This window comes from Lithobates pipiens, unplaced genomic scaffold (assembly GCF_037356315.1).
Source record: "Lithobates pipiens isolate NorthernLeopardFrog02 unplaced genomic scaffold, aLitPip1_a1.2 Scaffold_13, whole genome shotgun sequence".
NCBI classification, from domain to species: domain Eukaryota; kingdom Metazoa; phylum Chordata; class Amphibia; order Anura; family Ranidae; genus Lithobates; species Lithobates pipiens.
Window position 1 is genome coordinate 445,687,565 of NW_027507718.1, and position 72,089 is coordinate 445,759,653.

Here is a 72,089-nt window from a genome sequence, read left to right on the forward strand (position 1 = left end):
AATGCCTGGGAAGAGCTGGCTGCATAGCTAATATCACAAAAGGGCTTAATTAATATGAACCTTGACCACCTCTACAGAGTCAAAGTCATCATACATTGCAAATCAATTCACTGACTTCATACTCACTACAAAAGCTCTTTATCTCTAATATCTGTTATAGACAGACTTAGCAAGTGGCTAACAATGTTACACTTGTTTTAGGATAACTGGTATAAATGTGGGCACTGGCATTTTTACACAGAAATTTACGCGTGATGGCCAAAGGTATAAAGTGCGGTAATGATTCACAAAGTGCAGTGATCTACAACAAGCTTTTTGATTTTTCAGACATTGCTGATTTTTGCTGCTGGGCCAGGCAATCCTCAGGCAACTTGAATAAAATATTAGGGTAACACAACTGCATGGTTTTGTCATTACCTGATGACTAACGTCTTACAAGGGGTTATTAGCAGCTCAATGCTGAGACCTGTCACTATAGTGAGTAAAGCAGGGTCACCTTCCCATGGGTATTCAGTGGAGAGTAGAGCTGGTCACTAGGGGAGTAATGTTATTATACATGGGGTAACTTTTCTAGCAATCACAACAGCTTTCAACTGCTTCATAGTTTTGACCTGCTGAAAGTGATTGTAAATTCTTGTTTAAAAAAAATGTAAATAACAAACATATTATACTTACCTGGTTTTACACACAGCTGCCCTGATCCTTCTCTTCTCAGGTCCCTCTTCTGTGCTACCGACCCCTCCTTCCTGTTGAGTTCACCCACAGCAAACAGCTTGCTATGGGGGCTCCCAAACCGAGTTACAGCTCCCTGTGTCCATTCAGACATGGAGCTGTGACCTGACCCCATCCCCTCTCTCTCCTGATTGGCCTACTGATTTTAAATTGACAGCAGAGGGAGGTAATAGCACCACACTGCTGTCTCAGCCAATGAGGAGGGGAGTCAGGGGCAGCTTAGACATAGGCATCACTGGATAAAGACAGGCTCAGGTAAGTATTAGGGGTATCAGGTAAGAAGTGGACTGCTGCACACAGCTTTTTTAATCCTAATGCATAAAATGCATTAAGATAAAAAAAAAAAAAACTTCTGCCTTTACAATCCCTTTAAGTGTCCTGATTGAAAGCTACTGGCTGACTGCAACCCTCCCTATTCAACTTCACCAGTGACTTATATTGCTAGGCAGCAGTGTTACCACTATGGTCCAATGTTACAAAGTTAGACCACTTGATCCCCTCCCTCTACACAACCCAAATAAAAAACCAACCCATGCAGGTGTGCTGTGGCAGCTGCAAAATGAGGCTAAGCTGGCTGGCTGTGTTGACCAGCCATCATTGTTAGGAACTGGGTCTTCTGCTGGTGGCACTGTGGTTCCTGGACCTGAAGGGTGTAGTTCAAGAGTCCACTAGGGAGTGTCTCCCAGCAGCCAGTAGATCCCAGTAATTAGTCCCCACCAGATCCTGGCTGTTGGGAGGCTATTTATCTACACCTTTAGGTTTCGTTAGTATTTTGTCCAGTGTGCCTAAACCTCTCAGACCTTCTGCCTTTAAACCAGTGATTCTGCACGTGTGCTTTCTATCTTTTATTTTGATCCTTCTGACTTGTACCTGTCGCCCTTAACCAGCTGATTTGAACCTATCATCTTTTTTCTATTGCTTACAGCTGTTCTCCTGAACCTGCTGCCAGCATTCCCAAAAAGTTCATACATATGGGTATTTAAATTATTAGTATGTTATATGTTACCAAAAGGTAATGGTCACATGTCTTTTTAGAGAAGGTCATTCATAAATGGGAAAAGTGAAGAGGCATAGCCAAAAACAATATGTAAAACTGATTCTCAAAAAATATTACAGACCACCAAAAAAGGAGTGACTGAAGCATGATCAGCTCATTATCAGCAAAAATGACGCCTCCTACAACCTTCTAATATTTCTAATTCTGAATGTGAAATTTATCTGTCAGGGGCCATCTGAATGAGCAGGCAGGCTTAGAAGAAACTATAGATTATGAAGCAGGGAGACATGAGAGTGTGACCGATAATGCCCTAGTAATTTACTGTCACAAATGTCACGTTTACCTAAATGCAGGTGGTCAGACATTATAACTGGCTACTGTGTGCTCCACTTAGAGCAGTCCCCTTTCCCTTAAGGCAAGCAGGCCTACCGGTACTTGGTTTCCCCCAGGACTTATACACCATACTATAGTGCCTGACCACCACACCTGGGCAGGCGTGAACAGGGAAAACAACAGACTACTTGCAGTTTAGCAGACAGATAGCATGGTTCTAAGACAGTCCAGCTAAGGGAAGGCTGAGTTCAGGGAATAGTCCAATATACGATCCAATCACAGTCTAAGTAAAAGGCAGGCTGAGTTCAGGGAATAGTCCAATATCTGATCCAGGTCATATACAGGGAGATCCAACAGCAAAGCAAGGCAGACAAAGGGGAGGCTTGATCAGGAACAATGCAGATAACTTTATCTCTATCACAAACAAGGGATAGTATCACATACCTGATTGTAGAGCCAGGAAAGGCCTCTCTTACACCTCTGACTCGAGAACCCCTGATAGAGCAGACAGGGAGCTCGGGAGTGCAGAGTAGCACAAGTGCATGGCAAGATCGCTGATGTTGGTGCTGGTCGGAACTTCTGATGATCCTGTGGAGAGACTCTCAGCAAGGAAGATGGCTGGAACAGCAGGCAGGCTGGAAACAGGATCAGACTGGAAGCAGGACTCAGCAGCGAGCGAGGAGGTGTTCTGTAGATCAGAACACCGACAGGTACAGGCAAGCCCGGTCATACACTAGTGGACAGATCAGAAACAAGTGTGGTAGCTGTAGCAGAGTCAAGGTACAGACCAGGTCGGTAACAGGCGGGCAGAAAGGTAACCAAGGGAGAGACAGGAACAAAGTCAGGACAAGCCGGGATCAGATGAAGGCAGAAGGCAGGAGTAGTCAGGAACAAGCCAAAAGTCTACTGGAACAGATTTTCAGCATCAACGGGTAGCAGGGGTCACAGGGAATGCTGTAGACCAGATAGCAATGAACCCCAGGCATCAGTCTCCTTTAAATGCATTAAGCGCATCTGGCGCCAAGAACTATCACAACGTGCTCGTGTGCATCCCTGTGTGCGCACATGCACTGTCATTTATGCATCTGCACATGCTCCGTGCGGCTCTACTTACTGGGAATGTTATTCTGCTGCTGACATATTAGTTACTGCCTTGCCCTTCCTGACATTCCTCCCTCCCAATGGGCAGACTCCAGATGCCCAACTGAGCAACTCTTCCTGGATGGGACCACTTAAAGGACTGCATCAGTCTCTTGGCATGGACATTGCACTCTGGCTCCCATGAGTTTTCCTCTGGCCCATACCTTTTCCATTTTACCAAGTACTGAACCTGATTACGCCTTTTTCTGCAGTCCAGGATTGATTATACTTCAAACTCTTCTTCACTGTTGACAAGTATTGGTTCCAGGGGACCATTGTTTTAGCCAGTAAAGGGATCAGGAATTGCAGGTTTAAATAGAGCTACATGGATGACAAGATGTATCCAAAATGACTAGTTATTCTAGGTAATTCTAGTTCAAAGGGCCCCACAAATTTAGAACCCAATTTCTTTGAAGGGCATGCAAGATTCAAATTTAAGGTGGATAACCAAACCTGATCTCCAAGTTGCAGCCTAAGCTCCCCTCTTCTCTTCTTATCAAACACCTCTTTGTTGTATTCTTGAGTCTTTGTCATTGTTTTGTGTAGCAGCTTGTTATTTGCATCAAAGAAGTTCACTGTTTCTTGGACAGCTCGTACTGCTCATTCTGGAAGGGTGTTGGCCAAGAATGATGGGTGGAGGCCGTAATTGGCGAAGAATGGAGACTGCTTCATGGCAGAGTGAACAGAATTATTGCAGGTGAATTTGGCTACAGGTAGTAGTGACACCCAATCATCCTGGGAAAATGAAGAGAAACAGCGTAAGTATTGCTCAAGTGTTTGGTTAGTTCTCACTGTCTGGCTATTTGTCTGTGGGTGATAGGCAGAAGAGAAGAATAGATCAATCTTTACGGATTCACATAGTGCTCTCCACAATTTGGAAGTAATCCGTACCCCCCTATCTGATACAATATTTGCAGGAATACCATGAAGCCTTACAATTTCCTTGACAAAGATCTTTGCAGTTTCAGGGGCAGAGAGGTTGTACCCTTCCTTGGTAGTAAGTGCACCATTTTTGATAGTTTACTACCACAGTCTTCTACTAATCTACTACCTAAAAAATTATAGTAGTGTAGCATTCTGATGGGGGAAGCCATGGAGATCATCTTCCAGGATCTCTCTGGGACAGATAGTGGTTTCAACAGACCCCATGGCTTGGATTTGCTACCCTGATTTTGGATACATGTGGTGCATGACTCCACATATTTCTTGCAATCCTTCTGTAACTGCAGCCACCAGAATGTGCGTTGTAACAGTTCAAAAGTCTTGTATACACCGAAATGGCTGGCCAACCTATGGTAATGGCAGGACCCCAGGATAACAACTCATAGATCTTCTGGTACAAAAATATTATCCTTGTACCAGAATAAACCATCTCTTGCCTACAGAGTTGTGTCTGAAGTAGAAGGAGTCCCCATGGAAGCCTACTTAATTTATGACAGCAAATCACTATGAAGCACAAAAAGTTTCCTGAAGACAAGATGATATCCGGAGGTGTGGGAACTTCTGTTTAATTGAACATGTGAGAAAGTGCATCGGGTTTCGTGTTCTTCAACCCTGGTCTGTAAGTAATATGAAAAGAAAATCTGTTATAGAAAAGCGTCCACCTGGCCTGACGTGGTTTCAACCTCTTGGTAGCTTTCAGGTATTCCAGATTTTTATGATCAGTATAGATCAGGATTGGATGTGCTGCTCCTTCCAAGAGGTACCACCACTCTTCAAGTGCTGCTTTTATTGCCAACAGTTCTCAATCTCCAACGTCCTAATTTCTTTCAGCTTCTGATAACTTATGGGAAGAAAATGCAACCGGGTGCAATAGAGCTTTGGACCTTTAAGTTTCCCAACTCAAGTTCTGTTAGGGGTAAGATTCTTCCAAAAGGGACTTCGGCTCTGGGGAGAAGCTCAAGTGGCAGTCATAAGACCTGTGTGAATACATCCAGAAAGCTATGATATACCACTGGAACAGATTGGTGGGTTTCTGCATCAGAGTCCAGACATAGCAAGGATGGGGGAGCACAAGTAACCTCATGTAAACAATGTTGACGGTAGTAAGGGGAATGGAAGCTGATCTCAGCTGTGATCCAATTCATGTGTGGATTATGGGCCTGTAACCAGGGGATGCCAAGAATAATGGGAAACAAGGGGGATGTGATGACATCCAAACACAACAGTTCCGGATGGTTACTGGCAATGGTGGTAGACAATGGTACAGTTTCTTGCGTGACTAGTCCTGATTTAATAGCAGCAGACCCATCAGCTAAATGCAGAGAAAGTCCCTTCACCCTGGGTCACAGCAGGATTTGGTGCCTAGTGGCAAAGGATAAGTCCATAAAGCAGCTGCAAGCTCCAGAGTCAATTATAGAAGTGACCTTGGTATTGCCTCCTGGAATCTGTAAAAGAATTGGGATAGCCAGGTGAGAAGAATTGTTTGGTAAAGAAGGTGCATGATCAGAAGAGATGGATAAACACTTATGAAGCTTTGCTGGGTATGACCTCACGTAATGTCCAGGTTCACCAAAAAAGAGGCAAAGGTTGTTGATACCCCAGCATTGACGCTCTGCAATGGTGAGTGAGGGGTGGAGCAAGCCCAACTGCATTGGTTCAGAGGTATCAGTGGTGGAAGTCACAGGAGCTGTGGGAGCAGGATTAGGGAAGCTGGATATTTGTGGTAACATCCACACAGGACGGGATGGTCCTGATGTTCATTCAGACGTTTGTTCCCTTGGAAGCCTATTGATTTGGATAGACAGGTTTATGAGGGCTAAATAAGTGAACAGGGTGGGCTGCGCTAAAAACAAAAAATCTATGTCTAAAGTCTAATCAAAAAAAATGTTTTCAATAATCATAAAAAGCAATTTTTAGTGAAAATTTTTTTTTTACAAATGATAAAATTATATAAGTGAATAATGCCTTATCATCATACCAATAAAGATTATTATAAGTGAAAAATTGAATTATAAAACAAAACCAATAATGAAATTAGCAGAAATGATATACCCCTAATGTGCAAATCGTATACAATAAAAGGAAAAATGAACCCACACACCAATCTGATAATTCAAGTGAGTAAACTGAAAAAAACAAAAAATGTTTTCAAAAACAACAAAAAATTGTATATATTGAGACAAAAAATTGTCCAAAAATTAATATAGTGTTGCTTCCTCCAACGAACACGTCCGTTCGTGACGAAACGCGCGTAGGGAGGTAGGCGTTCTGACGTCTCCGCGTTCTACGCCCAACTAGAAAGTGCGGGCGGCATACGAGTCCGGCCGGCTCGTTTTTTTACATACGATCGTTTTTTCTATGTACATGTGAGTGTAATATTTTATACTTTACTTTATTAAAATTAAGTGGTTTTACGCTATGCGTGTGCCTTTTTGAATTTTTCCATATGATCCACGATACCCTCGTTTCCTGACTGGAGGCTTCGTATTGGATACAAGAGCAGTGTGGTGCCTGCGACGGTTCATCCAGAACTTCTGTGCTGTGGCTCTGTTGATCTCACTAACACTGGGATCTAAAACTCTGGTAAGCGGCCCCCCCTATTCACTGGTGGAGGATTGTTTGGAATGCTTTTACACACAGGACTTTGTGGGTTTCCTACACCTTAATATCACCTTGGAGGAAGCAACACTATATTAATTTTTGGACAATTTTTTGTCTCAATATATACAATTTTTTGTTGTTTTTGAAAACATTTTTTGTTTTTTTCAGTTTACTCACTTGAATTATCAGATTGGTGTGTGGGTTCATTTTTCCTTTTATTGTATACGATTTACACATTAGGGGTATATCATTTCTGCTAATTTCATTATTGGTGTTGTTTTATAATTCAATTTTTCACTTATAATAATCTTTATTGGTATGATGATAAGGCATTATTCACTTATATAATTTTATCATTTGTAAAAAAAAAATTTTCACTAAAAATTGCTTTTTATGATTATTGAAAAAAAATTTTTTGATTAGACTTTAGACATAGATTTTTTGTTTTTAGCGCAGCCCACCCTGTTCACTTATTTAGTTTGCTATCGGAGTATTACGATTAGGGTTGCCGCTTATAGGGTAGTTATTATCTAATTTTTTGTTTGAATAGCGCGGTTTACTCTTTATACCAGGTTTATGAGGGCATCTAACGTGTGAGGAATGCCAGTTCATCTTTCAAGATTTCAGAAAGGCCCATACGAAGCTGGTATCGCAGGTAAGCATCGTTCCAGTTTGAATTGGAAGTCCAGTGCCTGAATTCAGATACATAATCTTCAGCCACTCTGCAGCCTTGCTGGAGAGAATGCAGGTCTGCTTCTGTGGTGGCAGTTTGTGAGGGTCTTCGTAGAGCTGGGACATAGCATGGAGAAAGGTATTCAAGTTGTTGAGAGATGCGTCTTTTTGCTCCAACAGACGGTGAGCCCAGGAATGGGGTCACCTTTTAACAGGGAAATAACGAAGCCCACCTTGGTAGTCTTCAAAGAAAAAGTCCATGGTTGCAGGGCAAAAAAAGAGTTTGCAAGCATTAACACTCTGAATTTACTGCCTTCCCCAGAGAATCTCTCGGGTGTAGGATCCTTGGGCTCTGGAGGCAACATTATCACTGTAGGTGTAGTAGAATTCCCAGTTGCGGCGGAGGCTGGATGAGCAGCAGGAGAGGATAGGGCCTGGACATGTCCTTCCATTTGAGTATAAACTTCTTGCAATCTCTTAACGGCCTGTGTCAGTCCAGCAAGATGCCGACAAAGTTCATCCATTGGAGAGGTTCCCTGCTCAGACTCAGACATGGCTGTCTGGTACTGTCACGTACCTGATTGTAGAGCCCGGTATGCAGGGAAAGGCCTCTCTTACACGTCTGAGTCAAGAAATCCTCATAGAGCAGACAGGGAGCTCTGGAGTGCAGAGTGGCAAAAGTGCCTGGCAGGATCGCTGAGGGAAACAGACACAGTGTGGCCTATAGAAACAGACCCCACCACACTAGACTCTTGGAGTTTCTCGGCTTATTAGGACAGCTAGCAACAAAGTGGCCATGGTTGTCACAGTATAAACATGACGTGACGTGTCCCAGAAGATTGCAGGGAGGGAGGGAGGGGGGAGAGGTGATCTTCCTTCCAGCCCCACAGCACCTGGGGAGGAAATGGGAGCTGGATGCCTCTAAAAACAGGGTACCCGCCCCCCCCCCCCCCCCCAAACAAAGGACATGTCAAATGTGGCATGTCAGAGGGTCACCAACACTTAAAGCAGAAGTTAAATTTTTGGGTGGAACTCCACTTTAAACTTAAAATATAGCATACAACTAAAATATAGCATACACCAGAAAAACGATCAGGCGGGTTAACTTTGGGCTCTGGCTCCTGCATTACTGCTGGAGGTGTGTTTACATGCAAAAACAATTCCTGAACTTGGTGTGTCAGTTTTCATATTTCCTCAGCAAATATATGGGCCTGTGCAGAGTCCATCTTGACAGAAAATTTTGTTAAAGGCTTGTGATAATGTCATAAATGTCACGTTTACCTAAATTCAGGTTGTCAGACACTAAAGCTGGCTACTGTGTGCTTCACCTATAGCAGCCCCCTTTCCCTTAAGGCAAGCAGGCCTACTGGTACTTGGTTGCCCCCAGGACTTATACACAATGCTATAGTGCCTGGCCACCACACCTGGGCAGACAGGACCAGAGAAAACAACAGACTACTTGCAGTTTAGCAGACAGATAGTGTGGTTCTAAGACAGTCCAGGTAAAGGAAGGCTGAGTTCAGGAAATAGTCCAATATCCGATCCGGGCCACACACATGGAGATCCAACAAAGCAAGGCAGACAAACAGGAGGCTTGATCAGGAACAATGCAGGTAACTGTGTCTCTATCACAAGCAAGGGATAGAGTGTTCGGTTAGCTTATATCAGGTGACTGACCAGATCAGAATGCAACAGCCAACCCCCCGGATGCTGGAATGGGGAGCAGAAGCACTTAAGTGATCCTGACATTAACCTAGTACTTCATGTTCAGATATGCCTCCAACAACTGAATAAACTGGCATCATATGTGAAGACATGCCTTCTTCAAGCACTGCTTCTGTGAGATCTGTAGTGTGCTTGTCTGTTATGCCTTTTGCACCTGCGGAGTCTGTAATTTCATACCATGATGTGTTTTTTCTACATATGCAGAATCTGTAATTTCATAGTCAGATGAAATGATGAACTTTGTCTTCTGTAAGTTCTGGGTCTGTTGATGCAGCTTCGGATAAGCTTTCTACATCTGCTGAATCATTTTCAACATGTCCTGAATTGCCTTCTACATCTACTGTTAAATTGGCCAAACACGGAGCAAATGTATTCTAGTTCCTGTTGAACCATCTAAAATTCAAGCTGTGGGTGGCCCTTTTGGCACCCATCCTTCGATCAGAAAAAAAATAAGGATCCAGTTGCAATCAGATGCAGCCACTGTTCAGCTATTCTAAAGGCTGAGGATGATGGCTGTCAGACTTCAAAAGCCTGCAGGGGAGATTCCTCCATCCACACTGTTTAGCCTGCATGACAGAATCGATAGATGTCTCTCATTTAGCCCACAGTAAGAAAATTTGTGATACTAAATGGCAGAGTAAGTCAAGAGCATTGTATACCATATTTTGTTGGTCCTGCTTGGAATACATTGCTGAATCCCTAGATTTGACAATAATGCCGAGTACACACGATCGGAATTTCGACCCACAAAAGACCGATGTGAGTTTTTCGTCTGAAAATGCGACCATGTGTATGCTCCATCGGTCTTTTGCTGGCCGAATTCCAGCCAGCAAAAGATTGAGAGCATGCACTCAATTTTTCAGTCGGGAAAAGTTCCTATCCGAAAATGCGATTGTCTGTGGCAATTCCGACATGCAAAATTCCTACGCATGCTTGGAAACAATTCAACACATGCTCAGAAGCAATGAACTTAATTTTCTCGGCTTGTTGTAATGTTGTACGTCACAGCATTCTTGACGGTCGTAATTTCAGCGAACTTTTGCGTGACTGTGTGTATGTAAGGCAAACTTTAGCGGAATCCTGTCAGAAAAGCCGTCATATCTTTTTTCCGACGAGAAATCCAATCGTGTATACGCGGCATTAAGGTATAAGTGAGGCCAAAAATCTGTTTTATGCTTGGACACAATATGAAACTTTCCTTATCTTATTCCTGTTTATGCAAATAATTGATATTGATTGTCCAATTTTAGAGCATCTGCAAACACATGGATTCAATATTTTGCAGACATTGCCAATGGTGGAAATGCTCGAAGACCAAATTATGATGTACAAGGATTCATTTTCAAACCAAATTGCACTAGTGGAACCATTTGTCAGAAAGATGAGCAGAGACCTTTTAAAGCATTCAGTTAATGCTGCAATTGAAAACAAATTTCTTCAGAAAAGGCTCTCAAGGAAAACAAGGAGTGCTTGTAGAAATTTCACAGGATGAACTCCCCCCTCCCCCACTCCTTTGAATATTTTAACTTTTCAGGTTTTCCAAGTAGTCATTGATCAAGCAAAAACCAGTATGAAAGAAAAAGTCAAGAGTGAGCATTTTTGCTGTGATAGTCCTTATTTAGATCCAAAATGATTTAGTCAGGACAAAGCAATATGCTAAAAGAAGCTTTGCAAACTGTTGTCCAGTTATTTGAAGTTGATATTTTAAAATATGGTTGAACGACTTTGTCTCTAAGAAAACCATCTAGTTCCAAAGAAACCATGTCCTCCTCCAAATCATATTGATTGTTTTATTGAGAATCAAAACTTCATTAATGTAAAACATACAGGATAACAGAACTCTTTCAGAACTAGCAGTCTGCTCTATACAAAGTTTGCAGTGATAAAACACTTCTTAGCCCACGTACACACGGTCAGAGATTTTGCCAACCAAATCTGTCGGATTTTCCCCGTCGGATTTAGTCCGATGGATTGTGTCCGAAACTGTTGCATACACACGGGCAGCCCAAGTTGGCGAAAAATCCGATCTTTCAGAACGTGATGACGTAATTTCGTTACGATGGGACTACATTCAGGCTAGTAGCCAATAGCTTTGATGTAGGAATTTGAACTGAGCATGCGTGGCACTTGGTCCGATGAAAATGCTCTACACATGATCGGATTAGATCCGTCCGGCCCAGTTGGTCGGGAAATATTTCCAACATGTTGGAAAATTGGGTCGGACGGAGATTCGGACGGAATTAGTCAGATGCATACCACACACAGTCGGATTATCTGACGACACGGTCCGATAAGACTCATTCCGACAGATTCTCCGACCGTGTGTACAAGGGCTTACTCTTGCATAAAGTTAAGTGTCTTGTGAAAGAGTTTTTTTCAAAGTTAAAAATGTAAATACAGATTAAAGTCTGCAGTAAGACATGATTCCTGTGATTTTACTGAACGCAAATAAGGAGATCAGCAGAATTTTTGTTTACGATCACATTTTTGATAAACTGGCTAGTTCTTCTTATCTACGAAAAAAATCTTCTTTAAAGTTGAATACAAAAACTACAGTCCCACAATCGTGTAACTATACAATATTTTTGTCCAGCATAGATTGGTGACTGATTATACAAGCTGCAAAGTAGAGGCAAGGCAATTTTTATTTTTGATGAATTTTATAATTTCAAATTAAACTTTAAAAAAATACATAACCATTCTAGTCCTATCACTTGCTCCCCTTAAAGAGGAAGTAAACCCTCTGGAAAAATAAAAATAAACACCCTGCAAGACAAAGGCATAATGAGCTAGTATGCACAGCATACTAGCTCATTATAAATTACTTACCTGAGATCGAAGCCCCCAAAGCGGTCCTCGTTCCCCTCCTCCGTTGCTACCATATCTACCAGAGTGACTTCCATGTATCGTGACTCCAGCGCTGTGACAGGCTGGAGCCGCGATGACGTCACACCCACGCATGCGCACGGGAGCCGCCACTAATGGCATGATCCCCGCTAGAAGCAGCACGATCAGTGCGCCTGCGCGACGTTGTCTACGGCGCATGCACCATAGACATTGGTGCCTGTCTTTTGCAAATATCTCCTAAACCGTGTAGGTTTCAAGGAGGTGTCTGGGCTTCCGTCTATCATTCATTACTTGGATTATTTTTGTGTATCGGGCTGGCCGCTTCTAATCAGTATAGTATTTTGTTGGCTACTGTTCAGCACTGTGGCCATGGCATGCCACCTCCCGGAAGACAAGTTGATGGAATTGCGGACGGCGGTAGTTTTAGCGCGGGGGGGCTGAGTAATTGACTCTGAATCGACTTCAGTCGCTTCTAGGGAAACACAACTTTGCTTGTCAGATAATGCAGATGGTAGGGTTTTTAACCACTGGTTTATGGTGGCTACAGTGGGGGTTCAGGCTCTGGGGCATCACATTCGCCTGACCTGCGAATGTGGCAATCCTTTTTGGATTCTTATAATGGCAGGTCGGTGTGGGTATCTGAAGTTATGTCCAGTTTTGATTTGGTCGTATTTACTGACACTGCGGGATCAGCGGGTTATGGCACATATTTTGGGGGGCAGTGGAGTGTGGGCCCGTGGCCGTTGGAATGGCGAAAAGCTGAGTTTACCAGGAATTTGGCACTTTTGGAACTGTTTCCGATTGTGCTTGCAGTGGAGCTTTGGGGTCCTCAGTTCTGCAACAAGAAGATTCATTTTAATTGCGATAATATGGCTGTTCTGCAGGCTATTAATAGCGTGTCAGCATCATCGCCACAGGTTGTGCGTTTGTTGAGGCATTTGTTGTTGGCTTGTTTGCGTTGCAATGCTTTTGTATATGTTGTTAATGTCCCGGGGTGCACTAATTCCTTGGCCGATGCTCTTTCTCCGTTTCAGTGGGACAAGTTTCACTTGTTGGTTCAGGAAGCGGTGCAATTGGAAGTTCCTTGTCCAGCAAAGCTGTGACAGATTGCCTCAGAGTGAGGTGTATTCGAAAACCTGGGAGGAGTGGTTCGGTCTGGCATCTCCACGTTCGGGAAGTAGTTTTCCATCTAGCTGGCTGAGGGAGTTAGCGCATGTGCGCTCCCATACATAGGTGAGCACACCATGCGCTCGCATCGTGGCAGCCGTACATATGGTGTTAGGGGCAGAGCCCATCGCACCCGCCTGGAGATTTAGGCTGGACGGTGGACTTGGCGTTCTTTTCCTTTTCATTGTCTCCTCACCTTGCATTTGTGAGGTCATACCACTTCGGTAAGCATCACTTCATTCATTACATTGGTCACTGATGGTAATATCCTTACACTTTCCACTGACGTACACATGTTTTTGTGGGTCTAGACACTTATTTTCACCACATTACTTAGCCATATAATGTTCTCTCCATGATGACCTTTATAATAATTTACATATTTTATTATTTTTCCCCCTTTCTTTGTCTTATACCACTCCCTTTCCTACCTTTCTTTCCCCTGCACATCCCTGCCGATACTGTGGCTGACCCAATACACAATATGGATATTCTTATATAATTTGACTCCTAGTTAACCTCTCAGTAGCACCCAGTATACTCATATATAATTTTGTTACAGTTGTCATGCTGCATATGGCTGATGGGGGACCTCCAGGGACACTCTCCTGCCATTCACTTTCTCACCATGTTCACAGTCTGCCTGGTCTCTGTCTGGTTGTGCTGGGTCACGCTCCTTCAGCTCCTGGTTGGAGTTCCTTTCCGCTGCTGCCATGTGGTGATTAGCCCTCAGATTCAATCTCCTGATGTAAGTATGGAATGCCACCATAGGGCCACTTTCTTTTGTCTGACCATAATTACTATTTACCTCCTAGACATTGTGCACAAGTAGACATCAACTCCTGAAGAAGTGAGCTAAGCTCGCAAAATGCGTTGAGTATACAGATGTATATGCATTTTTTTGTATTACTACCATTTCATATTACCATGTGTGTATGGCTGTTTACAATTTGCATTATGCTGTTCCAATGAACCATTCTTCATGTCTATGTTTTAGTCTTTACGCAAATAAATTCATTTACTTTCATTGCTGGTTTCGACCATTATGATCACCACATTCAAAGTCCCAAAATTTTTGTTTTATTGCATGTTAAATAGGGATGGAGGTGTGTCATAACAAAGGAACAGTTTTCAGACTAATTTTTCTCCGGTGTTCATTTGAATGAATAGTTTGGAGGAGGGTATCCAGAGGGCCCTGAGGGTGTGGAGATCTGCTCAAACCTAAGGTGTCAGGTTTGAGTGGTGGTGGCGGGGTGCAAGGTCCTTTTGGGTCACATGGGCACATCAAAAAGGTATGGTGTAGGGACCCTTCCGAGGGAGGGATCCCAGTTGGTATATGGGTACCTGCTAGTTGTCTCAGAGTCGGTGGTTTCGCAACTGGAGGCCGAAGAAGTGACTAGCGGGTACGGTTCTGTTTTTTATGCCTATTGGCACCTTGTGCTCCATTTTAGTGAATAAACTGGATGTTATGTTGGAAACGTTTAATTATTATGGTAATTTATTTGAGATTTATATTGGTTAATAAAAGGCTGCTATGGACAATTTACTCCATTTCAGTTTTGTGTGGTTATTAGAGGGAAGGGTGGGGTTATTGGTATAGTAGGTAACAAGCCATAGTTAATACCATAGTCAAGAGAGGCCCAGAGTATTACCAGAGGCAATCAATGGAGGGCTGGCATGACAGGGTTAATGGGGGCTTGGTTACAGGGAGTGAAGTAAAGGGGGAGGGTCTATGAAGTATGGTTGTGCAGTGTTTTATGGGGGATGGGGTGGAACTGGGGGGAGGAATGAGCTGGTGAGGAAGGGGAGGGACAGTCATCATGAGGGAGAGAGAGGGTGAGCAGCTTCCCACCCACCTGCCCTACAATTTTGGTGGGCATTGTGATCTAGTATTGTGAGGGTCTTGAATGACTAAGGGGGTTGGTTGTGGCATTTGTCTGGGTGCAAGGTCCTTATAGGTCATATGGGCACATCAAAAAGGTATGGTGTAGGGACCCGTTTGAGGTACGGCTCCCAGTTGATATATGGGTACCTGTTAATTGTGTCCGAGTCAGTGGTTTCACGACTGGAGCCTGAGAAGTGACTAATGGGTACAGTTCTGGTTTTATGCCTATTGGGACCTTGTGCTCCAATTTAGTGAATAAACTGGATGTTATGTTTGAAAAGGTTATTATGTTAATTATTATGGTCATTTATTTGAGATTTATATTGGTTAATAAAACGGCTGCTATGGACAAATTACTCCATTTCAGTGTTGTGTGGTTATTAGAGGGAAGGGTGGGGTTATTGGTATAGCAGGTAGCAATCCATAGTTATTACCATAGTCAAGACATAACACAAAATTATTTGGCAAATAATGGCCGCGGCACTTTATTGGTTTGCAATTAACATTCAAAAACCATAAATATTAGACATGTGCACACTGAAATATTTTGTTTCAGAATTTCGTTTTCGTCCGAAAAATACATTTATTTAGTTACTCCCGAAATTCGTTTTTATTTATTTTGTTTTGTTAAAAAATGCATTTGTCCAAAAATCTGAAATAATTAAGGTCGAATCTGTCATTAAAGGCTTATGGTGTCTGTCGAATGTTCTAAAAAGATTCAACGGAGCAGCTAAACTGTATGATGCCACAATTGTACATTCCATTCGAATGTTCTGCCTACAAGCTATAGTAGAATTCTAATGTTGTATGACACTAGTAATAATTATATTTATTAATTATTATTACTAGTCAACCAACATTAGAATTCTTCTATAGCCTAGGGGTGGAGCATTTGACCATAAATGTCCGCTCGCGGTGGCTGCTTCGTTGAATCTTCATGTTGAATCTTTTCTCTCTGTGTCGAATAATCTTGGACTAATAGATTTAGATTAGGCACATTCAACCTTTTTTGCTATTGTCTCTATAATGTTGAATCTTTTCTCTCTATGTCAAATCTTTTCTCTCTATGTGGAATAATCTTGGACTAATAGAGCTAAGGTTATGCACATTTGACCACAGGTTTGAGGGACACAGATTGCTATTGTCAGCGTCATGTCGAATCTCCTATCTTTATCGAACTGTTGTTGCAACGAAAATGAAAATAAAGCATTTGTTTATGTCGGATCTTTCGGTTTTCAGATTTTGCACGTTCGTTATTGTTCGTTAAAACGGTAACGAAAATACCTGAAATTCGGACGAAATTGCATTTGGACGAAAACGAATGCACATGTCTAATAAATATTTAGTATGTATTATTCAACCATGTATAAAGTAAATATTTAATATCTATATAAGCTCAGTTATTAGAACTCGAGCCATATTGAACTAAAAGAACAATTAATAAATACCAATAAATAACCCCTAGTAATCCAGGGTGACCAACTACATAAAGCAGCAGCAACAAGGTTGGGAGAGAGGGTAGCTCTTTTGCCAGCATTGACCAACTATGAAATGACTGTGAGCTCTTTATAGGGCTCCCAGGAATTCTAAAAAAATCCATTAATCCTGATTGGATAATTAATTTTCCTCGGGGATTTAAAGAGACAGTATCCTCTTTTAATAATCTATGAATAAATTCATATTACACGAGCGGAGAGGGGAGGGGCTGCCGCAAACCCACACCTGTACCCTTCCTTTACAATATATCATCCCTACAGCTGATCTGTATGAAATGCAACGTGGTTGTGGAGTGGTGGTGAGTAGGTCACATATCGTCTCCCTGCCACATATCGCCTTCCTGCCACGTATCGTCTACCTACCACGTCTCGAATGCCCTCTGAAAATGGATTGACCACAGATTGCTTTTCAAAGGCCAAGACAAGCGCAAACTAGCCTTTATAGATTTTTAATGAACATTATCAAATCCTTAATCAAACACACCAATTGTTTTCTGCAGTGTTTTTATCTACATTCTGCCTACTTGTACATGGACAGTGTATATCAGCTCCCAAGTAATCTTTTAAAGCAGTATTAAAACCAAAAGTAAAACTTCCGGTTCCGGCGCCACATGAGGAGGAGGTGATCACCCTCAGCTCCCGTGTCCCTCCTCGCAAATACTGCCCTATATACCGCAACGGACCTCGGGGAGAACCTACACCTTACCGGCAGCAGGGTGACCCCTCATGGATCGTTTTGTGGAGCGATCCTACGCAAAAGCAGCCTCGGCGGGGCTTCCTCCTGCGGGAGAGGCACACCCGGCCAACATGGCGGCCGCGCCGCACCATCCTGAACAGGCCTCGCCGCCTTCTGACTCGCCGAACCCAGCGGTGCCGCCACAGACAGACCCAGCGTCGCCGGAGGGCATAGCGCATGCGGTTGTCCTCCTACTGGGTCCCACGCTCGCAGCCACCGTGGACGCAGCAGTCAATAGGGGACTGGAGCAGCTTCACCTGGAAGTACGGGCCCAGGCCCAGAGACTCCAACAAGCAGAGGATCGTATCTCGGCCCTGGAAGACGAATCGGCAGGTGCCTCTGCTGCGCTAAACAGGATCCTTCACACCCATAAAGAGATCTGGGAGAAACTGGACGATTTGGAGAACAGATCCAGGAGGAACAATCTCCGCATTATAGGTCTCCCGGAATCGGTCTCCTCGGCCCAACTTTCAACTTTATGCGCCATCATGATTCCCGAACAACTGGGCCTCCGCACGCCGTGCACGATCGAACGAGCGCATCGTATCGGTCAGCCGTCCGAAACACGCTCCAAGCCCCGGCATGTCATCGTTAAGTATCTAAACTACGCTGATAAGATGGCTATTATGCAAAAGTTTCGTACCTCACGTTCGTTAGTGATCGACGGGGTCAAACTGCTCCTTTTTGCTGACTACTCCGCAGACGTTATGCACAGACGCAAAGCATTCTCACCGGTGTGCACTGCTCTTTACAACCTTCGTGTCAAGTTCTCTTTGTCGTATCCAGCCACGCTACGCCTCCAAACTAACGAAGGGGAACAGCTCACCTTCACCACGCCGGGAGAAGCCGAACCGTACATTGAATCTCTGAGCTCTGCTATGGACCATTCGAACGTGCCTGACGCATCTTCTCCATACTCCGGGAACAGATCGGCTGCGCCTCCCAAGTCTCACCGCAGTCCCACTAACCCTCCGCACAAGCGCATCAGGGTCACACCCAAGGACGATCGTTCAGGCCACCGTTGACAAGTTCTTCATTCCACTGACTCTGAGATGGCCTTGTTGTGGTGAGGTTTTACGTTCACTTGAGATCTCCCCCTATTTCTATTCGATCCTTCTGGATGTTCTCGACCTAGACTATAGTCCCGAAGTGATGCTGTCAGGATGCCCGGTGCCCCAAAGGCAGCATTATGACACCAGCCCTCCTTTGCTTTTTTTGACTTTTGCTTTTTCTTTTGCTTCTAATTTTACTTTTGATCCTGCTTTGCCTATGCGAGTAGAGGCTATGTCCACTCCAGGTTGCCTTGTTGTTTGCCACTTTTTACTGACACTACTGTTTGCTGAAAAGTTTTACGTATTGTGTAAGTGGGGATCGCAGCTTTCACCTCGGCTCCCTCACCCTCTACCTATACCCCGCGATCTTGGAGCTTAGCTACTAGTGTATTTGACCTCCCTGGAGTTGGGGTCTCATGCCTCTCCCCCCATTTAACCCGGCCATGTACCCCTGTAGGGGTACTAGGATCTCCCGCTGCACAGTATATTTTCTGTTTTAGCTTCTTATCACCCTTGTTCCCATTCATTTTCTCCGAGTTCCGGTGTCTCCCTTTATGGCCCCTTTACTGCCACCAGGGGAGGGACGGGACGGGGCTGGTAGCCGAGTCTGAAAGTTGTGACTCATGTGGAAAAAAGGAAAGTTCATATATGTTGGGATGTTTTCACACACATTGTGTTCCTTATCTATGCATAGTTATTTAGTTTCTACTGTTGTACACCAGATACTGACACCTAATGTAGTTACAACATCCTTGGGGATTAAGGATTGTGTATTGAGACATACTAATGCGGAGACTCTTGAGCACAGCAAGACTGTCCCTGCACCAACCACTAGCATTTATACCCAGCTAACTTTATTGTCACATCAATCGCTGGTGGATGTGACGTGAAAGTTATCTCGTGGAATGTCAAGGGGCTTAGATCTCCGTGTAAACGCATGGCTGTACTGAGGCACCTGAAACGCCTCCGAGCGGACATAGCTTTACTGCAGGAGACTCACCTCACGACGGAGGACTTGCAACGGCTACGTAAATTATGGGTGGGTGAGGTCTATGGCTCACCAGCTGCTGGACGCAAGGCTGGTGTTGCCATTTTAATACATAAACACCTTTCGCATGAAATAGTATCTGTTAAAGCTGACACTGAGGGTCGTAAGGTGACAGTGCAGTTGCTACTTGACTCAACCCCCATGGCCATCACTAATGTCTACGCCCCTAACTCACCGAGCTCGCCCTTCTACCAGGAAGTAATTCAATGGATCTTAGCCGTCCCTGACTCACAGCATCTGGTAGGAGGAGACTTCAACTCAGTGATGTCCCCCATAATTGACCGTTCAAAGACTAGTACCAGTAGGGGGGCTCCGCTGACTTCTAATGCACCCAAACCTACTCCATTAGCCCAAGCTCTGACATCCATACGCTTCACTGATGTATGGCGACTACAACACCCGACTAGCCAAGAATATACCTTTTTCTCTCCACCGCACCAATCCTTCTCGTGCATTGATTATTTCTTTGCTTCACCCGCCTTGACGCCATCCATAAGGGATTCAGACATTTTAGATGCCAGGATATCGGACCATAGTCCGGTGGTAGTGCAGTTATCGCTCACAGGAACCCTTCGAGGGCCGAAGATGTGGAGGTTCCCCTCCTATCTGGCCGACAGCCCGGACTTCCAAGACATGCTTCGGACTGCGTGGACTGATTACTCGACCACAAATAGCGCACATGTCTCGGATCCTAATCTATTTTGGGAAACGGGTAAAGCTTTCATGAGAGGCAGGATAATATCATACACCACGCAACTGAAAAAACACAATAGAAGTCAGTATGAAGCCTCTAGTAGAGTGCTTAAAGCAGCTCATGAGCGCCTGCTCACACACCGCACACCGGAGCATATTCAGGACTGGACCCAAGCCAAAAGGGCGTTTGACCTTTGGGCTGAGCAACAGGAGTTGTCTCAACTGGCATATTCCAAACTGTACTTTCACAGGTTCGGGAACAAATCAGGCAAACTCCTTGCGAAATTATGCGCGGGACCCAGGAAACCCACTTGCATTCATTCTATGCGAGATGTAGACGGCTCAGTGACCTTAGACACAGATAGGATTAATGTCATTATCACCAACTATTACTCTAATTTATACAAAGCTGACTCAACTAACGTAGACATGGCGGACGCCTTTTTGTCCACCGTTAATTTACCGACTTTGCAAGACGAACACCTTACTGTACTTAATGCCCCCATTACCCTCGAAGAGATCAAACATACTATACCGACCATGTCCACGGCCAAGGCGCCTGGTCCGGATGGATACTCGGCGGAATTCTACAAATCCACAGTGGAATACCTACCGGATACCCTCCAGCATGTTTATGCGAGCATGTGGCAGGGGGGACCTTATTTGCCCACGGGTTCACATGCTTACATAAAACTCATTTCAAAAAAAGGCAAAGATCCCACTATGCCTGGCTCGTATCGACCGATTTCACTCATTAATGTAGACGCAAAAATTTTATCCAAAATAATTGCCGCTAGACTAGCCAAATTTCTCCCCTCACTGCTCCACCCGGCCCAATCAGGTTTTGTGTCTGGACGTTCTGCTACCCTTAATATTCGTAAAGTTCTACTGGCCCTTCATTATGCCAAAAATCACCCCTCACAAGACGTAGCAATAATTTCTCTAGACGCAGAAAAAGCTTTCGATAACGTTAGTCTACCTTGGTTATTCAGGGTGCTGGAGAAATTTGTCTTTCAGGGACAGTTTATGCAATTTATACAACGGATGTATTCGTCTCCCACAGCTAGGCTGGTCACTCCCGATTTCATGTCAGACTCCATACCTCTATCCAAGGGAACCAGACGGGTGCCCACTGTCGCCACTATTTTTTAACCTAGCGATTGAACCTCTATCTAGATGGCTCAATTCGGAGGCTGGGATCAGTGGTCTACAGATAGGTCAACACACACTGCGATCTGCTCTTTTTGCGGATGATATCCTGTTGTTCACCGCTGATCCCACTTCCGATTTTGCCAAGTTACAAGACACCCTTTCCACTTTTCGAGATTGCTCGGGGTTCCGAGTTAATTTTGACAAGAGTGAAATATTGCCCCTGAACCCCAGAATGTCCCATAAATGGACACATTACTCCCCGTTCACTATAGCCAAACATCATATCACGTACCTAGGTATACACATTGGACGGGAACCGACCTCATTGTACGGGTTGAATTACCCCCCACTTATCTCGAAAATTGTACAGGAATTGGATTTATGGACAGCCCTGCCTATATCGCTCTTCGGGAGATGCCATTTGTTTAAAATGATATAATTTGCTAGACTGCTATACCCCATGCAAACTATACCCCTTCTGCTAAAACACGCAGATGTCCAGAAAATATACAAGGCACTATCGGCCTTTCTGTGGTCTCGTAAGAGAGCACGTATAGCTCTACACAAGCTGTGCCTCCCGAAGACTGACGGCGGGGCAGGGGTGCCTAACCTTCGCTTTTATAACCTTGCATGCCTCTTGCGTCAGGGTCTAGACTGGTTATCGGGCAATTCTAGGTACTGCAATGTACGACTGGAAGGGGCTATGGCTGCACCATACTCATTAGCAGCAATTCTTCACTCCAAATTACAAGCATTACCGTCTCATCTTAAATCGAACCTGCTGATTAGAGACACTGTTGTTGCCTGGAGGGAGACCCGCAAACTACTGGGCTTGCCAACCTCCATCTCAAGTCATCTTCCTATTCAGGGGAATCCCATGTTTCTACCGTCCACACTGCATGCAATCTTTGAGCAATGGAGAATAAAGGGTCTCACGTCTACCAAAGCTGTCTTTGAAACTGGTTCTCGCAAGTTTAAATCGTTCACAGTCCTGTCTCAGGAATTTTCGCTTCCACCGACCCATCTTTTTTACTATGGTCAGCTGATTGCCTACTTGAGCTCCCTTTGCGGTCCGCAAACGGACCCCCTTCACAAGTCTTTCATCGATACGGCGGTGACCTCTGGGGAATATTCGATTACCAACCTTTACTCCCACCTCATCCAACACCAGACCGACAAATATCATCTCACCCCATTCCGGCAGTGGGCTACCCTGCTGCGGGATGACGATATTCCGGATAAAATATTGGAGGGGTACAGGCGGGTACGGATACTTACCCTTTCTGAAACATGGCGCGAGACACAATTTAAGCTGCTTCACAGAGCATACTACCCTGTGTACTTAGATAAGGATAATGGTAACTTGAAAATCTGTCCTTGGTGTTCTGAGCCTCACCCTACGTTGTTACATCGTCTTTGGGACTGTCCTACCATTGAAAGCTACTGGACTGCAGTGACTGCCTATGTTGGTTCTGTTTCTCACCAACGGATTCCAAGAGAGATTGCGCTCTGCCTTTTTGGCTATGTTCCTCAAACCGCTCCGTCGGGAGATCAGAGTTGGACCCCAGTTTCACAATGGGCCCAACTGGGCCTCCTTGTTGCCCGCAGGACCATTATGCAAACCTGGATCTCCAAGACACCACCTTCACTACCCATGGTTCAAAAGGCTATTGAGTCACTTTTCTACATGGAGAGGCTGGATACCATTACCAGGAATCCTAAACCCACCCGCCACTTTTTTGCGAGGTGGCGCACATACATGGAAGCCACACTGCCACACTCGGACCTTCAGAGGGCCATGCAACCGTTTCGATACACGGAATGGTATCTCCGACACGACCTAACAGGATCTCTGGGTAGACTTAAATTAATTTCAAGCGGAGATCCGGCTAACTTCAAGCCCCCTTGACGACTTAGACCTTTAACTGTGCTGCTGTTTGTTTTATTTTAGCTATTTCCTACCATTTGTCTCACTTTCTATAACTGATTGTCATCCAAGGGTTACACTGTTGACTTGTAGAACTGGTGTACTTGTATTGTTGGCTGCTTTATTATGCAGATTTTTGTCTCTGTAAAGCTATCCGGCTGTATTATGTGATTTTTTTTTTTTGTTTGTTTGTAAAACCGAATAAACATTTTTCAAAAAAAAAAACCCAAAAGTAAACATTTATTATATTGCTGCTTACCAATCATTAGATGTAATGGCTGCATTAGTGTTCTTTTTTATGCACTCTTTCCTTTATTTTTACCTGGTGATCCTGCCAGTAAGTCTATTGTTTTCAAAAGAACAAGCTCTTTTCCAGATGTATTAGTTTACAGGGATGAGACGAACCATTTAACATTTATTTGTGTAAAACCTTTATCCTAAAAGTAAAAAAAAATATGTTTGCTGTAACTGATAATAAAGTATGAGCTGGAGTTTGGCTTCAATTTGTTACTGTATTTAAATCTGCTAGCACATCAAAGACTCCCCTTTCTCCTGGACTGGCAATGCTGCTGTCCAAGGGTACTCTCTGTGCTCCTTCATCCAGAATTGGGGAACTCTAATACAGGAGGTGTGTTACTGGCCTGATCACCTGGTGAAAACAAGGTAAATAAAAACTAAAAAAAATAATGCAGCCACCACATCTAATGACTGATAAGCTGCAATATATTACATTTTTGGTTTTGTGTTAAACACCACTTTAAGCCCAAGCCAAGGCGTTGGTGTCATAGCTGGCTTAACTGTGGAGAACCAAGGCAACTGCAGATGTATATAGTGGCTAAGATGGTGCCATCCTTGCTGGATAGAAGAATGACACTAGGTTCACATTTATGCAGTTTTGCATTTTTAAACCCGTGTTTTAGATGCTTTTTTGCATGCAGGTTTTGGGGTTTTTTTCTTTTTAAACACACTGTGTTTAGCTGATTGCTAAGGAGCAGGCTGGGAAGTCACCGCTGGGCTGTTTGCTTGGATAAGGGTCTGGTATGGATTTTGGGGGGGACCCCACGCCATTTAAAAAAAACATTGCCATGGGATTCCCCTCAGAATCCATAACAGACCCAAAGGGCTTGGTATGGATTGGAGGGGGGATCCCCCGCTTTTTTTTTTTTTTTATTGCCGGCAATTCTTGTTCTTACATTCAGCTGACAGCTGATGACTAATCAGTTGTTAAGGACACGGCGGCCGGAAGACTCCTTAGCAACCATCTATAAACTGTTTGTTAAAGAGAATAAAAAAAAACACAACATGCCAAACGCATGTAAAAATGCATCAAAAATGCAACACTTGTGTTTTTGGTGTGAGTCCATTGCAGTCTATTACATGCAAAACGCGATCTGCTGCGGGGAAAAAAAGCCCCCGATCCTTCTTAAAAATTCACAGGCTAAAAAACACATAGATGTGAACGTATATCATAGGAAACCATGTAAAATGGACTGTAGTGTGTTTCTGCAAACTGCAAAACGCACTAAAAAATGCATTGGTGTGAACAAAGGGTAAGAGGGTTTAGTTCTGCTTTAATATCTGTATGAAGGGTTAGTGACCCTGAGCTACAGCGTGCTCCTATCTAGAGTACGGGCCAAGTTAGTCTAATGCCATGTACACACGATCGGACTATCCGGCGGACTTAATCCGGCGGACTTAATCCGGCGGACAAACCTCTGGACTTTGCAGCTGAGGTCTGCCGGACTTTTCGAACGAGCGGACCTGCCCAAACACGAACAACCCACCGGACTATGGCGGGAGTCTGTCAGACTTTTGAAATGAACGGACTTGCCCACACATGGAGAAAAGTCCGTTCATTTTAAACGTGGCTCCAGGTAGCCAGGATTAGCGAAGGAAGTCAATGTCGCTGCCTCCATCGGCGAGATTGACACCTCGCTGGCCCGTCACCTGGTTTGGATTTAAAGGGGAAGCCCTACGCCGAAAAAACAGCGTGGGGTTTGGGGTCCCCCCAAAGTCCATAGCAAACCCTTATCTGAGCACGCAGCCCTGGGGCCCCCGCACCCCAAAGCACCTTGTCCCCATGTTGATGAGGACAAGGGCCTCTTCCCGACAACCCTGGCTGGTAGTTGTCGGGGTCTGTGGGCGGGGGGCTCATCAGAATCCGGGAGCCCCCTTTAATAAGGGGGCCCCAGATACCGGCCCCCCACCCTATGTGTATGAGTATGGGGTATGATGTACCCCTACCCATTCACCTGGTGAAAAAAAGTGTAAATAAAAAAACAACACAAGTTTTTAAAAATAATTTATTAGACAGCTCCGAAGGTCTTCTTCCGTCTTGGGGGGTCTTCTCGCTGGACTCCTCCGCTATCTTCTGCTCTTTTACTAGCTCTTTTACTAGCGGAAGAGCCCGGATTTCTTCTTCGTCGTCGCTGCCGCCATCCAGGGGTCTTCTTCTGACTTCGGGGTCTTGTCCCGCTCTTCTGTGTTCTTGTCCCGCTCTTCTGGGGTCTTGTCCCGCTCTTCAGACTAAGTCCGCCGGATAGTCCGATTGTGTGTACGCGGCATAATACTAAAAGCACAGGAGGTCTGACTGGTTATTAATGATACTGCAGAAATTCTGACAACAGTTCTGAATCAGAAGACAAACACAAAGAAATTTGGAAACAGCAGACAGAATTGCTGATAATAAACAATGACTATCATACATTGGTGGGCAATGCAGAAATATGAAGAAAAATGTAAGGAAATGAGCACTGGCCAAAAAGTTGCTGTTGACAGGTCCTCAGGAAAAATGTTTTTGTAAGATATAACATGCTGCACTTACATCGTATCCAGCTATGCAAACAGTCTCATGATACTGTACACTACTGACAGATCACTTCTGCTCCACCACATTAGACGTACAGAGGACAGACAAAGGTTAATTGTTCCGCAATTATGAGAAAGTGAACTGTGCCACAGAATCACAGTGTCATTTGCAAAACAGCATATTATTACTGGTGCCAGTAAATAAGCCATCACTTAAAATCATGGCCTTGAGTGCTCAACTCCCAATTACATTTTGTGGATTATTATGGCAAGGCACAATTTAGCAATCCTGTGTACTTAGGAGATAAATATATATTTGCAGCTGAAGTGATGAGAGACTGGAAGAGACTAATGGTCCTGCTGAGAGATAGGATATGATCTGCATACTCATGGTATATAATCACATAACACCATCCAATCCTATTACTACTAAAGGTTTCATCCACAATATCAATACATATTATGGGAGAGCACAGGTAATAAAGGGGAATAAACTTGTTTAAGATAAGTTCGACGATGGAAAGATGTTAATAAATTATTTTAAAAATTCATGTAATGGTTCTGTACTTTGAGGATCCATTTAAATCTGAAAATTGAAGCAGCTTGCAATAAAACATGCCTTTTACTGCAGGGCTAATTCATTGTATTGTAACACTGCCAGTCCATTCAAAGTAAAAAGGGTTGGCTTAACACATGCATAGTCAGTGAGATATAACTGAAAACCTGTATTGAAAGATTATGCAGGCTGACATTACTTTTTTGAATGTACTTGTTACTTCTCTGATATGCTGATCCAATAGTAGTAGTATATTCTAATGCCTAGTATACAAGATAAGAAAATCATACCCAAAAATAATCTATGAGTATGTCATGTTTGACGAAACACGTCAGGGTCTAGCTTCTGCTTAGGTCATTCCATACTACCAGTGCTGTTTACTTCACTTGTTTGTAAATGTTCTGCATTTTTTTAACCCTTTCATGCTTAAACCTATTTCTGACATTTGTTGCTTACAAGTTAAAATCTGTATTTTTTCCTAGAAAATTACTTAGATGCCCCAAACATTATATATAAATGGTGATCGTTGCAATATTTTATGTCACACGGTATTTGTGCAGCGGTCTTTCGAACGCACTTTTGGGGGAAACAATTACACTTATTATTTTAAAAAAAAACAGTAAAGTTAGCCCAATGTTTTAATATAATGTGATGATATTATGCCGAGTAAAAAGACACTTAACATGTCATGCTATGAAATTGCGACAAACAGTACCTAAAAATTTCCATGGCGATGCTTTAAAAAAAAATAACGGTTACCAGCTTAGCGTTACAGAAGAGGTCTTTTGTTGGAATTATTGCTCTCACTCTAACGATCACGAAGCTACCTCACATGCCTGATTTGAACACCGTTTACATATGCAGGAACGACTTACACATGCGCTTTCTTTGCTCGCGGGGACGGGGGCGCTTTAAAAAAAAAATCGTATTTATTTTATTTATTTATTTTTTACATTGTCACTTTAAAAAAATAATTCTGATCACTTTTATTGCCGTCACAAGGAATGTAAACATCCCTTGTATCAATAATAGGTAGTGACAGATACTCTTTATGGAAGGATTGGGAGTCTAAAAGACCCCAAATCCCTCCTTTGTACTTCAAAGTATTCTGATTGCCAAAAACAGTGATTCTGAATACTGTCATTTTTTTTAAATCGGCGCCATTGGCAGCCGAGTAAACCGAGTAAAACCAAGTAAGCTTATACATAGAAGACTGGAAGGAAGTTGTTTCCAGCTTTGTTTCAGTCTCTCTCTAGCCGGCGGAAGTGCCGGATCATGGATCGGGTCTCCTGGTAGGACGGGAGGCCTGGGAAGTGTCGTGGATGGCGGCGAGAGAGAGGACGTCCTGCTCCTTTAGGATAACAGCCGAGTGGCTTTTAGCCACATTGGTTGTTAACTCTAAAGAGCTGACCGCCCACTCTAAAAAACTGTACTAGGGTGATGCCTGCAGCTTCAGGCATCATCCTGGTATAACCCCTTAAAGCCGAGGCCACATATATGCATTCGGTCGGCGCTGGTTGCAGATCAACCAATCAGCTTACAGGTTTTATTGTCAAAGCTTAATTGAACAAGCTGAAGGTAGAAGCTGGTTGGCTACCATGCATAGATGCACCAGATTCTGCACTCTCCAGTTTTAGTAAATCTTCCCCTACGTGCGACTACTTGATTTGTTTTCTCATACTGTATGTGGCTGAATTGAGAGCCACAGTTCACCTAAGCCAAGGTCAATTTCTACCAGAATCCAGGGGATTTGTGGGTTCCATCTTCACTGGAGACACCGGAGCATTTGGGGCACCATACGTGATGTTTAATTACCCAGGCTTATGTGATTCATTGCCACAAGGTACTTGGGTCCACACCTTCAGGTAAGCAAATCAACATTACCCATGGTGGTGGGGTTATCACGTTGTTGGTCATAGGTATCTGTTGATCGTTACTCCAAGCACCTGTGTGGACTCATCACTTATGGACCTTTCTTTTATGGCTGTTTTTGGACTGTTTTCACTTGATTTTTTTTACCTTTTTCATTTTCGATTATGAATTTAGTTTAAAGTTTTCACTTATGTATGTGATTTCTTTCCATACATGATCACTACATGTATTATTTAGCACTGGTAACAACAAGGTCTGGGGAATGCCCAGGGAAAAACCAAAGCCTACTTACCACCAGCTCGCAGACAACCAAATTAACCTGTCTAACAGTATGCGTTAAAAACAGGGGTTTAGTCCGCACGCATTTGCAAACGCATGCGTGAGCCACAGAGCCACGTCAAGGCTCTGAAGAAAATATAAAGGAAAACATCAATGATATAAAAAAAAAAAAATTAAGAACATCATTGATGTTTTAGGCAGAGTATAAAAAACAACAAAATTGTACCATTTTATTGTGTATTTTTGAATAAAAAAAAAAAAGATTTAAAAGCCAAATTTTGAAGATGCATGCAGTGTGTCAACATAGTTAGTAAGGTTGAGTAAAGACACCAGTCCATCCTGAGTGAGTGTCTACACTTGTCCCTATCCTGCACACTCACATTGGTCCCTACCCTCAAGAAGCCCACAATCCAAGGTCCCCATTCATATACTAGGGCCAATTTTGGACAGAATCCAAATAACCTACCTGCATGTCTTTGGAGTGTGGGAGGAAACCAGAGTACCTGGAGGAAACCCACACATGCACAGGGAGAACATGCAAACTCCAGGCAGGTAGTGTTGTGGTTGTGATTTGAACCAGCAACCCTGTTTACGGCAAGGTGAGAGTGCTAACCGCTACAACACTGTGCCACCACAACATGTGCTATCTGCCATCATGGGATATCAATGTATCAATGTATGCGTTTTGTGGGTGCAACCCCTTCCTCCCAACTCAATTAGGTGAGAGGAAGGGGTTCTTGACATTCAGAATTTCAAACCAACGTTGTGTGACCGTGTGTATGCAAGACAAGAAAAAGCATTTGACACAGTTAACCATAAACATTTACTGTACAAAATAAGGTCCCTTGGCATGGACCATAAGGTGAGTACATGGATTGAAAACTGGCTACAAGGGCAAATTCAGAGGGTGGTGATAAATGGGGAGTACTCGGAATGGTCAGGGGTGTGTAGTGGGGTCCCTCAGGATTCTGTGCTGGGACCAATCCTATTTAATTTGTTCATAAACGACCTGAAGGATGGGGTAAAAAGTTCAATCTCTGTATTTGCGGATGATACTAAGCTAAGCAGGGCAATAACTTCTCCGCAGGATGTAGAAACCTTGCAAAAATTGATGAACAAATTAATGGGGTGGGAAACTATATGGCAAATTAGGTTCAATGTAGAAAAATTTAAAATAATGCATTTGGGTGGCAAAAATAGGAATGCAATCTATACACTGGGGGGAGAACCTCTGGGGGAATCTAGGATGGAAAAAGACCTGGTGGTCCTAGTAGATGATAGGCTCAGCAATGGTATGCAATGCCAAGCTGCTGCTAACAAAGCAATTAGAATATTAACATGCAGTAAAAAGGGGATCAACTCCAGAGATAAAACAATAATTCTCCCGCTCTACGAGACTCTGGTCCGGCTGCACCTGGAATATGCTGTCCAGTTCTGGGTCCTCAGGAAGGATGTACTGGAAATGGATTGAGTACAAAGAAGGGCAACAAAGCTGATAAAGGTTCCGGAGGATATTAGTTATGAGGAAAGGTTGCGAGCACTGAACGTATTCTCTCTGGAGAAGAGACGCTTGAGAGGGGATATGATTTCAATATACAAATACCATAGTGGTGACCCCACAATAGGGATAAAACTTTTTCACAAAAGGGAGTTTAACAAAACTCGTGGCCACTCATTAAAATTAGAAGAAAATAGGTTTAACCTTAAACTACATAGAGGGTTCTTTACTGTAAGAGCGGCAAGGATGTGGAATTCCCTTCCACAGGCAGTGGTCTCAGCGTGGGGCATTGATAGTTTCAAGAAACTATTAGATAAGCACCTGAACGACCACAGCATACGGGGATATACAATGTAATACTGACATATAATCACACTCATAGGTTGGACTTGATGGACTTGTGTCTTTTTTCAACCTCACCTACTATGTAACTATGTACTATGTAACTAAGTTTGAGCCAACATCCATCGGGAAAAAAACATGGATGCTGTTGTCGGAATGTCCGATCGTGTGTACGAGGTATTAGAAGAAAACCTGTTAGAGTCTGCAAAAGACTTGAGACTGGGGTGGAGGTTCACCTCCCAGCAGGACAACGACCCTAAACATACAGCCAGAGCTACAATGGAATGGTTTAGATCAAAGCATATTCATGGATCAGAATGGCCCTGTCAAAGTTCTATTTGAGAATCTGTGGCAAGACTTGTAAAATTTCTGTTCACAGATACTCTATCCAATTCTAAGATAGCTTGAGCTATTTTGCAGAGAAGAATGGGCAAAAATGTGACTCTCTAGATGTGCAAAGCTGGTAGAGACGTCCCCAAAAAGACCTGCAGCTGTAATTGCAGTGAAAGGTGGTTCTACAGAGTATTGACTCAGGGGGGCTGAATACAAATGCACGCCGCCACAAACATGTTGAAAACCATTTATCATTTTCCTTCCACTTCACAATTATGTGCCACTTTGTGTTGTTCTATCACATAAAATCCCAATAAAATACATTTACGTTTTTGGTTGTAACATGACAAAATGTGTAAAATGTCAAGGGGTGTGAATACTTTTTCAAAGCACTGTATCTAGGTATGAGGTTTGGATTCCATGGGTTCAAGATTTGCAGTCCTGTTGACTTTATGAGCAGATTCGACTGACAGTTTTTATTCAAAGCTACTGTAGGGAAAGGAATGGGGAAAGCTGGAAAAATGCATAAGGCAAGATTTGGGTCAGTTAGGAAAATACTTTTTTGATTTAAAGGGGTTGTATTGGTTCCTTTTTTTTTTTTAAATAACAAACATGTGATAGTTACCTCCACTGTGCAGTTCATTTTACACAGAGTGGCCCCGATCCTGCTGTTCTGAGGTCCCACGGCAGCTGTCTCGGCTCCTCCTCACTAAAACTAACCCCCTCTGGGAAGCTCTTTACCCAGGGGGTTAGCTTTTGGATGCACTCCCATGTCATACACTTGGCATCCAAAGACGCCAAGTGTATGACTCGGTCCCGCCCCCCGGCGGGCACGTCATTGGATGTGATTGACAGCAGCGCGAGCCAATGGCTGCGCTGCTATCAATCTATCCAATCAACGGCCAGACTCAGTGCAGAAGAGGATGCTGGGGGATGCGCACAGCAGGTGAACAGGCTCAGGTAAGTAAAACGGGGGGCTGGGGGGCCCATGACTGCGAGGTGTTTTTTCACCTTAATGCATAGGATGCATTAAGGTGAAAAAACATAAACCTTTACAACTGCTTTAAGGTCAGTTGCTGTCCCGTCTATAGCAAACTTTGTTTTTTGCTACAAAGCTTTCCTTAGAAAGAAAAAGGCTTTTTCTTCAGGAGAATGGTTTTTTGGGACTTTTACTTACCGTATATACTCGAGTATAAGCCGAGATTTTCAGCCTCTTTTTTGAGGCTGAAAGTGCCCCCCTCGGCTTATACTCGAGTCATCGCTGTCTGCCCGCTCGATCAGCGTGTCGAGCAGACAGACAGCGGCCATTCTATAATTCAAAAGCCGCGCCTCCGGCTCCGCCTTCGCCTGTGATAGGCGGAACACTGAATTTCCCAGCAGCCTGTGTTCCGCCTATCACGGACATCGTATCATCCTCGTACTATGGACGAGGATGATACGATGTCCGTGATAGGCGGAACACAGGCTGCTGGGAAATTCAGTGTTCCGCCTATCACAGGCGAAGGCGGCGGCGCAGCTTTTGAATTTTACAATGGCCGCCGAGGCGCCGACGAAGAGGGCACGGGACGGAGGCAAGGCAAGGCAAGGCAAGGCAAGGCACGGCACGGGACGGGACGGGACGGGACGGAGGCAAGGCACGGCGGCAAGGCACGGCACGGGACGGAGGCAAGGAGGCAAGGCACGGGACGGAGGCTCGGGACAAAGGCTCGGGACACAGGTAGGCTGGACACACACACACACACACACACACACACACACACACACACACACACACACACACACACGGATGGAGACACACACACACAGGGATGGATGGATGGATGGAGACACACACACACAGGGATGGATGGATGGATGGATGGAGACACACACACACAGGGATGGATGGATGGATGGAGACACACACACACAGGGATGGATGGATGGATGGATGGAGACACACACACACAGGGATGGATGGATGGATGGACACACACACACACAGGGATGGATGGACGGACACACAGGGATGGACGGACACACAGGGATGGACGGACACACAGGGATGGACGGACACACACACAGGGATGGACAGGCATGTCTCACCCTCGGCTTATACACGAGTCAATAAGTTTGCCAGTTTTTTTGGGGGTAAATTGGGGGCCTCGGCTTATATTCGGGTCGGCCTATACTCGAGTATATACGGTATTCGGGTGTATTTTGTTTTTTATATATATTACTAGTACTTTTATATTATGATAACATGTATTTTGTTTTGTTTTTTGCAGTAGAGCTTTTTTTTTTTTTTTTTTTTAAAGAGCAGGCTTTTGTTTCAGTGTTTTTTACTGGGGGGTTTCATTTGTTTTGGGTATTTGTTGGCCTTTTTATGGCTCTTTTGTAAGTTTAGGTTATCAGCATGCAGCATCTTCCTGTTACTGACCTTCTGTGCATCTAAACTACCTCACAATGGGGTTGATTTACTAAAGGCAAATTCACTTTTCACTAAAAGTGCACTTGGAAGTGTAGTCACTTTAGATCTGAGGGGAAGGTCTGAAATTAGGGGAATCTCTGCTGCTTTTATCTTCGAATCATGTGAAAGCAAAAATGCTGTTTTTTATTTTCCCTGCATGTCCCTCTCAGATTTACAGCGACTGCACTTCCAAGTACACTTGGCAGTGCACAGTGTATTTCCTTTAGTAAATAACCCCAATATATCACATTTACCCTGCCCATAGATAAAATAAATGTTAGGCATAGCTCAGTTAGGACTATTTGCCTTGCATAAAGTAGATGTAAACCTGATTCATGAAATTTGATTTGGGCACATATATCTGCAGTGTTTTCTTATCTCTCTTCAAAGTCCCGTGGCTTTCTCCTGCTCCATTCTTCTGTTATCAGCATGATAACGTCTGACAAGTTCTCCGACACGTGATAAAACCAACCTGATTTTTGTGTCGGGGAGGTTGCTATAAATAGATTAGCAGGAAGCTGCTCTACTCACAGGACAGCTCTAAAAGTCTCTGCCTATGTGGAGGGGCGTGTGTGCTTTTCTTCCAATCAGTTGTCTCCCAGTGTAATCCAACACTACACTACTACTGCTGAATGAGGAAGTGAAAATTCTAACACAATGTGCACTTTCAAAACAGTATATAAATCTGAAGACAGCAGATATACATGTAAAACGTATATGTGAGGGTTTACATACACTTTAAAACTGTCCTGCTGCTGGCTAATTTTACATTGTTATTTCCTCTGAAGTATCTTAATTCTGTTTTACATCACTGTGTCATCTGAGGTCTCTAAATTCTTGTATCTGCCTATACTCTTTTTCTCTACTACATTTTGGCCAATTATCCCCCATTACAAAATGTCCTGCTAACAGTGAATATTACACTGCTGCATAATCCGCAATATCTTAATTGTTAATGAGAGTTTAATATAAATTGGCCGGCTAGAGGACAGTTTTGCATCAGCGAGAACAGGGACAGACACAGCAACCTACTAGCCAATTTCTACCTTCCGGTCAAAGCCGGGCTTTGAGCGTTTGATGAAAAAAGCACACGTCACTGCTAAAACTCACTCAAAAAGACTGTTTTTTCATTGAAATGAATCAGAATGCTCTGCTGCTGCATGTAAAGCTAAGCTAATTGCTAAAGAAAAAAAATCAATGCCACAGTCAAAAATCTGCTGTCAGAAGCTGAGATGGCCTTGAAAACAATACTCTTCCATAGCATGTACAGCTAGCTGTAAGACAACCCACAAGCATGTTATTTAAGTGTATTTTCAATGTTGCTCTTGATGCTACATGAAAATACCCTCTCCCTGCTGTACAATATTATTTTTCCTTTTTACATTTTGCATTGGTACATGTCACCTATGACATTGCCTAGCTTCACTTATGTTTATTTGACCACAATATGCCTATTAGCCATAACAATAGACAGAATTACCTCCATAGACTTTAATGTGATTTTCCTGCTAAGCTCTGGTTCACAGAATTTCAAACAGGATTCACTGAACCAAGAGCAAATTCTTCCATCCTTACTGATGACCATGAAGATGGCTGAAATGAGCATTGGGGCAGAGACTTTAGTGCTGACATCACACTTCTGCATGATATTGGTCAGCAGCGGCTTTCTATGTGATACAGTAGTCATGCACAGTTTGTTTATTATGCTATGCTATGCTTATGTAATGTATGAGATTCTCATGGTGCAATAAATACTACACTATTACCATCTTTGCTGGCTCCAGTGTGAGCTTTATTTACCCCAGCTAGGACTGGTGCTGGGAACTGGAGAGGAGAGCATTGTAGATGGAGGCAAAGGCTATGCAGGACGACACCTACCTATAATGATACTAAGCTTGCTACTTGGATATTTGGTAGCACATTTTCTGGTGAATGCTTATTTCATGAGGTGGTGGCTGGTGCTGATTTACACTGGGAAGAGTCTGGCAACAATCTGAGTCACTGATGGAGTAATTATAATACATATGTTGTTTGGACTATACAGCACTTCTTACACTTTATCGGCACATTGTGCACTTTTATACATGCATACATTATTTATATTGTGATATTATACTGCACTTTATGATTGATGTATTTATATTTATGTTGATTTTTGTACTTTATAAAGATATGTGACTAATTGTTGCACTTTGTGTTTATTTGTTGCACTCTGATTGTGTGGTGCTGCAGGGGATTATCTTTATGGTTCCATAGGGTTTTTGCATACCAATCTTTCTGGTAGCAGCCTCCTTTATCGCAGTGCAGATCTTCTATTAGATTTTTATTGACAACAATGGTTCCTCCCATAGATACAATAGAGAAATGAACATAGACACAAAAGGACAGGAAGCATGTTATGCACAGGATTACTGGGTTAAAATAAAGGGGAAAAGCTTGCCAAAAGAAACTAATGCAGCCACCACATCTAGGGACTGGTAAGCTGCAATATATTATTCTTTTAATTTGGGGTTTAGATACATTTTAAAGTAAATACAAACCCTAATTAGATAAAATATAGCAAACGGATTGAGAAACGTGCTCTGGTCTGATGAGACTATGTCTGGCGCAAAAACCAACACATTGCATCACCCAAAGAACACCATCCCCCCTTTGAAACATGGTGGTGGCAACATCATGCTGTGGGGATGTTTTTCAGCAGTCTGGGCTGGGAAATTGGTCAAAGTTGAGGGAAAGATGGATGGTGCTAAATACAGGGATATTCTTGAGCAAAACCTGTACCACTCTGTGTGTGATTTGAGGCTAGGATAGAGGTTCACCTTCCAGTAGGACAATGACCCCCAACACACTGCTAAAGCAACACTTGAGTGGTTTAAGGGGAAACATGTAAATGTGTTGGAATGGCCTAATCAAAGCCCAGACCTCAATCCAATAGAAAATCTGTGGGAAGACTTAAAGATTGCTGATCACAAGAGCAAACCATCCAACTTGAAGGAGCTGGAACAGTTTTGCAAGGAGGAATGGGCAAAAATCCCAGTGGTAAGATGCGGCAAGCTCATAGTGACTTATTCAAAGCAACTTGGAGCTGTGATAGTTGCAAAAGGTGGCTCTACAAAGTATTAACTTTAGGTGGGTTAATAGTTATGCAGATTGACTTTTTTCAGTTATTTTTTCCTATTTGTTGATTGCTTCACAATAAAAAAAAATCTTCAAAGTTGTGGGCAAGTTCTGTAAATTATATGATGCAAATCCTCAAACAATCCATGCTAATTCCAGGTTGTGAGGCAACAAAACACAAAAAATGCCAAGGGGGGTGAATACTTTAGCAGGGCACTGTATTTACTTCCCATCTACACGCACCATCCCTTGTAATATTTGAACATCATTGGTCTGCACTTCCTTCTTTCTGGTAGAGGTAGAACATTCCTATCCAATGTGTAAAGGCATGGTTGCTTGTAGTCTCCACACCAGGGGTGTTTGTAATAGAGTGAAAATGCAGATGCTCAACAAGGAGACAGATATCACCCCAGAATACAAAGTTAATTGAACAATGCCCTTCATGGCAGGATCACCAGGTATTATTTTAGTGAATGCTTCATATTTAAAAAGACAAAAATCAAATAGACTTATTATGATAGTAATATGGTGAAGTAAAAAAAAAAAAAAGTTAAAATAGTACAATTGAAAAAAGAGAAAAAAATAAATAAAAAATAAAAAATTAAGGTACCCACATTCCTGTATCTTTGTAAACATGTTCACCTACAAAATGCACTTGCAAAATAAAATGATAATGGCATAAAACATATTGGGTATTACTGTACACCCTGGAGTGAGAGGAAGATTGTAAGGCCATTATTGATGATTACCTCTAAACTAAATAGCTGTTTTAAAGTGTCTACTATGGACCATCTTGAATATGATATTTTTCCACTATTTCACAGTGCACACAATTTTATTTCTTGACATATTTGATATCTATATACTCAGTGGAGTCTTATTTTTTTGAAAATTTGCACAGCAGATTATAATTGGGGTTTCTAAGCACAAAAAACAATCATTTTTTTTTTTTTTACTGAAAATATATTTGAAAAAAGTTGCACAAATAACATACAACATAAAAATTGTAAATACCATCTGTTTCATACTACAGGCTCTCTGTTTTAGAAAATATATATTGTTTGGGGGTTGTTATTTTCAGGCCTAAAACACACATTTTAACATGTATGTTAAAAAAATGATGCATTGGCCTACTTGCTACACTTTACACCCATCCTTAAATCCAGATATAAAATGTCTCTAACGATGCATGTCCTCTGTACAGCCAAAGCCTGCATTCTAGGCACTTGGAAACAAATGTCTCCTTCCAGGCTTACTCAATAGTTCACAAGAGTGAATGATATCATGCACATAGAAGACCCAACCATAACACTTGAGGACAAATCAGATTAATTATGGAAAACATGGTTTTCTTGGATATAATTTAAGTTCTCGACTTAAAACACTTTAGCCTTTCTGAGTAGTAGTTGGTGTTCGATAGTGTTGAGGATAGATAATCGGTGTTCGGACCTGGAATCCTTTCGTGTGGGGGGGGGGGGGGGGGGGGGGGCACAGTAGGGGCCTCCTCTAACCCACCACTTATTCTCTTTTTTGCCTCCTCTATCCCTGTTCATCTCCTTCCTCCTCCTGCCCCTCTTCTTCAACTCACCTTATTTCCTTTTTTCTCTTTTCTCCTCTTATATATCTAACCATGTACTTCCTTCTTTGTCACATCCTTTTATTAAGCTATACATAAAGATGTGACAATAAAATCCTAAAATTTGAGGTAAATTTGCACAAACAGGAATCTTTATTGTCTTTCTTTGCTTGTCAAAGCAACTTCTTTACATGTCCATTTAAATGTGTATCTCATCCCATTATTGGTTGCCTCTGTCTGATATGTCATAAACTATTAATTATCAGAATTCTATTCTGCTGTCCCACTTGCCGACAATATATTGTATATATCTTGCAAACTTAAATAAAAAAATGAAAAAAACTTTCTAAAACATTTTTTTCCAGGGTGAACCATGTAACATGTACAGGTATTTAATTTGTTGTTCAAGTTGCCTTTCAGCCTTTAGTGTTCCTACATTTGTTTTCCTGTATAGCCTTGTCATAAATTGACAGTGATGTACAGACAGCCTGGCTGCTCTGTCAGTCCTCTCCTTTGTTTCTAATAACGTTGCCTGTTAGCAGAAGACAATGATGACATATGTATCACTGTGATGCAGCTATGAGCATCCATCAAACTCACTAATAGATGACAAGTGGTCCCAACTAAACTCTAATGATCAGCTCAGCTCTTGCCACTTGCTACATAATTCCATCATCCCAATTACAGTATAGTCTATTTGTATAAAACAAATTATAAGCTCTTACAGTAATTAAACATCACTATGGAGGGTTATTTACTAAAGGCAAATCCACTTTATACTACAAGTGCAAACTACAAGTGCAAAGTGCACTTTAAATTGCACTGAAAGGGCACTTGGAAGTGCAGTCGCCATAGATCTGAGGGGGACATGCAAGGGAAATAAAAAAAACACAATTTTAGCTTGAGTGGATAATAAAATCAGCAGAGCTTCCCCTCATTTTAGATCTACCCCTCAGATTTACAGCGACTGCACTTCGAAGTGCACGTTCAGTGCAATTTCAAGTGCACTTTCCACTTCTAGTTTGCACTTGTAGTTCAAAGTGGATTTGCCTTTTCGTAAATAACCCCCTATGTGTTGTATCATGAATAATTTGTTGGAAAAAAAATGAAGAATGCTAACCATGCTGTTAGAAATATTGTTTCTACATTTGATCAATTGGTTGCAGATACTTAAAGAAAAGGTGAATTGGAAAGGTGAGCTGGAGTTCAAGAACAATCTTCCATAGTACAACCATGGCCAAAAGTTTTGAGAATGACGCACATTAATTTTCACAAAGTCTGCTGCTTCAGTGTTTTTAGACCTTTTTGTCAGATGTTACTATGTTGTACTGAAGTAAAATTACAAGCAGTTCATGAGTGTTAAAGGCTTTTAATGGGAATCACATTCAGTTTATGCAAATAGTTAATATTTGCAGTGGTGACCCTTCTTTTTTCAAGAGCTCTGCAGTTCACCCTGGCATGCTGTCAATCAACTTCTGGGCCACATCCTGACTGATGGCAGTCCATTCTTGCATAATCAATGCTTGGAGTTTGTCAGAATTTGTGGGGGGTTTTTGTTTACACACCTCTTGAGGATTGACCACACGTTCTCAATGGGATTAAGGTCTGAGGAGTTTCCTGGCTGTGGACCCAAAATGTTTATGTTTTATTCTCCAAGCCACTTAGTAATCACTTTTGCCTTATGGCAAGGTGCTCCATCATTCTGGAAAATGCATTGTTCATCACCAAACTGTTCTTGGGTGGTTGGGAGAAATTGCTCTCAGAGGATGATGTTGTACCATTCTTTATTCATGGCTGTGTTCTTATGCAAAATTGTGAGTGCCTTGGCTGAGAAGCAACCACACAGATGAATGGTCTCAGGATGCTATACTTTTGACATGACACAGGACTGATGGTAGCGCTTACCTTTTCTTCTCCAGGCAAGTTTTTTTCCAGATGCCCCAAACAATTGGAAAGGGGATTCATCAGAGAAAATTACTTTACCCCAGTCCTCAGAAGTCCAATCCCTGTACAATTGCAAAATATCAGTCTGTCCTGATGTTTATTTCTGGAGAGAAGTGGCTTCTTTGTTGCCCTTCTTGACACCAGACCATCCTCCAAAAGTCTTTGCCACGCTGTGCATGCAGATGCACTCACACCTGCCTACTGCCCTTCCTGAGCAAGCTCTGTGCTGGTGGAGTCCCGATCCTACAGCTGAATCAACTGTAAAATATGTTTCTGGCGCTTGCTGGACTTCCCTGGCAGCCCTGAAACCCTCTTCACAACAATTGAACCTCTCTCCTTGAAGTTCTTGATGATCCGATAAATGGTTTATTTAGATGAAATCTTAGTAGCAGCATAATCCTTGCCTGTGAATCACGCTTTGTGCAAAGCGATAATGATTGCATGTGTTTTGTTGCAGGTAATCATAGTTAACAGAGGAACAACAATGTTTTCAAGCACCACCCTAATATTAAAACTTCCAGTCTGTTATTCTAACTCAATCAGCATTACAGAGTGATTTCCAGCCCCTCCACACCTGTATTAACAAGAGAATCACTGACATAATGTCAGCTGGTCCTTTTGTAGCAGGAATTTTTTTTTTTTTTTAATAATGTTCATTTTCATGGCAAAGAGGAACTTTGCATTGTGGAGTATATGTAAATTGACATCATAAAAACGTAGGCAGCAGACTTTGTGAAAATTAATATTTGTGCCATTCTCAAAACTTTTGGCCAGGTCTGTACTTTAGTTGGTAAAAATTAGGCGATCTGAGGCATCCAATCAAATCCAGCAGAACGTTAACTTGTTTCACCCAAGCCTTAGTCATACCTATGTCATGGCTATGACTAAAGGCTTTATTTGACATGTGTCAGGATTCTGCTGGATTTGTTGGGTTATCTTAGATCACTTATTTTTTTGCCTAATAAAGTACTGTGGAGGATTTTTATCAGATTCCAGCTCTCACCTCAAATTGATTGTTGGTTGTTTTTGAACGTTTTGGTGTTTCTAAACACTTTTACCACAGTACACACCTATAATGCACAAAAACTACTTTATTACACATGAAAAATTTATTTAACCTCTTACAAACCCTTAACTTTGTAACCACAAAAAATCGAACCCTAAACCTAAATTCTATACTATGATTTTACATCATCCTAGCCTCTAAGCATAAGCTTTACCTAATACTGAACCTGACTCGTAAAACCATCCGTAAACCTCAAAATGCCATCACCACTATAACTACTATATTACAGTGATAGTTACTATCACATCAAAAATGTCATGCAATGAAGGTTTTTTAGGAAGAGAAGGGAAAAAATTGCCAAACCGGCATAGTGTAGCACAATTTATTAAATAAAATACCATATAAAACAAATACAAGTCACAAGCGGGAGAGGGGGAAAGAGAGGATGACAGTCCACAGTGGATTGTAATGAGCTGGGAGCTGTGTGGTATTCCTTGGTGGTGGTGGGGAGCAAGATGAGCCTGGAGTCCATACAGGGAGACCAGCATCAGGCTGCCCTTTGTGGCTGTGATGGCATATCCAGAAATCGGATGTCCGCCCAAAGACGATCTGTCCAGCTGTAGTCTACCTGCTGTGTGAGCCAATTGGGATGCATTTCGGAAGCTTAACCATGCCTCCTTCATCAGCCTGTAATGAAGGTATTTTTATCTATTTAAATGTGCCCAACAATTAGTTGACAAATACTGGAGCCAAAATACCCTAGCTAAAGTTAAAGTAGAACTATACGCAAAACTTTTTTCATATTTTGGATAGAGCAAGGGAGGGTTATAGCCCATGTCATATTTATTTTCACTATCTGTGTCCCATTGCAGAGATTTGGCTTCACTTCCTGTCCCATAGCCAAAACAGGAAGTGCAGGAAATCCCTGCAAATTAAGGCAATATCTTGGGGTGCCCATTGGAAGATTTCCCCTCTATTACTTTTCTGGGGACAACCCAAAATTTTCGATTTTCTTTTACTTTCACTTTTAGTGATAATGGTGAACAGGACAAATAGAGAGGGTGAACCTCACTTACGCTCCACAAGGTTTTACCCCTTTCCGGACCAGGCCATTTTTTGCGATACTGCACTGCATTGCTTTAACTGACAATTGGACGGTCATGCAACACTGTAAACAAATATTTTTTTTCCCCCACAAATAGAGCTTTCTTTTGGTGGCATTTGATCATGAATTGATTGGTTTGCGCAAAGGTTATAGCGTCTGCAAACTATGGGATAGATTTATGGACTTTATATTTTTTTTACTTTTTTTTACTACTAATGGCGACGATCAGTAATTTTTAGCGGGACTGCGACATTGCGGCAGACAAATCTGACACTAAGGGGGTTAGTTACGAAAGGCAAATTCACTTTGCACTACAAGTGCACTGAAAGTGCACTTGGAAGTGCAGTCACTGTAAATCTGAGGGGGGAATGCAAAGAAAATAAAAAGCAGAATTTTAGCTTGCACATGATTGGATGATAAAATCAGCAGAGCTTCCCCTCATTTCAGCTCTACCCCTCAGATTTACAGCGACCGCACTTCCAAGTGCACTTGCAGTGCACTTGTAGTGCTCAGTGGATTTGCATTTACTAAATAACCCCCTAAGTGACACTTTTTGGGGACCAGTGACACTAATATAGTGATCAGTGCTAAAAAAAATCACTGTCACTGTACTCATGAAGCTGACAGGGAAGGGGTTAATATCAGCAGTGATCAAAGGGTTAAATGTGGTCCCTGTGAGTGTTTTCTAACTGTGTGGGGGATGGTTGCACTGTAGGAAGATAGAGATCCGTGTTTCTGCTTAGCAGAAACACAAGATCTCCATCTTCCTTACTAGCAGAATGGTGATCTGCCTTGTTTACATAGGCAGACCTCCGTTCTGCCTCTCTTTGAATGATCACGAGATTCGAGCAGACATTGGGTCCGCCAGACCCACTGATTGGTTTCCACTATGTCCAATCACAGCAGCGGGGCGCACATGCTCGCCACAGGTACGTGGTTTTGCACTTAAGGGCCACCCTGCCACAGTAAATGTACCTGGGGGGGGGGGTCCTTATGTGGTTAATGGGGGCATAGACAGCAATAAAAACTGACAGGGGTCTTAATCCCTCTCCATGCTTTCCAAAACTAGAAAAAAATTGTAGCGCTTGGTTGCTACTAGTAACTAACATCCACCATGTCACCCCGCTGCCAGACCTCCATCTATCACTTCTGAGACAATGAACAGTCATTTGCGTTGTTTTGTTTTGTTTATTGAGGTATATAACTTGGTTGAGGGAAAGAAAATATGAGATGCCCATAGAACAATTGCTTTGCCATCATATTTAAGAATTAGAATGAAGGTTGAACCTTGAAGTACTGATGTACACATAATATCTACAGTCACTTCCCCTGCATAACACTATGCAGACTATTTCTCCTCCTCCTCGTATCTCCTGTAGACTGTTGCTCCCTGGACTTCCACCCTCCTGCACAAACTTCCACTGTAGATCATTACTTTTCCTGTCACATCATCCTCTTTTTGACAAAAGAGACCACTCTGAACAGTCCCAGTTGCTGGCTAGATTTGGTTGTACTGTTACTAGGCCAGAGGTTTGCAGTACCTCTCCCCGGTGGCCTAGTAGTTTAGTTAGTGCTGATTGGTGGACTACTGTTCCCAGATAGTCCGGCCTGCAAATCCTGTGCCCTCAGGCTGCAGCGATTTGACACTTTCCCCACAGTCTCTCCTCTGGCCTCGCACTTAGCTCCCCTGGCATGCCTCAACCAGAAATCCACTGTGGCTCACTCACCGCCCGAGTCCATGATGGAGGACTTTAACGTTCCGGCATCTTCTTCAGCCCCTCTGTTCTTTGAATACTTCATCCATGACTGCGTAAGGGTGAAGCTCTTTCCCAGCTCACCCGGGCTCCTCCGCTAGGCCTCACACACCCCCCCCCAGATTGGAATGGGGCCCCTGCTGCTGCCTAGTACTCCATTCTCCACGTCTCCCGGCTGACAACTCCTCCCCACGGGCTTATATGGGAGGCCTGTCCCCTGCCAAGTTGGGGATAGGTCAGGGATCCTCTCATGAGCTGCCTGCCACTCCAGTCCCAAGCCCTGGAAGCAGGGGAGGCGCCTCAGGACTAAAGCATAGGTGGTCACACCCATTGCTGCACTACCCACTCCCTGCCACCCAGATCAAAACAAGCAGGCCTAGCTTGAAGCATAGGCCTGCCCAAATTTACCTGAACTGACAGTTTCCCTTTACAAAATCTTCACCTACCTATGGTAGAGGGTGCTACAAAAGTTTTGCTTCTATAAACAACAAAAGTGCTAAAAAAAACACACTATTTTGTACTTTTTGCTTTAATAATAAATATCCCCATTTCTTTTAAAAAAAAAGCTAATTTTTTTCTCAGTTTAGGCCGATATGTATTCTTCTCCATATTTTTTGTAAAAAAAATCGCAATAAGCATATATTAATTGGTTTGCGCAAAAGTTATGACGTCTACAAAATAGGGGATAGATTTATAGCATTTTTATTATTATTATTTTTTACTAGTATGGCAGCGATCTACGTTTTTTATTGGGACTGCGACATTATGGCAGACACATCGGACGCTGTTTACACATTTTTGGGACCATTAGCATATATACAGCGACCAGTGCTATACAAATGCACTGATTACTGTAAAAATGTCACAGGCAGGGAAGGGGTTAACACTAGGGGCCGATCAAGGGATTAACTGTGTTCCCTGTGTGTGTTTCTATCTGTAGGGGGAGGGGACTGACCTAGAGGAAATGACAGATCGTGGTTCATAGCTATTAAGAACTCACAATCTGTCACTCACTCACGGAACAGAACATGGACTTGTGTGTTTACACACACGTCCCTGTTCTGCCTTTGGTGCCTGCTATCGCCCATGGCTGACGGTTATCGTAACCATCTGCCGCGAGCATCGGCAACCCCACTGTGCAGCGGCGCACGCATGCCTGCTATACCGATCCCAGGAGCCGGCATATAGCTATGATGGCTCGCGGGATCGTGCCGACCTGCTGCAGTATAATAGCAGCAGCTGGTTGGCAAGCGGTTAATGCAGAATTGCATCAGCCATCTTTAAGAAGACCATTTTGTAATTATTGTCTATGGAGTTGTTCCAGTGCGGGGGGCAGCCCTCTTTGCTGGGTCTGGATCGAGCCTGCAAGGACTGTGATTGGCTGATGCAGCAGAGCAAGAAAACTGGACTGTGAGCTGCTGAGAGCAGAGGAGAGGATAGTCTTAAACCTGGAGAGGTGTGCAAAAGAAACTGGGCTGGTGGCTGAACAGAACTCTGCCATAGCTGACCACAATAGGGAGAGCATGCTCATCACGCAGTGTGAGGTGTAATTTGGATGCCTGGTGTGATCACAGAGCCTGGTGGCTCTTACTTTTATTAATAAATACACTTGTTCATACATACTATGCAATAGGAAGGAGATTCTCTTTTATCCCCTATTCACATGTGCTGTGTGTGAATATCCATATTCAAAGCCAATACTGGGAATAAAGGATTTGAAAGAGACACCAACCACCATCATTTGAATTTGGGGAGATGCCACCACCGCAATATCTCTAAAGCTTAATACCATTTGTATGGAGGTAAGAGCATAGTGAGCACAGTGTGGCACGCATGAAGATCTCACATTGGAGGCTATTAATTGAGCATAGCGTTTGAAGCACTTTATGCACCTTTTGCACAAGTTCACCATTTTGTAATTTCTTTACGTTTTTATGAACTATGAACATTTCATCACAACGTTTGTGATTATCTGGGACTGTATTTAATATTTTTGTGTGATTTATTCACTTGCATTTTTATTGAGCAATAGTCACTTTATTTTTGGCATTTACAACAGTGTTTTATTTTGCACAGGATTATTTTGCATTAAGTTTGCACTGCAACATTGCACAGCGATATATATGCATATATAGTCATTCACGTTTATGACATTTGCACAGGTTTATTGTTTACAATATTTACACAGGTTATTGGTTGCATCGTTTGCGCAGTTATATATTTGCACAGAGATTTTACATTTATAGTCATTGGCTATAGCATTTGCAGCATGATTATGCCTGCATTTACTCAGTGACATACTGATATACCTCAGTATTGTTTAGTACCATCAACAGCACTGATCATTTTAATATTCAAAGCGGTTGTATAGTCATATTTGTAACTTTGACCTACAGGTAACCCTATAATACGGCTCCATGCACACTGAAGCTCAAAAAAGCTTTTTCTGGATACCAGATTGCTGGCAGAAAACACTGGTTGAAAAATGTGCTTTTAACAGTGTTTTGTACTAGAGTTTATGAGCATTTATTAGCGTTAGCGTTTATGGGCGTTTTCAATAAGAATACACAGAGGACAAACGTTTATGAGCGTTTATTGGCGTTTGTCATTTTTTGGCGGTGAAAACTGCACTTTGTGCACGAATTTCTGGCGTTCAGAGAAAAGCCCATAAACTCCACTGCTCATTAAAGCTAAAAAACGTCCATGTGTGCATGGACACATAGGCTAACTTAGAGTGGAGTTTATGGGCTTTAAAAAAAAACGCCCAATCTCCAATAAACTGCAGTTTATGAGCTCCAGTGTGCATGGAGCCTAAGGCTTACTTGTAGGTAAAAAGAATATCTCCTAAACCTGTACGGTTTGGGAGATATTCCCCTCTCAAAGAGCCGCTGACTTCAGCGGTGCATGCGCTCCGGGGATTCTCGGCTGAAAGTCTGGCGGATGCCAGACCCTGCCGGGAAGAAAACTCCTGCGCCCATGCGTGGGAGTGACGACATCGCGGGTCAGGCCACAGTGCGAGAGCTGCGATACCCGGAAGGCACGCCGAGGGAACATGTCAGCTCCCTCAGCTTGAACCAAGTGAGATGCCGGCGCCTTGTTCTAAGGTAAGTATTTCATAAAGAGCTAGTATGGTAGTTTCCCTTACAGGTGCAGAAAAAAAAAGTCAGTGGGTTTACTTCCGCTTTAAAAGTAATGGCTTTGTTGTCTATTCTGTTGGGTTGCAAGGCAAGCGGTCACTTCTACATGCGTTTCCTTGCTACCAAACTTTTTTTTTTTTTGTATGGTTTGCATTGGTTTTTCTCGACATAGTATAATTAATACATTGTTAATAACATAAGGTTTAACATACCTAAGGTATTAAACAAGTAGAAGAAGAATATATAAATAAAACTGATATTGAAATGTATTCCTAAAAAACAAAGTAGGGATATAGCAGATATGTTAATAAATAATACAATTAGACTAATATCTTTTTTAAACAAGATATTATAAGGATCAGTGTATAAAGTAGTATTCATGTAATATAATATAGTATAGTAAGTATCCTTGTTATTGATCACTAATAAACTGAATACTGTTTTTAACCAATTGCTGACTGTCGCACACCGATTTACATTGACATAATGACACGGTCAGACAAAAGGGCATACTTGTATGTACCGTTGAATTTGCCACCTAGCAGGCGCGCCTGCCGCACACGTTTACGTTGAGAAGAGGCAGAATGGGGAGATGTAAACAAGGCATTTCCCTGTTCTGCCTAGCAACCTGACAGGGATCTACTGCTCCCTGTAATCGGGAGCAGTGATCTCTGTCATGTTTTAGTGAGCCCATCACTCCCACAGTTAGAACACATCCAGGGAACACAGTTAACCCATTGATCGCACCCTAGTGTTTAACCCCTTCCCCGCCAGTGTCATTTATACAGTAATCAGTGGCTATTTGTAGCTCTGATCGCTGTATAAATGTCAGTGGTCCTAAAATAGTGTCAAAAGTGTCCGATCTGTCCGCCATAATGTCACAGTCCCCATAAAAATTGCAGATCACTGCCATTACTAGTATAAAATAAATAATAGTAATACTAAAAATGCCATTAATCTATTTTCTATTTTGTAGACACTATAACTTTTGTGCAAATCAATCAATTTACACTTATTGTGATTTTTTTTTTTACCAAAAATATGTAGAAGAATACATATCGGCCTAAACTGTGGAAGAAATTAGTTTTTTTATATATTTTTGTGGATATTTATTACAGCAAAAAGTAAAAAAATATTGCTTTGTTTTCAAAAAGTATTTTTTGTTTATAGCGCAAAAAATAAAAAATGCAGAGGCGATCAAATATCACCAAAAAGAAAGCTCTATTTGTGGGAAAAAAAGGACGTCAATTTTGTTTGGGTCCAATGTCGCATGATTGTGCAATTGTCAGCTAAAGCGTTGCAGTGCTGAATCGCAAAAAATGCTCTGGTCAGGAAGAGGGTAAATCCTTCCGGGGCTGATGTGGTTAAAGTTGTTCAAAATTAAATATATCATAAAAAATAAATGAAGGAAAGATACAAAAGAAAGATGTGGGTAAGACAAGGACAGTCAAGGTTTTTCTTTCACGAATCTTCATCACAGATGAATACTGTAATCAAGGTCGCCACGTATTTTCAAAAATAGCTAGGTGGTTATGTAAAATGCAAGTCAATTTATCGTTGATCATGACCCAGTTCAACTTTTGTATGACATAATCAAATGTTATTCCAGACTGATTTCAACAACACATAATGGTTATTTCTAGCGGATAGGATTATATGGGAAATAAAATGTTTGGTGTGCTTAGGTAAACTCATATTACATTTTTGAAAGAGAGCAATTTCAGGGGATTTAATAACATTTATAATGGTAATTTCATGTATAAAGTAAAATATTTTGATCCAAAATTTTCATATTTTGGGACATCGTCACCAAATGTGGACCATAGAACCTTCTTTACCACAATTTCTAAAACATTTAGAAGAGACTTGCCGATTTATTTTAGCTATTCTCAATAGAACCATGTGCCATTGCAATGGAGTTTTGTAATTAGATTCCACTAAAGATGTATTAATCATTATATTTGAGACAGATTATTGATCGTTTTATACCACTCTGAGTGTTCCCAAGAAAAATTAAGGTCTTTTTCCCATTGTTCCATTTATGAGAGCTAATGTTCAGGTTCAATTAAAATACTATATATAATAGTGATACGGCCTGTTATTGGAGTTCTAGTAGTACAGGAGTTTTAGAAAAGGAATAACAGGAGTAGTTGATTCATTTTACTAATTTGTTTTCTTTTTAAGAATAAAGTAATTAGGTTGTATTGAGATAGTTCCGAGGAAGGTAGTTGTAATATGGATTTATAATAATCCAGTGAATATAATTTATTCCCAGATAAAACGTTTATAATATGTGACAAACCCATATTTTCCCACCACCGAAAAAGTTCAGAGGATAATCCAGGTACAAATTCAGGCTTATTAAACAAAAAAGATAAAGGTGTATGAGGTGAACAAAGATTTTGTTCTCATTTGATGTCTATCCCAAATTGATAATGAGAATGAAAGACTAGGACATACGATTGGGGGCCATTATTTACTAGGAATCCACATCATAGCTGCAATCAAACCTGTGGAGCATGCAAGGGCCATCCAAGAACCTTTATTTAAACCTATTCCACCTTGATACAGTATCTCACAAAAGTGAGTACACCTCTCACATTTTTATTAATATTTTATTATATCTTTTCATGTGACAACACTGAACAAATGACACTTTGCTACAATGTAAAGTAGTGAGTGTACAGCTTGTATAACAGTTTAAATTTGCTGTCCCCTCAAAATAACTCAACACAGCCATTAATGTCTAAATCGTGGCCAACAAACGTGAGTACGCCCCTAAGTGAAAATGTCCAAATTGGGCCAAAAGTTTTAATAATTTGTGTGGCCACCATTATTTTCCAACACTGCCTTAACCCTCTTGGATATGGAGTTCACCACAGCTGCACAGGTTGCCACTAGAGTCCTCTTCCACGCCTCCATGATGACATCACGGAGCTGGTAGATGTTAGAGACCTTGCGCTCCTCCACCTTCTGTTTGGGGATGCCCCACAAATGCTCAATAGGGTTTAGGTCTGGAGACATGCTTGGCCACTTCCTCACCTTTACCCTCAGCTTCTTTAGCACAGCAGTGGTTGTCTTGGAGGTGTGTTTGGGGTCTTTATCATGTTGGAATATTGTCCTGTGGCCCAGTCTCTGAAGGGAGGGGATAATGCTCTGCTTCAATATGTCACAGTACATATTGGCATTCATGGTTCCCTCAATGAACTGTAACTCCCCAGTGCCGGCAGCACTAATGCAGCCCCAGTCCATGACACTTCCACCACCATGCTTGACTGTAGGCAAGACACACTTGTCTTTGTACTCCTCATCTGGTTGCCGCCACACATGCTTGATACCATCTGAACCAAATAAGTTTATCTTGGTCTCATCAGACCACAGGACATGGTTCCAGTAATCCATGTCCTTAGTCTGCTTGTCTTCAGCAAACTGTTTGTGGGTTTTCTTGTGCATCATCTTTAGAAGAGGCTTCCTTCCGGGATGACAGCCATGCAGACCAATTTGATGCAGTGTGTGGCGTATGGTCTGAGCACTGACAGGCTGACCCCCCACCCCTCCAACCTCAGCAGCAATGCTGGCAGTACTCATAAGTCTATTTCCTAAAGACAACCTGGATATGACGCTGAGCACGTGCACTCAACTTCTTTGGTCGACCATGGCGAGGCCTGTTCTAAGTGGAACCTGTCCTGTTAAACCACTGTATGGTCTTGGCCACCGTGCTGCAGCTCAGTTTCAGGGTCTTGACAATCGTCTTATAGCCTATGCCATCTTTATGTAGAGTAACAATTCTTTTTTTCAGATCCTCAGAGAGTTCTTTGCCATGAGGTGCCATGTTGAACTTCCAGTGACCAGTATGAGAGAGTGAGACCGATAACACCACATTTAACACACCTGCTCCCCATTCACACCTGGGGCCTTATAACACTAACGAGTCACATGACACCGGGGAGGGAAAATGGCTAATTGGGCCCAATTTGGACATTTTCACTTAAGCCCTATGCACACTATCAGATTTTCTGCTGATTTTTTCCTTCAGATTTACCAAAACCATGTAGTTCAAGGGCCTGCCTGATTGCATACAAATTGAAACTCCTAAGGTTTGACCTCATATTATATGGTTTTGGTAAATCTGAAGGAAAAAAATCTGCAGAAAATCTGTGTGTGTATGTGTGTATGGGGCTTTAGGGGTGTACTCACTTTTGTTGCCAGTGCTTTAGACATTAATGGCTGTGTGTTGAGTTATTTTGAGGGGACAGCAAATTTACACTGTGATACAAGCTGTACACTCACTACTTTACATTGTAGCAAAGTGTCATTTCTTCAGTGTTGTCACATGAAAAGATATAATAAAATATTTACAAAAATGTGAGGGGTGTACTCACTTTTGTGAGATACGCTATGTTCATAAATCTTTTTTTTATGTATACCAGGTCTATCTGGAAATTTTTAAAACCTCCTTATACCTCCTTAAAATCTTTGTTTTGTTTGGCCTTTAAAATAAATCTGTAGCTGTTAAGACCAATCCATATTACAGCACCGGCTTTGTTCATAAACAGCAACTTTCATAATACCACTGAAGTTCACTCTACAAGAGGCTGGAATAGCAGTTAGGCACTACTGAGAAAACTTCTCAACGTGTTCATTATTTTCTGCCATCCAGTTCTCATTATCAAGTTTATTTTTGACTTTCTGATTGAGAGGCATTGTTCATTTCAAAGAACTTTCCCTCCAAGTTGTTTCTTTGCCCGCTTAAATGAGCAAAGCAGGACTCCTGGTGTCCCTACAGCCTAAGGGTCAGAGGGCCAAGTGTGGGAGAATGTGCAATAGAAATATAAACAACCCAGGCAACAGCAATTATGCATAATAACCCGCAGCACTTAATTATAAGATGAAGACCATAATGCATTTTTACAAGTGCATGCCAATCATCTCTGATTATTGAGAAAACAATGTCTGATTGTGCTGTGTTGTAAAGTTTTATAATGCAAACAAGCGATCCCCAAGATCACAGGCTGTCAGTGCTCTCTGACTGCATGTAATAAGACAGATAGTACAATTGAGTGTGTTATTATTTAGCCATGAAAGGGTATATCATCCAAGATATGGAGCTCTCAGCATAATTTAACTAATAACTGTGCCTGCTTGGAGGCAACAATTAATTATTACAGAGAGAGTTTTTAGCCGCTCAACAGGATTAAAAGTACTGCCAATGTTTGCTTTACATTTTTAGAAATATTCATATTTTTACCTATAAGCAATTTATAAAGCACTCCTCTGGTCTAATGAGTTGGAAAAGAGCATAATTTGAACAAAAATAATATAATATAGTAAAGCATTCCTATTGATAAAAAGTTTAGATATTTATTTGTTGCCTTTTTATAGTGCAATATACACCACATTACTTTGCAGTATACATACCTATCACATTTGCCTTGGCTTCAAAGGACATTGGAAATTTTCTTTGCTAGTGATTCACAATTTTAGGGACCAAAAATCTAGTTATTATGGCATTTTAAAGGCCAACTCCAGACTTGTGATCTCAAGTGAACAGAGAACATTGCTACAGACGCTAATACATAGCTACCCGGATTGCCCAGCCTACTAAAACAAACTGATGGGAGATGTTGCAAGCTGAACACCATTAAAAAGTCTGGTCACAGTATAAAAGAAGACAGCTTGTCTCCTCTGAAACCTCTGCCCCTTGGACTCATTTCACCCTCCTATGGGCTTAGTCACAGACAATGGTCTTTATGACTAAGAATATAGGCGATGGAAATGCACATCAGAAAGGCGTGGCATCTGATGAAGACAAGCTGAAGACTTCTTTATACTGTGACTATCAGTGTGCAACTCCAGGCTTATATAAAATATATATACAAGTTTCCCATGTCATAGGTAAAAAAAAAAAAATAGAACTCTGGCTGCAATACTTTCCTACCTTCTGGTGACACTACTAGATGTTCTCAGCCTCATTCAACCTGCAAGGCTGGGGACATACTGTGAGTGCTGATGTCATGCACCCACTCCCTTATGTGTCATTAGAATGCCCCGCACTCACCGTGCATTAGACTATCTTTGCTTAGCATTAGTGGAAGATGATGGAGGTGTTAGCACTGTCTATAATTATTCTCTTGCATGGAATTTTCTGTAGAAACTACTCTTTGCCAAATTGCCAGGAACCGAGCATGCAATAGGAAAGTTCTATCCCTACTCCAATCCCTCTTATCTCCTGCTCTTTTATCAGCCACTTGTTACTTGTTTTAGTAAATGCTGCTGTCAATCAAATGAGAAACGAGAATACAGGGCATATCTTTGAGAAATCTAAATGTTTTCCAAAGCAATATGTTCTGTCTCTTATGTAAATTTGGGAGCATTAACAGTACATAAATGGAAGTGTGAAAACCTATAACCTCTGAGCTGTGCTGCTAGCAGAGATTAAGCTAAGAAAAATCTAGGTCCTGCACAGTGCGTTTATTGCATATGGGAACCCTAAGGAGAAATCCACAAGACAAATAGAGGTCTAATTATAAAGCATTCATTGGATGAATGTCATCCAGTGTGTAATCCATACATGCAGGTTGCAAGAATTTTCCCCATATTTTCTGCAATAATTTCATGATCATCAGCTCTATGTAGTATCCAAAATAATTTTTTTCATTAACGTATTTCAGCTGGAGCTGACGATCATAATACTTAATATATTACAGAAGACATGGAGAAAAAAACATGCAGCCTGCTTGTGAAATTCATGTAACCAATGGTTTACAGTTATACTCCATAGTTTGCAGGTATGTATGAAATGCACTACTCTTAACATGCAATTCCAGTATCTACAATAAAAAAAATCTTTATTTTTTTTTGTGATTGGCCATGATGGCTAAGGCAACTTTTAAGTTCTTGCATTCTTCCTGTAGTTTGAAATGTGCATAGAATAGAGTAAAGTGACCTGAGTATGTGTAGTGCAACCCCCCCCCCCCCCCCCCCCCAGAGCTGCAGGTTATTTGGGTACTCTGCTCTTGTCCAGTTCTTTGTGAAGCCTCATAATTGAGGGACAGGCAGAGTGTAGAGGCTTCCGATTATCAAACATTAAACACTTGACCAATCCTTCCTTCCAAAATGACCAGATGACACATTTTATTTGGAGTCAAATGGCCATAGTAGCCTTTTATTACAAACTATTAAATACAACATTCACAAGAAAACAAGTTTAATTTATATAATACAGTCAATGCATAACAAATAAACCAACATCAGCTTATGCCCGGTCTAAGGTTTTTGAAGGCCTATATACTCATGATTAACTAGTTGTATCTGCCACCCAATCAAAGGCCCCCAGCCGCAACTACACTGACTCAAGGACAATTAACCACTTACGTACCACCAGATACAACCTAATTAATACGCTTATGTTACCACTGTGTTGTTAGGAAGGAACACCCATACCTCAGATGGGCCCAACCTACAATTTTCCACAGTTAGGAAGGGACACCCATACCTCAGATTTGCCCAACCCACAGTTTTTTATAGTTAGGAAGCGACACTCATACCTCAGATGGACCTAAACCAGTTTTCCACGGTTAGGAGTAACACCCATACCTCATATGGGCCCAACCCACAATTTTCCACGGTTAGGAGTGACACCCATAACTCAGATGTGCCCAACGTACTATTTTCCACAGTTAGGAAGGGACACTCATACTTCAGATTTGCCCAACCACCTGCCTGTTGCTATGACAAGAAAATAAAAGGACCAAGAAATTGAATGGCATGCTAGCATTAAACCCAAAAACCCACTACAAATACCCCAGCACCTTGAGAAAGTAGGAGGCTCCCATAAAACAAAACAAACAAGGCAGAGAGGGTGGGAAAAAAAACTGTCTGATGCTGTGATGAGCTCTGACTAAGCTTGCTAACTAAAAATACGGACCCACATACCTGACACCACTCTCTGGGACTCTGAATATTTTTCTACTACTGGAGACCAAACCAATGGCTTTGTATTGTTAACTATTGTATTATATACTTTACTGGAGAATATCAGTGGTCAGGCAATATGAGTCAAGCAACACTATGTTTTATTCAAATAATTGCTGTACTGTGTGACTGTTTTATGTGTATGAAATTTTTGATAATTAAATAATAAAATATTTCTAATACTTTTTAGATTGAATACTCATGTGCCGTATAAAGTCCACCCAATATTAGTCTTTTTTCCTTATGTAACCCATATCGGGATGTTGGCACATTAATACTGGTGTGTTTGTAGTGTCACCTTATGATACATACTATCTCCTCTAGACACTTCCTCATTCTCATAAGCTGTGACACGATCCCCCTATTAGCAGAGTATTGAAATCTTGCTGGAAGTTTTTTGTATACAGTAATACGGCTTATCATTGCATGTCTTTGCAGAATGGAGAAACATGAACACAGGAACAAGGAACATCCAAGTATATAGAGAGAGGATAGACAAACCTACTGTTATATCATAGATAACATAATTAGACACTATAATACTACAGCGCCACCTGCTGCTTAGACAGGCATAATGCATATGCAGTATATAGTCAGTTTATAAACAACTTTTATGTTGTACTTTTCCAACACCCCCCTCCTCTCTACCCACTACAGGACACACCCTCTGCCTTGAACTCTTCAATCTGCTAAGCAGGCTGCAGCATATCAAAATCATCCACTAATACTATGCCTCTTCTTCAGGCCCCAGTCATGCTGGCCCTCCTCCTAGTTTTACTCAGCTCCAGGCCATGTACTTCCTCATTGACATCACCAGAATACCTTTACTGTAAATCTCCAGCAGGCCCACAAGAATTATAATCACAACTGTTTAAAAGATAAGCAGACTGTATTGGCAGATTAGAGTCATAAAGTACAACAAAGAAAGTTGGCATATGAATATCGGTCAGCATAAACACAACAATAACTGTATGAGTCACCTCATAAAGATGCTTATGAAAAGTCAGGCTGCAGCTTATACTGTGCCCCCAGGAGCAAAGACAGTAGCTCTTTGTATGAGATGATACACTGCAAGTGACCAACAATGGTAACAAAAATGGGCCATCTATGTCACTTGAGCACTCTTAAACAAGGGGGCTAGGTTTAGGCCTCCAAAATACTGGCTTATAGTTAAACACAGTTCTGCACTCAGGATAAGGTAAGCTGGGCAATTCTTTAGGACAGATCTTCTGCTGGCTAAGTTGGGGCCCTTTAAGATTGCTGGCACGCAGAGTGATGAGAATTTGTCAACAAAAAGGAATATAGCAGCAGTGTATCATGGTTGTTGAATATAATGGAAGGGGAAACTCCTTTTAGGCAGAGGAGTACTGGCAATGGGTAGGCCCAGATACAGCCGCTGAGACACATTTTATACTGTGATAATAGTTAGATATGAGGGTGGAAACGAATGTCTGCACTATAGTCTGCACACAGGAGTTCATGACTGACTTCTGGGGTATGTAGGGCTCTGTCTGAAATGGCTTGGAGTGATTTAGATTGCAGCCAGTGTGAGGGGTATGTGACTGTAAGTAGTTAGCAGGTGAATGCAACTTAATGCTGTGTCTGTAACTGTAAGTTGTTATCAGGTAAATGCAGCTTAATGGTGGGTCTGTGACCCTCTCACCAACTCCTTTGTTCTATGGTTTGATCCTATATGCTGATTAGGCCAAGTAGGCACCACAGTGGCTAAGTGGTTAGCACATTTTCCTAGCAGCACGAGGGTCATCTGCTCAAATCCCAACCACAACACTACCTGTCTAGGTTTACAAGTTCTTCCTGTGCCTGCGTGGGTTTCCTCCAGGTACTCAGTTTTTCTCCCACACTCCAAAGGCATGCTGGTAGTTTAATTGCCTCCTGTCTAAATTGTCCCTATTATGTGTATGAATGTGAGTTAGGGACCTTAGATTATAAGCTCCTTTAAGGCAGGGACTGATGTGAATGTACAAAATATGTGTAAAGCACTGCTTAGAAGTGCCTATAATAAATAAATAATTGTTCACCTCCTACCACCAGTTGGTAGATGTCTTTTCATAGTGCAAACATTAATTTTGAGGGGTGAATTTTTAAAAATACATAATGGTGAATGGTGATCACCATACCATGAAAATATGATGGACCATATTTTGTGCCAACAGTGGTGTGCACCAGACAGTCCTAATATGGGATGAAATAGGAAAACTTTGGAAAATGTTGCATACATGCTGTTGATAATCTAACAATAGGATGTTTAGAAAGAATTTCTGCATATTATTTTTCTTTTGGTCTTGCTAATATGCATGATATATATACAGTATATATAGCTTTTATTGCTACATTGTATCTGCAACTGGCTCAGGAAACAGGCAACAGCTAAATATACAAACATAATGATTGAAAGCAAATACACCACAAAAGCTACTAAAAAAAAACACAATCTTTTTTCAAGTCTATAATTAACATACTGTGCTCCATCTGGTGCAAGAAATAGGAAATATTAAAATGTAGACAACTGTAAGAATTCCAATTCCAAAATTCCCTGAAATTATGTAATTAAAAACATACCAACGGCCTCTACTGCTAGCAACTACTGTAATACATTTTTTTTAGCAATTCATTCTGAACACACTAAAGCATGCAGCATTTGAACAGGTGAAGGATACAACATTTGTTTTGTTTGTAAAATTGAATACAGTTTCTATAAACCGGTCAGGGGTATGAGTTTTAGTTTATTCTTTTTAGGCTAATTTTATTTTGTGTGTGGGTTGTGTACTTTCTCTGCAAATCTTTTGCAACATAAAAAAAAATCTGCTTTTCTGGCAAGTCTCAAGATACAGCACACAGAGTCAGCAACTGTTTTATCAAACATTAGCTTTTATATCTGCCATAATCTGTATATACCTGTGATTTTGTTTACTGGAATAAATTGGCAGCTTCTCTGTTGAATAACAAATTATATGCTGTCAATATATATATATATATATATATATATATATATATATATATAAAATAAAATATATTTACTTAAAAAGACTAAAACGAATCGAGCGTTTGGGGGTTTCTTCTGTTCCTGGCTATTTAGGGTATCAGCTTATTACCTGAATCTGCGCTCTTGCTTGAGTTGATATTCCGTCCAGGGGTCATGGACAGGTCACCACCCTCATGCGGCCAGCCCTCACGCACAAGGTACGTGCGGATGAGGGGAAGGAAACTAACTTTTGTTTTTTGTTTGTGGTCTGAGCGAATTAACACTGGATCCCATTTTTCCACCCTCCTCCCCTGCTTTTTTCCCTTAGCCCATCCAGGTAAGACCACCAATCTGTGGTTTGGGATGATAGAGACCTTGCCAGGCCGCAACAACATTGTTCATCTTCCAGGTCCAGACGCGATTCTCCATCTAGGACACAACAGAGGAGATATTCCCATTCCTCCTCCAGTCACCGCACCCACCGCCTCTGATCGCAGAGCCTGCTGGGGATGTGGGACAAGAGTCCTGGAGGGCAAGTCAGTGTGTGACGCATGTTATGCCCGAGCAGTTGGGGAAAAAGAGATGGAAAATCAACAGATGGAGTCTCCTGTTAAGCATGTGGTGCAACAATCCCTAAAAGAATGGGGTACAACCCACACGCAAAGCCAGTCCATCACCCTATCTGGCTCCATGGCTGATAAAGCAAAGGAGGAATCTGGGCCCATACCAGTCCTACGATGCTTTTCCTGTCAAATTTTTTAGAGGCTTTGACTTCTCTCTGGTTTCTCCACTAGTCAAAGCAGTCAAAGAGGCCCTTAAGTGGGAAGACCCTTCTACACCTTCGGCTAAGCAAAATAATTTCTTCAAATACTTGGGAAAGGAATGTCTTACCTTTCCGCTCCTTTCTGAATTAAAGGATATCATTAATGATGAGTGGAACAAGGTAGACAAGAAAACCTTGTTCTCCAACAAAACCTCCAGATTATACCCCTTCAAGGCAGAGGAGGTGAGATACCTGGAAAATGCTCCTCTCGTAGATGCAGCATTGATGTGTCTAGCCAAACACGTTACTCATCCTTTAGAAGATGCTGTATCTTTCAAGGATGGTCTTGATAGGAGAATAGAGCAATACCTCAAGAAAATTCATGGGCTAGCTACTATGGCTTGTAAACCCACTCTGGCCCTAGCAGCTATGTCCAAGGCTATGGTAGCCTGGACAGAAAACGTGGACTCCGTCCCCAGGGGCATCTCAGAAGACTTGGTCACAGGCTCAGCAGTTCAGGAGCTGAAACTGGCAGCTTCCTTCCTGGGAGAGGCGTCTATTGATCTTATTTGCCTGCTGGCCCGGACTATGCTTTACTCGGTCACGGCTAAGCGGGCCTTATGGTTACATCCTTGGCTCGCTGGTCCGGCGTCTAAGCAAGCCTGGTGCAGGATTCCCTTTGAGGGGTCCTCGTTGTTAGGCAATAGGCTGGATAAACCTATAGCCCGAGCTACGGGTGGAAAGTCGGACTTCCTACCCCAGTCTGTTCGATGAGAAAAGATCCCATTATAGAAGACTCAGTTCGGAGCATTCAAAAGAGACACACTCTTACAGGCCTGGCCGGGACTTCAGAAAGAATTGGAGCAAGGGGCAGGCACCCTTCCAAATGTCGGCTAAAAGCCAGGCGTCCAGTGAACGTGAGCCTGCAAAGTCACTTTGAGATTGCGCCCACCCAGGCAGGTCGGGTGGGGGCTCATTTGCTTCTCTTTTGGCATATCTGGGTGGCCGCAATCTCGGATTATTGGACCATGAAGACAGTTTTCTCAGGCCACACATGGTCCTTCACCAGTACTCCGCCCCCCAGATTTATTTCCACCCTGCTACCACAGTCAGAAGAAAAGAAGCAGGTGTAGCTACCCTACATGAATTTGTTGAGGACACCAGGAGCGGCAGTGCCTGTTCTGGAGGGCGAAAAATTCCAAATGGTATACTCCCCTCTCTTCGAGAGATTCAAAATGCAGACTCTGTCTACCATCCACCAAGCCGCGCAGCTGGGCGATTGGGTAATTTTAATCAACTTAAAAGATGCTTACTTCCACATGCCAGTGGGAGAGGATTTCCACAAGTACCTCCAGTTCCAAGTCAGTCAAAAACATCTTCAATTCATCTGCCTCCCTTTCGGGCTGACAACCTCACCCAAGTTTTTTGAAGGTTCTTCTTGCTGTGGTGGCCCTCATCAGAACAAAATCCATACGTCTATATTACTACCTCAACGATCTCTTGTTGCTGTCCCAAGACAAAGAGCAGCTGTTGGTCCACAGAGGGCAGGTGATCTCCACACTGATCTATTTTGGGTGGCTCCTAAACTTGGAAAAATGCCATCTAGAGCCAGCCCAGTGCCTGATTTACTTGGGGGGCCCAGTTTGACATAATGAAAAGCACCATCTCTCTCCCAGGGGAGAAGAACCCGGTCATCTGAGAAAGTTTCATGGGCTCTGAGCTCTTCTTACCTAAGGGCCTCACAGTGCCTAAAAATCATCGGCACAATGGTCTCTACGACACCCATGGTCAAGTGGTCCCTGTGGAGGTTACCCCCCTCAGACAGGGTTCCTTCAGCAATGGAAATCAGGGGACAGCAATCAAATGATTCACATTAACAGCAGTGACGACAAACAACCTTTTTTGGTGGCTTCAGCGCAAAAATCTGCTCACCTGCCACTCCATTGCCCCCGTATCACAGATCACAGTCACGACCAATGCCAGCAGGGAGGGCTGGGGAGCCCTCTGGAGATCAGAACTTGCCCAAGTCAAGTGGGATGCCCATCTTCACAACCCGGGCTCAAACGTCCTGGAACTTCGAGCAGCTTGGTGTGCCCTTCAATCCTTCTCTCACCTCCTGAAATGGGAGTCAGTGTTATTAAGGATGGACAATACCACAGCAGTCTCCTATGTGAGGAGGCAAGGTCAACAGAGTTCGAGCCCATCATGTCCTGGGCCCAAAGAAATCTTTCCAATATCTCAGCGGTCTTCATCCCCGGAGTCCAGAACATCCAAGCAGACTTTCTGACGCACACACGGTTGGACATAAACGAGTGGTCTCTTCACGGGCAGACGTTCGATTGGATTCTGTTTCTGGGAATCGTTCCTGAGGTGGACCTTTTTGCATCCCCCTGCAACTTCAAGGTCGGGAAATATTACACCTGGAGCCGTTGCAGCCAGGCCTTCAGAATAGATGCCCTGGCGGATCTGTGGAACTTCAAGAGGGCATACGCCTTTCCACCGCTCCCGATCATCCTCAGGGTCTTGCAGAGATTTTAAGTGGAAGCAATCAAGGTGGGGGTGATAGCACCATTCTGACCAAACAGGCCATGGTTTCCCCTTCTGACTCAGCTCAGCTTCCCAAGACCTGTTGCCACTTCCTCTCAGGCAGGACCTTCTTTTCTCAGGGGGCAGCCCTGCACCCTTGTCCGGCATTACTGAAACTGATGGCCTGGTTCTTGAGAGGGAAAGGCTGGAATACCTCGGGTGCACTTCAAGGGTGATTTCCACTCTCATGAGCTCAAGGAAGGTGAGTATGAATAAAGTCTATGACAGAATATGGGCCAAGTTCGTCAAATTCTTATCCACTGCAGGCAAATCAGTCGGAGACCCAGGAATCCAGGATATCCTCAGCTTCCTTCAAACCGGCCTAGATCTATCTCTATCCATCAGCTCTCTTAGAGTACAGGTCTCAGCCTTGTCGAAGTTCTCCGGAACTTCATGGGCCATCCACCCCTTAATCCAGCAGTTCTTCTGTGGGGTGTCAAGACTCAGGCCCCAAAGAAGACCAAGATTCCCCAAATGGGATCTTCCTCTTGTTCTCAACTCACTGTCTGGACTCAGTACCACGGGGTCCTCCCCGCTCTCTATCAAAGACCTTTCTGAAAAAGTCGCTTTTTTAGTGGCCATCAGCTAAGAGGGTTTCTGAGATCGGGCTCCTAGGTCACGAAGATCCTTTCTTGACCTTCTTCCCGGACTGGGTGGTCCTCATCCCTATGCTCGGCTCAAACCCGAAAGTTACCTGAGTGATCCATAACAACCAACAAACTGTCCTACCTACAGTGACCAAGATATTGTGTCAATCTTGACGCTGTTATTGGCCAGATTTGACATCTGCGAGCCTCGTAGTGGGAGCCAGCGCCGAGCTGGCTCACTCATCGGGAAAGGAAAAATGAGCGACAAGCATTGCTGACAGGTGTTTGGTATGAAACATGAGGGGGACTCCACGCCAAATTTTTAATAAAAAACTGGTATGGGTTCCCCTCCAAGAGCATACCAGGCCCTTAGGTCTGGTATGGATTTTAAGGGGAACACCCTACACCAAACAAACGGCATGGGGTCACCCCCAAAATCCATACCAGACCCTTATCCGAGCACGCAGCCAACACTCAGGAACGGGGGTGGGAGCGAGCGAGTGCCCCCCCTGAACCATACTGGGCCGTATGCCCTTAACATGGGGGTTAGGTGCTTTAGGGAAGGGGGGTGCCCTGCAGCCCCCCACCCCAATGCGCCTTGTCCCCATGTTGATGAGGACAAGGGCCTCTTCCCGACAACCCTGGCCGTTGGTTGTCGGGGTCTGCGGTTGGAGGGCTTATCGAAATCCTGGAGCCCCCTGGAGTCCCCTTTAATGAGGGGGCCCCCGGATCCCAGCCCCCCACCCTATTTGAATGAGTATGGGGTACATTGTATGGGGTACACTAGACAGGTTTTTAAAGTAATTTATTAGGCAGCTCCGGGAGTCTTCTACCGATTCGGGGGTCTCTTCCGACTTCTCCCCTCACTCTGGCCTCTTCTCCCAGTGTCCGGTTCTTCTCCTGCTCTCCGGTCTCTTCTCCAGGTCTATGGTTCTTTTCCCGCTCTCCGGTCTCTTCTCCAGGTCTATGGTTCTTTTCCCGCTCTCCGGTTCTTCTGCCAGGCTCCTCCGCTATCTTACGCTCTTTTACCACTCTTTTGCTAGCAGTGGCCCAGTCTTCTCCGTCGTCTTGATCCCTCTTCTCATCTTCCAATGTTGACACAGCGCTCTCTCCAGCTGTAATGCCATGTTCGAGGTGCGCAACGATTTATATAAGCATGGGGCGTGGTCACCGGGTGATGTCACCTGTGACCCCGCCTCTTATGACATCACAGTCTCATCATGCCCTCATGGTTTAGGAGATATTTACCATATACGCTTGCCCAGACGTCATCAGTGCATGTGCACTGAAGAAAGGGCACGATTGTGCCGTTTTGAAGGGGCATGTGCAGGAGTGATGTCACATGACTCTGGACAGTCACAGAGTTGGAGTCCACAGCCCAGGAAGGAAGAGGGGTGAAGATGGATGCGGCCACCAGCGGGGACCTCATGGGTTTTGTTTGCAGGTAAGTGGCACATAATGGGCTAGTATGCGATACTAGCCCATTATATTTTTACTTTGCAGAGGAAAAAAGAGGGTTTACTTCCTCTTTAAGGACAAATGATAAAAATGGGGGACTTCAGCAACCACTGTTGATCGCAAAAACAAATAAAGTTATATATCCTTCACTGCCTCAAACCCCCCCCCCCAAAAGAAAAACCCAACCCATGGGGAATGGGGAACATCCACTAGTGAGCTGTAAATTACCAGTACCTATAGTCATGATTGGCTCCAGAAAATTTTACCTTTTGCTAATGTTCGCATTAGAATTTTTTTTAACCAGTTCAGAATAATTAACTAAAATATTATCTAACAATGAAAGAGTAATGGGCAGCTGAAACTTGAAATTGGACTTACAGTGGTCATAGTCATCTTTGTAAGAAAATGTCATCTAGGATTTTTTTTTTCTGCCACTGGTTGTTAAAGTGGATATTCCCCTTGAACTGTAACATAATCATGAAAACATGGAACAGAAAGCATGTAAGAAATTTAAAGCCACATAAAATGACTTTTGGGTAAAGTTTACATTAATAACTAGAATGTACTGTCTATACCCAGAATATACCATCATTTCCCTTAAAGATGAAGTTGTAAGTGCTGTTTTATGAGAAAGTGTTATCTGGAAAGCATTATACTATTGCAGCACTGCAACATAATACAACGTTTTATTATCTTCCTTTAGTGTACTAAAACATGAAAGGGAGAATCTGATTAGCTGCTATCAAAAAGAATCATAACCAAAGCTCTCTGTAATCATGGCTGCTAAGAAGCATATGCATTTACAGTCACAATGATTGTAACCTAGCCCAAAAAACAACACCATCACCCAATAAACTGTATCTTGAAGCGTTATTAAACCCAAAACCAAAAATGTAATTTATTGCAGCTTAGCAATCATTAGATATGGTGGCTGCATTCGTTTTCTTTTTTCGCTTTTTCCACTCTGTTTTCACCCGGTAGTGGAGCCAGTAACACACCTCCTGTATTAGATTGCCCCCACACTGGATGAAGGATCACAGATACCCCTTTAGACAGCAGCATTATCAGTCTGCTGGGGTGTGGATTGTTAGATGTTCTACCAGATTTAAATATACTAACAAACTGGAGCCAAACTCCAGCTAATACTTTATAGGCCATGACAGCAAATGGATAAAGGGTTTACATGAACAAATAAAAGCTGATCATTGTAAGCAACCCTATCAGTGTTAAGTGTTTTTTCTCAACCTCCTAACTGCTACATTTGTAGGACAGCTTGTTCTGTCGAAAAACAGACTTACGGGCTGGATCACCAGGTGAAAATAAAAGAAATGGGCCTAACAAAGGAAACATTTAAAATAATACAGCTACCACATATAGCGATTAGTAAGGTACAATATAATTAATGTTCACTTTTGGGTTTAATGCTGCTTATGGCAGGCCATAGACGGTGCAAATTTCGTTCCTGTGACCCTGGGTTTGTGCCTATTAACACAGACAGGGTTGACAGGGGAATTATTCCTACCAAGCAATTGGCTTCTCCGGCAGGGAGGCGGGATGTGAGAAGTTGCCCCCCACTGGGAGAAGACGGTAATTATAACTAGCGGCTATAGCAGCTGCTTGCGATAATCAAGCAAATCCAATCAAGCAAATTTGATCGATCACCTTGGTACATTCAGCCTGCCCATTAATGGTTGAATCGATTTGAGCCATGTATGGCCTGCCTTCAAGTGTTACTAAACCCAGGACCCTGCATTCACTATATCTGGTCTCCCACAGTACACAGAACATGGAAATGCAATAGTTTTAGTAAATATAAACTGCTAAATACCTTTTCTCATCAGCAGTTAGAGAAGTCTTGTGACTTCTATTAGTGTCTGGCTGAAGCCTGTAGGAGGAGTCTTTATTCTGCTCTGACTGTCCTTTGAAGCTGCAGGACCCCTGACCCTCTGTCTGGATAGTGCTGATTGGCCCTGTGCCGATCACATGCACCCTTGCAAGTAAAATATAACCTCTCTAGTAATACACACAAAGCTGAGCATGTATAGCTTATCCCCTAGCCTCTGTTCTTTTAGGAGATGGATTGGGGACTGTTGAAGAAGGGGAGGATCAGAGAAGACGCAATTCAGAGAATTAACCCCTTAGGTTCCACAGTGAATATAACAAGCATGCTTCACTGCATATACACACTGATTTTACTGTTGTGGGTTTGGTAACGCTGTAAAGCAAAACATGTTTTGCTCATTTTTTATAGACGCATGGGGTAAGCGATTTTTCTCTGGCAATTTGTCAGGGCAATGGCTGGTTTTAGTGCTTCAATTATCACAGCACCATGCTTGATATGGTGTCAGGGTGACTGAAGCGCATTATTTCTATTATTACATTGTAGTAATAAATGAAATAGTTCAACTCACCATAATGCAGAATCAGTTGGAGCCCTGAGCGTGTCACTTGCCACTGTCGCCTGCCACCAGATGCAGCTTGTAACTTGCCACGTCACCTGCCACCAGATGCGGAATGTCACTTGCCGCGCTGCCTGCTACCAAATGCAGAATGTTACTTGCCATGCTGCCTGCCACCAGATGTGGATTGTCACTTGCCATGCTGCTTGCTGCCAGATGTGGATTTTCCCTTGCCACGTCACCTGCATTCAGATGCAGCTTGCCATGTTGCTTGTCACCAGATGCAGAATGTCACTTGCCATGCTGCCTGCTACCAAATGTGGACTGTCACTTGCCACGCTGCCTGGCAACAGATGTGGAATGTTACTTGGCACACTGCCTGCCACTAAATGCAGAATGTTACTTGCCATGCTGCCTGCCACCAGATGTGTATTGTCACTTGCCATGCTGCTTGCTGCCAGATGTGGATTTTCCCTTGCCACGTCACCTGCATTCAGAGGCAGCTTGCCACGTTGCTTGTCACCAGATGTGGACTATCACTTGCCATGCTGCCTGCCAACAGATGTGGAATGTCACTTGCCACGCTGCCTGCCACTAAATGCGGAATGTTACTTGCCATGCTGCCTGCCACCAGATGTGGATTGTCACTTGCCACGCTGCTTGCTGCCAGATGTGGATTTTCACTTGGCACGTCACCTGCATTCAGATGCAGCTTGCCATGTTGCTTGTCACCAGATGCAGAATGTCACTTGCCATGCTGCCTGCTACCAAATGTGGACTGTCACTTGCCATGCTGCCTGCCAACAGATGCGGAATGTCACTTGCCACGCTGCCTGCCACTAAATGCAGAATGTTACTTGCCATGCTGCCTGCCACCAGATGTGGATTGTCACTTGCCACGCTGCTTGCTGCCTGATGTGGATTTCCCTTGCCACATCACCTGCATTCAGATGCAGCTTGCCACGTTGCTTGTCACCAGATGTGGAATGTCACTTGCCATGCTGCCTGCTACCAAATGTGGACTGTCACTTGCCATGCTGCCTGCCGACAGATGTGGAATGTCACTTGCCATGCTGCCTGCTACTAAATGCAGAATGTTACTTGCCATGCTGCCTGTCACCAGATGTGGATTGTCACTTGCCATGCTGCTTGCTGCCAGATGTGGATTTTTACTTGCCACATCACCTGCATTCAGATGCAGCTTGCAACGTTGCTTGTCACCAGATGCGGACTGTCACTTGCCACGCTGCCTGTCACCAGATGTGGGTTGTTGTTTGCCACGCTGCCTGGTAACAGATGTGGATTGTCACTTGCCACGTCGCCCACCAGTGACATCAGATGAGAATTTTCACTGCATTGCTGACAGCACTGGTCCACTAAGCACAGAGGCAGGCCTCTGTGCAGTGGTGGGTTCTGAGTGAAGGCAGGAGAGCAGTGATGCAGGACAGGCGGTGAGAGATGATGTCATCTCTGCTCCCTGCTACCCTCCGACATTGAGGCTGACAAAACACCGGCTATTCGGGGGGAAGGGTGAGATGATGTCATCTCTGCTTGCCCACCCGCTCGCTTCTCTCATCCACGTGGCTCTCATGCCACCTGCCCTGCTCTCTCATGCCACCTGTCTGGCTCTTTCACACCGGCTGCTTTTAAATAACAAACATGTTATACTTACCTCCACTGTGCAGTTGGTTTTGTACAGAGCAGCCCCGATCCTCCTTTTCTTGGGTCCATCTCTCCTGCTCCTAGTCCCTCCCTCCTTTGAGTACCCCTCAGCCAGCAGCTTGCTACAGGGGTCACCCAAGCTGAATCAGAGCTCCATGTATCCATTCAGATATGGAGCCCTGACCTGGCCCCACCCCCTCTCCCCTGATTGGCTGACTGACTTTGATTGATAGCCGTGGGAGCCAATAGTGCTGTTGCTCAGTCTCAGGCAAATCCGGAGGAGTTTTTTATTATTAACGTTTTTTATTATTAACGTTTTTTATTATTAACATTTTTTATTATTAATTTTTTTGAATGGAGTTTTTCTCTCAGATTTTCCCCTGCCTACATACACCTGCTTATTATACCTGGAGTGAAATTTTTGGGCATTGATCTGGAGTCGGCTGCACCTGATCGATCGGATTTGAAAATCTCCTCATGGATACGTTGGAAGTCAAGCAATAAGGCTCATGTATACCTTGGATGGGAATTTACGCTTTTGACCATCTGAGATTTCAGAGGTCCATCCCAGCTGGTAAGAGTGTATTCCTACTGGTGAAAGGAGTGGTCACACACAAGCAAAAAGCTGTTTCTCCACGTGGTGTCGTCTTCCTACACGTTTTTCAGTTGTCATACAAGATTAATATCTGTGGACTTTTGTATGTTGCGCTGCACCATTTGTATAATTTAATGTGCCATTAAGGTGTTTTGTGTATTGCTCCTTGAGGTGTTCAGCTTGCAATCTTTTTCTTTGATACATGTGAGCGCTGATTGTTCTTTTTGATTTAAAAATCAGGAGGAGTGTACTGGATGGCTGAGGGGATCGTGGACTTTGCTGGAGAGAGAAGGAAAACAGGTAGATAATTGGGGTGTGCTGGGGAGGCTGCTACACACAGAAGATTTTTTTTTAGGATAAAAAACCTTCTGCCTTTACAACTCCTTTAGTGAAGTGGAAAGTGATGATCACCAAAACTGTTTTCATTGTGAATGTGTGGACCTTATAGCAAATAAGGGAGAAATATTCACCACCTTCTCAACTGCATGCAACAAATATGTCAAGCTGAAAATTGACACTGATGCCAAATGCAATGCCATGTCCTTATTCACATTGCCCAGCATTGACCCCAAAGCTGAAATTGATCAGTCACATAAAGTAAACCTGATAGCTTATGGCGGTCAAACAATTCAGACACTGGGCACTTCTACCTTGGATCTACCAGGGGACAAGCTGCTATTCCACATTGTTAAGAGCTTGCTAGATTTACCAGACCGCATGCGCTTAAATCTAATCCAACTTAGACCAGAAGTACATGCAGTACAACAACAGGCTCCTGAGATAACCGCTTATGAGGGCTTTTTTCGAACTGACGCTGTTGGTAAGCTTATAATCATGTATCACATGCATTTAGATGAAACGGTACAGCCTACTGTGTGTGCCCATCGAAGGATCCCACTGGCTATAAAATACAAAATCTTGCGAGAGTTGGAAAGGATTACTAGACTAGGCATCATTGCACCAGTGCAGAAGGCTACCTCTTGGGTGTCTGCCATGGCAGCATTATCACCCATTAAAAACTGTAGGGCAAGTGATCGCTGATATGCCACAGGCAAAGATCTTCAGCATTCTAGATGTAAAATGTGGATTCTGGCAAATCCCTCTGAATGAGGAATCGTCATTACTCACAACATTTATGACCCCATATGGGAGATACAAATGCTTACGGATGCCATATGGAATTTCAATTGGAAGCAAAGTTTTTCAGAGATGTATAAAACAGCTCTTTGCTGGACAGCCATGTGAAATAGTCGTGGATATCTTGATTTGGGGATCCTCCATTGAGGAACATGACAAATGACTTAAATGCATACTAGACTGCATCAAAGCCATCAATATGCAGTTCAACCCTAACAAATGTCTCTTCATGGTCTCAGAAGTACCATATGTTGGACACCTTCTCACAGCTAAAGGTGTCAAGCCTTACCCAGAAAAAACAAAGCCATCCATCAAATGCCTGCTCCAGAGGACAAACATGGATTGCAAAGGTTTCTTGGCATTACCAATTATCTCTCGAAGTTCATTCATCACCACAGTGAGATAACATCTCCACTCCATCAGCTTCTGCGCCAAGATGCCGTCTGGTGTACTGAACAACATGCTGTTGCTCTGGATACATTGAAAGTACAATTAACTAGCCCCCCTGTCCTACAGTATTTTGATGTGTATAAGCCGCTGGCATTGTCTGCTGATGCTTCACAGCATGGCCTTGGCGCAGTCTATCTTCAAGAGGGGAGGCCTGTGGCTTTTTCATCAAGAGCCCTCACTGAGACTGAAGCACGCTATGCACAAATTGAGAAGGAATTATTGCAAATAGTATTTGCCTGTGTAAAAATCCAAGATTATATCTATGGCCGCCTGTGACTGTGGAGATAGATCATCAGCCACTCATAACCATATTGAGAAAACCCCTGCACAGAGCATCTGTGCGCATCCAGCGAATGATGCTAAAGCTTCAATGATACCACCTGAATGTAATCTATAAACAAGATACAGATCAGCACCACAGATAGGGTATATAGATCAGCACCACAGATACAGTATACAGATCAGCACCACAGATACAGTATATAGATCAGCACCACAGACACTGACACACTGACAGCATGACAACACCCCCCTCAACACTCCACTCACAGCACCCCCTGCCTGACGGATGGATCGCGGGAAACCCCACTCACAGCACAACCTCCTGTCTGCCCAACCCCCCCTACCCCTAGTCTGCACAATTCCCCACTGTTGTGTCTCTCTCTCCTCCTAGCTTGCTCTAGCTGACTCAGTCACTCAGTCTGTATGTGGCCATAGCACGCGAGCTGCCCCTCTGCTCCGCACCCACTAAAACCCTGGAGGCCTGGACCCTTCCCTCAAACCGTGACAACAGACCGTCTGTCACTGACACACACCGAGGCCCGCAGCAGTTTACATACCGTTAGAAGCCGTGCCACTGCCCCAGCAATGCTCAGCTCAGGAGGAGTCAGTCACCACGCGCCTCAGTCACCAGTCACTCAGCTCAGTCCACTCACTCCACACAGTGAACCAGCAGTAGGCCCGCAGCAGTTTACATACCGTTAGAAGCCGTGCCACTGTGCCAGCAATGCTCAGCTCAGGAGGAGTCAGTCACCACGCGCCTCAGTCACCAGTCACTCATCTCAGTCCACTCACTCCACACAGTGAACCACCGTCCTCCGGTCTCGGGCATTAAAATAAAAGAAAAAGGAGCAATGGCAAATCACTGGAGAATGGGGGAGTGTTTGCGGGCACATCGCTTTTGCGCCCCAGAACTCCCTAAACAGGGGCAAATCAACTTCCCAGCTTGCAATCAGCTGATTGCAGGCTGGGAAGCTTCCTATAGACCGCCCCATGTCCGGTGCCTGGTCACTCTTAAAGTGACAATATATTTTTTTTATAAATTTAGAGGGGGGGGGAGGGGGGCGGTGCCCAAGTGCCCCCTATGGACAGGCTGCTGCTGTTAGAGATATGTAATCCCTCACTCTCTTCAGAAATACTACTTGACACAGCTCCATCAACATCATCCTGGCATTCATTCCACTAAGCGAAGGGCACATGAAATCATGTTTTGGCCAACTATATACACTAGGGATGGGCCGAACAACCCGAACAAGCAAAAAGTTCTAGTGAACATGCAAACCCTATTAAAGTCTTGGGGCACGAACATGAAAAATGTAATGTCCTCATTTTAAAGGGTTATAAGTAAGCTACTGCCATAAAACGTGTAAGGAGACCCGGGTACTGCCATGGGGGAAAAACGTTTTTAAAACAATCGTTTTAAAGGAGTAGTGATTAGTAGTAGAATCCTTAAAGAGGAAGTAAACCCTGATGAGTTTACTTCCTCTTTCATTCCCTGCAAAGGCAAAGCATAATGGACTACTATGCATCGCATAGTAGCCCATTATGTGTCACTTACCTGACACAGGAGCCAGCGAAGTCGCCGCTGTCCCCTGTAGTCCGCCGCATCCATCTTGTTGGTGGGGTCTCGCAGCTCCGCCGCTGTCATTCGGCGAAGCGCGGCAGCTCCGTCGCTGAGAATGCCACGCTCAGTGCGCCTGTGCGCCGATGTCTACGGCGCATGCGCCGTAGACAGCGGTGCCTGTTTTTGGGCAAATATCTCCTAAACCATATAGGTTTAGGAGATATTTCTTGGACTTACAGGTAAGCCTTAATCTAGGCTTACCTGTAGGTCAAAGTGGTTTGTAAGGGTTTACAACCACTTTAATCAGGTGTATTTTGTGAATCTATGAAATCAAAGAGATATTAATAGTGATAGTACTCCACCAAATGTACCAGTGTTTTGTTTGGGTGTTCCAGTTTTAGGACTGCAAAATAGAAAGAGCTTAGTATAGTGGTTGTGGTCTAAAAATGAACACATTTTGTTAGGGATTCAGTGGATTTTGGTGAGTAGGTAAGTAAGGTGACCAGATTTTTAAAATTAAATATGGGGACACCAAACTGACCACGTCCACTTTTATTGAGGGTGGGACAGGGGTTGAGAAGGGGGCTGGGATAATAGTGGCACACGAAGCATACTACTCCAAATGTTGGGTGTGGTCAATTTGTGCTAACAGTGGGAGAGGCTCAAAGTTATTTCAAATGCTTTTTTATTTTTATTTTAAATAACAAGAATATTATATTTACCTGGTCTGT